The sequence below is a fragment of the Psittacula echo genome (genome assembly GCF_963264785.1).
Source record: "Psittacula echo genome assembly, chromosome: 3".
Taxonomy (NCBI): domain Eukaryota; kingdom Metazoa; phylum Chordata; class Aves; order Psittaciformes; family Psittacidae; genus Psittacula; species Psittacula echo.
The window spans coordinates 6,327,964-6,400,052 of record NC_137736.1 but is presented as its reverse complement, the minus strand read 5'-3'; the positions used below and the strand labels follow the sequence as shown (position 1 = coordinate 6,400,052).

Here is a 72,089-nt window from a genome sequence, read left to right as displayed (position 1 = left end):
ATATACCTATACATTCATACCTAAGGGATGGCAGAGAAGGAACAAAGCAAAGAACAAGTCTGATGTGTAAGCAAAACCGCACTGCTTCTCTCAAAGGGAGAACTGAAACCCGTAAGAAGTCACTTTGCTTGTAGAAAATCTCATTATTTGTAATGAAGATTAAAAAGTAAACAAAAAGTTACATGACTATATATTAATGCCTACCAAGAGCCAGTGTAGAGACTGTGAATCTGCAGGGTCTGGTCTTTCACACTCCACTTTAGATTGCCCCTCAGTCTCTTTACACTTCTGAGCTTCCTTAACTTCTCTTCAGTTATCTCGTTAATTTTCTGTAAGCTGCTCCTCTTTCTATGCTGGGCTTTCTTATGGTTTGATACCTTCATATCCAACACATCAACAAACAAAACAGGGCCATAATATAGAGTATCCAGAAGGGTATTATAAGGTTTTAATTTACTGATCTGTATGATTATGTTTTTAGAAATCTGGGAAGGAAAATGTGGAATCTGGAAGACTTTTATCTACTGAAAATATTTCTGCTTCAAAACTGCTTGTCAGACATGTCCTCTCATGTATAAATAGTGCCCTTCTTACTCTTTCTTCTGCCTGCTATACTATTTGCTATTCCCAGCTCCTCCCCTTCTTTGCATTCCTTTCTTTCCTTGTCTGTCTTTTATAGTTGCTCTGTGTGTATCTTGCTTCCTCTATCTCTGTCTCCCACTTCTCTCCCTCTTGCCCTCCTTATTCTCTCTTTTTCTTTTGAAACTCTATTCCCCCTGTCTTAGCCTCACCCCTCCCTTTTATCCTCCTCAGTGATTCTCTCATGGGTGGTTTTCTTCTCTTTGGTTTACGCTGTCTGCCCTGCACATTCCAACTCTTTTCTCTTCAAGACCTAACATGTTTCACACAGTGAGGAGATTATTTATGAAATAGATTATGCTTTGCTATTCTGACCATTGTTTTAATAACTGCACCTTCTTCTTTTGCTTTAAATATTATGAGATCTGTTTGTGCATCTGGATATTTGCAACTCTTGTGTGGAATTTTGTGTCTATAATATGAATGTCTGTAAGGTGGTGCATGATTGTCTGTATCAGTGGTCTCCAAATTTTTTTGATCATGCATCCTTACTGTTAAAAGACTTTAGCATATATGTATATATGTGTATATATATGAATATGTGTATTTATTTGTAAATTATATAAATGTACTATTGATGCTCTAATACTTTTCTTTTGCATGCAGTGGGTCATCTTGCATACCCCTTATGATGCATGCACCCCACTTTGGAGACCACTGACCTGTATCATGCAGCCACACTGTTGCATAAAGTATGCTGGTTTTGTCACGTTTGAGATTGCCCTAAGAATCAGATCCACCCATGGCAGTTTGCAACAGAGAGCTTTGGCTTCTCCATCTCTGTCGTGGCTGGGCTGTGATTGTTTACATTTTGAGAAGGGTGACTTTTCCTGCTATGATGTGATAATCTGCCTCATAGATGAAGGTCTCAGAAACTGGAAAAGTTTTGGAAGATAGAAATGTATGCACTGCAAAAAGCTCCAGCACTGAAGAAGGAACATTTAAACATTGCCTTAAAAATAATCCCTAGGAAAGGGCTGTTGTCTTGCCTTTCACCAGGTGAGACTTTAAACAGGGCTGGGGTGTTGCACGTGCATGCCTGCATCCCTGTAGCACAGGAAGTTTCCCCAAACTTCCCCATTCATAGTAGCAGCTTGTTCATGCTTGGCTTTCATTACACGAGGAGGAGGAGGTTTTGGGGGAATAATCCATTCCCATAAAGGGGAGGAAGTGTTTCTGCAGCTATTGAACAAAGCAGCTGGTTAACCTCTTTCACGACCCCGGTGCAATGGTAGAGTCCTACTGCTCCTTTCTAGGAGCCAGATGCTCCTCATACGACTAAAATGAAGAAGAAGGGAAAACATATGTGCCAAAATTTACTATGGAACTGAGTAAGGTCCAGATGCCATGAGGAGCTGAGTACTTGCAATTTCTCCTGAAGTCAATTTAGTTTAGAATCAGTGGTGGGGGGAGGATGGCCGAGTGGGTAGAAAGGGGGGTGGAAGGGCAGGAAAGAGGTCTGCTCTGATTTGTCTCTAGAAACCCCCACAGAGAGGCTTTAAAAAAGTAACTATGCTGTCTGGGAAGAGGGTGTTTGTGTTATTCTGTATATATACAGAACTGCTAGCAAAGGCTTTGCTGTGTGGAAACTAGCCTTAGCTTTTTGAATTCAGAGATACGCTGCTCTCTGCTGATAGTACTTCTTTTTAGCACAAGTTTATACATTTTTTTCATGCAGCAGGGTGTCTAATGTTTATTTGTGCTTTTGTAAGTGTACCGGTGTTTTACATTGAAGGGAATCACAGTCCCTTTATATTGTATGTAACATGAGTTACTTTGGCAGCAGAAGCCCAAAAATCTGGTGAATTTTGGTATATTTTCCCTTCAGTCCTGAAGGGCACACTCTGCTTGCACTGTAGCTCACTGCACCCTCATTTTCTGCCACTTGTACATGTAACTTGCAGAATGGTACGTACATTCAGAGGATTATACAGCATGCCTCATTCTCCAGCATTTCTCTACACTCAGCCCAGTACCATTCACAAATTGAGTAGGTAGACTCTTTTTCTTGCACTACCAGGAGGCAGGAGCAAGCCAGAAAGATGCTTCCAGTCCTTTGTTTCTACGATGGCAGATGAGGTTCTCCTTTAGGATAATTGAAGAACCATGGTTGATTCATCCACACCATTGCCGATTGAGTTGAGATTTGTTAGTCCCTAAAATTAAGGAAGCACCTAGTTCTGTGATATTTGATCGGGAGCATTTGGAAGTGTAGTGCAAGTAAGCACGTATGTGCTAACTTTAAGCTGGGTAGCCACAGAACAGCAGCAACACGGGTTTCAGCAATGTGAAGTGAGACTGACTGAGCATCAGGAGTTGATGCTGTTACTCCAGTACTGCCACGCTGTATCTTCTGGCACGAACCTAGCAGGGCTCGCATACCCGCAGTCACATTCGGACATCCCCACACAAAGACCGGCCGCAGCACGACACGGGGGCGGACAAGGCGCTGTGCCGAGGAAAGACCCACCGGGAAATCCCTCTCTGAAAGACGCGGGGCAGAGGAAGCGGGAGGGAGCCCGTGCAGCGGCGGCCGGGATCGAGGACGGAACCCGGCGCCGCTCAGTGCAGCGGTTCCCACACGAGGGTGGCTCCGCGCCTCGCTCGACCACTGCGAGGCCCCGGCTGCGGAAGCCGCCAGAAGGGAGGCGTCGGCGGGGGCCGAGTGCGCCGGCAACGGAGGAAGAGAGGCCGGTACCCGCCGCCACGGGGCCGGGAATGGCGGCCGCTGCCTCCGTGCGGGATCGCGCAGCCCCCTCCCACCTCCATTTGCTGCCGATCGCTGCTGCGCGCGGTCGGGCCTCGGCACAGAACAGCGCTGGGGAGGGGGCCAGCAGAGGAGGAGGGGCACGGCGGGGAGGGGCGGGCGGCAGGGGGAAAGCAGCGGGATGAGCCCGGGGGAGGGAGGGGAGGAAGGAGCGAGGCAGCTCCTGGGAAGAGGGAGGAGGAGGAGGGAGAGACTCTTGTAGGAGAGCGGGATCGGGGTGAGGAGAGGAGAAGGAAAAGCCGCTCCCGGAGAAGGGCCCGGAGAGGAGCGCGGGGAGCGGGACCGCTCGCAGGCGTCCGAGTCGTGGAAGGCATCGGTCGAGGACCGAGGGCAGTGCCCGGGGCCAGGGGACAAAGAGGCAGTGGGCGCAGAGCGAGAGGGACCTGGCGCTGGCCCATGGAGGCGGTGTCCCTTGCGCCGTGAAAATGGTCTTTGTCCAAGTTTCCTGATGCCGGGAGAGCGGCCGGCATGGCTCTAGCGGGAAGGGCTCCTGCGAAAACTACATGAGCGATGCTGGGAAGTGGAGGGGGTGATGCCGGAGCCCTGCAGAAGGTATTGTGGCGGGCGAGCCGGAGGGGAAGGGCATTGTGAGCCTGGCCGGAGTGAGCTGAGAAAGAGCCGTGGTCGAGGATCTCCTCGGATCTCTGCCACCCGGGAGGGGGGGGGAAGGGAGAAGACCCAGCGAGGGAGTGGAAGGGATTAAAACTCCGCAGGCTGTGGGGTTTCTGCCCTTTGCTGCTGTGTAAAGGCTGTTCCTGGAACTCGGGAGTGCCCGCAGGGGCCGCCCCCGAGCGCACCTCTGCTCTCTTCGGCCGTGTTGGGGCTTGGAGAGAAAAGCTGCATGAAATTGGTCACGGTTTCCGTGCTCACGGAAACTGCTGTCGAAGCCAGAGCCCTTCCGCACAGACATGGGGTGCTCGGTCTGCTCCCGTGGGTGCTGTTGCTCTCTGTCTCTAGCTCCTTGAAGAGCCCTAGCTAAATCTGCGTTTGAAGCCTGTGAAGCAGGAAGGCAGGAGTAGATTGATGCTGCTGTAGGTTCCTGATCCTCGTGGAGTGATGCGGTGAAGTCTGTGTGGCCTTCTCTGTAGGTAGGGTTGTTTAATGTTCTTCTGGGGGACAAATCGTTGTATGAGTACTTGTGGTAAAGAAAAACCGTATTAACCTATTCTTCAAGGAGATGATCCAAGTTACTACTACTCGGGCTAAATAAATCTGAATGTGGGAGGAGCTGCTGTGATGGGTAATTTTAAATTTGCCTTTCACGGAGGCACTGAAATGATTTAACTTACTCTGAAGTTTTTCTTGCTATTATCACACCTGCCTTCCCTAAAAGTTGTAGATATAAGAGAGTAAACATGGGGAAGCAAATCTCCTAAGAACATCCTTATTAGCAGTGATATCAAGTCGTGCAGATTGATGAGGAAGGAAAGTGAGAGGGCAAACAAACAACAAAGTCAAGACAGTGGAAAGAGTGGCTGCCACCGGACACATCTGCTACAGGGAGATCTGCAGCCTCAGCTGGGATGAGCAAGGAAGGCTCCCTTCTTCCTTTTTATGTAGGTTCTAATCAGAAACATGAAAGCTGGAAATGAGTGCACCTCTTGTTTAGTTACATCTAATGGACCAGCCTCAGCCACTAATGCAAGACTTAGTGACTGTTTTTAGCCTTTTCTTCATTCCTAGTTTGAAAGAATTCCAGTGGTGAGGTTGCAAAATACTGGTTTTTTTTTTATCTGGAAGTTAATTCCCTGAAATCAACACCTTTCACCACTTCAGTCTGTTTCGCTAGTGTTTTGGCAAGCCTCAGATAACTGCATATAGTTGCATCCTTTAGTGCATTTTGCATGTTTGTCTTCTGAGCCAAATAATGCATGTGCAGCTTTTAATTCCTTGACATGTATTGTGCCCCTCTATCCACTAAGCAGTTTTTCTTGTCTTCTGAGTTCTCTCCCATTTGACTTTCTTGCACTTACACTGAGCTGCACAGAAGTGTTTGTATGGCCATGTGTATTGATACTTGAAAATACCATTACTTTAGGGCATTGGAGCTTGTATGAGGCAGGATTATCCCTTCTAATTTAATCTCTGACTTGCAGAAAGGCAAGTTTTCTGGCCTTGTTCTGAGGTTCTCAGCTCTTCCAAGCTGCTATCTGTGCAAGAACAGCTTGGGTTATAGAGGCTGTTTTTGGAAAGGGCTGAGGTTTTCTTTTGCTGAAGGCTCCTACTGTCTCTGCCTTCTGTATTTGACTTGCAGGGTGACCAGTGTCATGATGTAAATGTGTTTTTTGGGAGAAAGGCAGCTGGTGGCTCCACGGAGACAGCTTATTCTCCAGCATGCTCCCATAGGCAGCCAGCAGACATGCCTGACAAGAGAGCTGATCCCTCAGTCCATTGATAATTGTCTTTTTTTTTTACATATATATATATTTTATATATTTATATATATACACACACACACAAATTCACCTCTTTGTGCCCAGGTGCATATATTTTCCCCTTTGATACTTCATGTGCCACATGCAGGCAGTCATCTAAGAAATCTCTGCAGTTTCTCACCCCTTACCTTGTGTGCCTCCATTAAGATAGAGTTGCTTTGAGGTCAACTCTGCTTCCGTGGATACCTGCACTGGTATGAGATTTATGCATACTTTTCCTCTGGCTTCAGGAATGCTTCCTTCTATAGTTCTGTTCCCCCTAAAATCTGCTTCTCCTTGTTACGCATGGATTATCCCTCAGCAGCCCCTGTGCAGAAGATTCTCCTGAAGTCCTCACAGATGAGTGCAGAGTACTTTGAGAGCACATTTAAGGTCGCACAGTTTATTTCTCATTTCTGTGGTCATATATTGTGTACATTTACTGCACACAGAAATAATAGAAGATGGAAGAAGTAGAAACTGGTATTTATGGTCAAGCTAGATCTTTATAATGTGGTCTAATCACCAAAAAGCATGTCAGTGTTACCCAAAAAGGGCACTATTGGGAAAAGGTGCTTGTTAAGAATATTCCAGATAGCCTGGAATAAAAAGACTTAAAGACTCATTTCTCTGAAGAGAAAAGTTGATTAAAGCTTTAGGAGGGAGCTGATGAACATCCTGTAGTTTTGTCATTATTTTCTCTTAATGTTTTTTACTTAAACTACAAGGATGCTGGGGAGGGACTCTTCATCAGGGACTATAGTGACAGGACAAGGGGTAATGGGTTAAAACTTAAACAGGGGAAGTTTAGATTGGATATAAGGAAGAAATTCTTTACTGTTAGGGTGGTGAGGCACTGGAATGGGTTGCCCAGGGAGGTTGTGAATGCTCCATCCTTGGCGGTGTTCAAGGCCAGGTTGGATGAGGCCTTGGGTGACATGGTTTAGTGTGAGGTGTCCCTGCCCATGGCAGGGGGGTTGGAACTGGATAATCTTAAGGTCCTTTCCAACCCTAACTATTCTATGATTCTATGATTCTATATCTTAGTGTTTTAAAAAAGGAAAATTTGTATATTGTTAGGAAGCTTTATATCATCTTACAACAACACAGTTAACATACTTTTTGCAGCTACTGACTGCATAAATTCAGCAGTTTTCTAACTTTTTGCAACCTTGCTATTTATTTTCTGCCTGTAAAGTCTTGTGCTGGACATCCCTCTTCTCTCCATTCTTGCTCTCTTTGGCAACTATGCAGCGTCATTGTTTCTAGTGGTGCCAACAGCGCTACATGAACAGACCCCAAAAGGAGAAAAACTCCTTAATTATTCCTGTCAGCCACTGTACCCTGACAAGTGAGCAGAAAATGTGCTGAGTAAGAAAATGCCATTTCATATTGTTGCTCTTCTCACATTTGATTTATACAGGGAGTTTTAAACTTAACAAAGATTAACTACACAAGTAGTTGCTTCTCAGAAGCATGTGTTATGCTTTCAGGAGCTATTATTTTAAATGTACTATTGATATGTGTACAAACCTAAAAGTGTACACTTGATGGAGGTACTGGTGCAGTATTTGGTACAAAAGATGCCGTCTTGCCTCTTCAAAAGTCCCTTTGGAGTAGGCTGATGCTCCTGCCGCAGAGATGCTACTAGCAGATTGCTCTGGACACCACTTCTGAGAAAAGCAGTAGCTTTGGAAGTCAAGGTCTTGCAGTTACTGGTTTCAGTTTTCCATACCTTCAGAGGCCCCCTGTTCATGCTGCTGCTCAGGGCTTGCTTGTCAAGAAATGTTTTGTTCAAATGTTTCACGTGCACACACCCCGTCCCCTATGCATGCATATATGCACATGCCCATGTATGCGCATAACAACAACTAAACAGGAGGGAAAAAAGTGCTATCCTGGGAATACAGAAGATGCTGGAGACTGTGAGAACACAGCCTATCCAGTCTGAAAACTATTGCCTTACATATGGAGGCTTAAGATCTTAGTTCACCTTAGGATGGAAATTCTTGCCAGCCCAGACCTGTATATTGAAACATAGATGACTTCATTTTCAGACTTCCCCCTCCCCAGGCTTGCCAAAGAAATGATTCCTCTGCTGATTCTGCAGTTTCCAAGTGCTTCTTTTTTTTTCATTCTGTGCCACGTCTCTGGAAAACATCCCGTGTGTCCCAATCAGGTAATTAAACCATAGAAGCTGGAGATGGAGGACTACTGACTCTTAAGTTAATTCAGATTTAGCATACCCATGTTCCTCCAGGTTACTGTAAAACCTTCAAAGCTCCGTGAATGATCTGATCTCTCTCCCACTTAACTGTAAAACACACATCACAGGTCTCTATTTGACCCGTCTGGGGCAGTGTGTAGGATACAGACCTTTAGCATCAGGCTTACCACAGGCTGTCTCAGTTCCTGAGGATGTCTACAAATGGAAGCAGGGTACCTTGGCAGAACTCTCTTATCTTCCTAACTATTCTTTAAGAAGACGGTAGGATGTCACAAAAGGGATGTTGTTGCAGAGATTTCTGGGCAGGTCTTCAATTCCCATTTGGAAATTCAAATTGGTCTGTTTATAAAACCATTTGAATTTTCAAATGTGAAGTTTCACTTACAGCTAGGATCGATTTGATTCCAGTAAGCAGAATCTGAAATGCTTTCTGCACCAGAAAGATGTTTAAAATTATTCTTTCTTGGTTTTGAGCCAGGAAAAAGCTGCTGGAAGCACAGCTGGATTGGGACGGTTGCCTGCAGTTGTCTCCCAGATAGTCCCTTCCCTTGTTAATGTCAGTAAGCTTTGAGCTGGCACCAGCATCAATGGGAATGGAAATATGTACTGCCATTTTCACTTTTCAGTGAGTTTGCTAATCCTGTTTGGGGCATATATTGTTCATAAAGGGGCTACCATATCAGCAGTTATCACTGCCATCATTATCAGGAATGGAACAGTTCTGCTGAGGAGTGCTCATTTCATTACCAGAGATGTTAGTGGCCTTCTCCTCCAGTATCTAAGCATGTTAGAAATCGGTGAAAGTGTAGTACAACATGATTTGAGACCAAATTGTGCTGAACTGAGTATAAGTAAGTGGTCTCTTAAAATCTAGCAGACAGAGGCTGAGCAGACAGAGGGAATTCTCTGTAGTTTGCATATGTCTTGATGTGTTCTTGTTGTGTTCTGCTGGGGCACGTATATGGAGTCAGATGCTGAAGAGTAATTAATTTTCTTCTGGAGCCTTAGTGTAGCACCTCAGGGCCCCAGGCTGAGCACCAAAAGACATTTAGTGAAATAACATAATGGGAATGATGCATGACTTGTGTTCCTCCTTTCTTTCAAAAGTACTCCCAATGCTGACTGGAAGAGTTGTGTTGATAATTGCACGTTTCTCATGGATAATTTTACCTGTCTTGAATTAGAAGTGGGTCTGGGTGGTCTCAAGAGAGTTGCAGGTTCCTGCAACTGAGGAAATCAAATTAGTGATTTGTTCACTAGATCCTTGTTACCTGAAGACAATGGTTTAAAACATTGTTTCCTAAATAATTCTTCTTAATTCTGTCTAATCAGTTACCCCCAGAGGAGTGTGTGATGTGATGGAATGTAAAGCAAATAAACCAGTCTTTGGAAACAAAGCAAAAATAAAAACATTCACTTCTTTAATTAAGCTAAAGCAAGTTTTATTCTCTTTGGTAAAATAACACCTACTGGATAGCTCTTAATTGAAAGGATCAGAATAGGGTCACTGAATTGTTGTACCTGTCTTATTTCTCCTGTCTGACAGTCTGTACCAGCCCACTGCGTCTAACAGGGTTATGAAGAGTTGTGTGGATAGAAATCAGAGTGGGAAGGGGGAGCTTGCCCTAAAACCTCAGAATGTTTTTTAAAATTAGGCTTTAGATGATTCTTTTTAAAAGGGCTTTGCTTCCCCCCTCCCCAGATCGTAGGAGATCAGCTCAGTTTTCTCTGATGTATTTTCTTTCATGCCTCTGAACTGATGGTGTTGAAACTGGACAATCCCTGACTAATGCAAAAGCACTTGGACTATTTGTATTTGACTGTGTGAACTTCTCTGTCACAACGCTGATGAACTGGGAGGTTCACGAAAAGCAACAGAAGTGACTACATGGAATTTTTGACATGCTGTTGAAAAGAACTAGCTTCATGATGGCTGAGAAATGGTTGCTCTGGAGCATCTGTACCACCTGGGAGACTACTGACAGGATCCTAGGCGATGTGGCTGAAGTAAAAGGGCTGGCCAAAATTGCCCAAAGTATAAATGATTTCAGGTTCATCATTAAGGTATGTTTTCTTCCAGCAAGGGTCTAAGTAGATTGTAGGAAGTAGTGGGAACCTTATTGTTTATGTCATTTAAAAATATAACTAGAAAAGCTTAAAGGGATAAACAGACATAACTCCTTCAGTTGACTGGGGACAGTGGGCCAGGTGTTGTCTAAATAACGATGCCCATTCCCCTCTTAGTTTCTCCTATTACAGTCTTAACAGCAACTGGAGAGGGACTACCTTGCAGACAGAAAATACATCTTGGTTCTGCTGTGTTACAGCAATGTCTAGTTGGTATCCAAGGAAAGAGTGTGTTGTACTTGCTACATTTTAAGTTTAATCCTTTGCTTTGGAAATTGGACATGGCTGTAACAAGAGCAGTGAGCCCCAGCATCGACGCTGAAATATAAATAAGCCTTTGAGGCACAGAGGAGGAAGGATGAGCTCTGAGATTTATATGTTATTGTTTTCCTCTCTGGCGTGAAAAATAATACAAACATGCATTAGAAAGAGATGCTATGAGCCTGAAATATGCTTCTGTTATATATCCTTCTTGTAACCTGCTTGGCCTTCCATTTCCCTGTTAAGACTTTTTTCTGTTCTACTGAAGTATTAGTGGCACATAATGTTCCTATTTCCTGAGGCTGGAAACAACAAACTGGAAATGCAGGATGGAGGAGGAGGGAAGGATCTGAGAATAGAATTGGCTGCTCTGCAGGCTTTGCCAGTAACAAGTTCAAATGTTTAATGGGGCTTTCTAAACCCACTTTCACTACACATGGGCTCCCTATGGTGCTTCAGCTAGTTGTTCTACCCAGTCATTCCCTTTCAGGTCATCTCTCTGCAGCCTTGATCTCACTTTTCTTCAAGCTGCCATTACTGCCTCACTGTTCTCTCAACTGTCTCCTAGATGAGCACCAATTTTGGGCAACCTGATACCCAAAATCAAAGCCAGAGGCTGGTCTGAACATTGAACCAGCATGAATCATTAATGTTATCCTCTACATGTCCTCTACAATGATTTATCCATATGTCCTTGACAAGAGGTAAAGAAATTTAAAGACCAAGTCAGATGTTTCTGAGTTTGAATAGGACCCTCATATTGTCTGTTCCTGTTGCTCAGTTCAGTCATTTTAGCAATGAGACCAAGGTAAGAGGGAAGGAGAGCAAGTCTGAATGAAGATTATGGATTTAGAAACTAGAACTGAAGAGGGAGAAACTGCAGAAACCATCTATTTTCTTAAAGTATTCCCAGAATACATTCTAGGTCTAATAGTTCCTGTTTCTGCATCCGTACTGTGCCTTGAGAGATTGCTAGCTAGGAGATTGTGGCTCCCTAGCTGTTTGTTACTGCACAGTGCAGTAACACCTCCTGCGAAATTGGTAGGACTACAGTATAGTGTCGTGTTGGTGTGCAGTTCTGTGGAGCGTGATCGGTGAAGTGCAGGGTTATCCTGTAGCGATTTAGTGTCTAACATGAACAAGAGACTCAAACTAATGGTGGAACAGGCAGAATTCCCATATAGGCAAACAGTGGTCTCATAAGAATGAAAAACTGTGTAGTGCCATTTTCTTCATAGCTTCCTAGTTTTGTGCATGTATTTCCACATCAAACACTCTAATTTACATGCTGGAGCTAAAGCTTGTGTATTTTGTAGCCTGTTGGTGCAGCCAGTAAAATTTAAGGGAATTGCCTTGACTGAAGATAATTTCTTATTCCCACTTCCATTCAGGGAGGATCTTATGTTACAGGCCTCTGTTATGAACTCGAAAACTGATATTTGGAATAGGTGTGGGGTGGAAGCTAATGTGGTAGTCAACTGCATGGAGTAGAGCTGGGGGAGGAAGTTTGGAGAGCAGACCAGGGCAATTAGCAAGTCAGTGAAGTGATTATGCTTCAGTGCTTTTCTGCCTTGTTTTACCAAGCGTTATTTCGTTGCTTCGCTTAACAGGAGTAAAAGCAGTGATGATAAATAATAATAATGGTGCTAATAGTTAAATAATTTTAAAGTAGCTTCTATCTGCAGATGCATGCGGCAGTTTGAGAACCAAGTTCTATGACAGCCCGAGGCTGTGAAACTGATTAAAATGGGAAAAAAGTAGTTATAATTAACCCTTAAATCATGAAGCACATTCTCTGAAAACCCAAGTTGCCTCCTTGAAGCCAGAAAAGAGGTTAATAAAAAGAGAAGCACTGAAATGAAGATGGTTAAATATTATTAGTTCCTTCTGTAGTCTGTTTTGAAATGTCAGTTTCTGTCATGGAATGAAAGGCAACTTCAAAATGCAGGGAATTCCCAGAGAAGAGGGATGTTATCTTTTAATTGACTGTCAGTGGTGCCATGATAAGTTTGGATACTGTGAATAGGAGTAGGATACATTTTTTGCTTATGCTAAATATTCCTTACTGTAAAACCCTCATAAAGTCAAAAGCAAGATTAGAGATGAAGGCAATAAGTTTATTTTTACAAAACAATGATTATTTATTGCACCTGAAGAAAACTTTAATCCTCACTAAAGGGCTTTGCAAACTTTGGTCCAAAGAGCAGTTTAAGAAATGTACCCTCGGTTTGGTTTTTGCTCTCTATGTATGTTTTGAGTGTTTGTGCATAGATCTTGGTTCATACATTTCTAGACATGCCCTGTAAGGCTACATTCTTAATTTAAAATGGGAAACAACAGTAGTATAGAACATCCCTTTTTTAGGCTTATCTGCATCTTTTGTAAGCCACTGTCACTTTTACCCCCATGCAACACATCAGGCCTTTGATTTGCAGATGCTTTCAGAGAACTGGTGAGGAAGGGTTATTTGTTTGATTTGTGGCCGCTGCTAACACTGTGATTGGCATCTTCATCATTTTCCATCCATTAGCAGTCAGAACTTGGTACTTAATAAAACTTGAGATTAAAAAGGAGCAAGATCAGCATTGCTGAGTAGATGAGAATATGATTGTAGGGGCATTCTCTTTTACATCACACATCCTTCGTTTAAATACTGTTTGTGAAAGGTTTTATTTCCCTTTTCTTTTTAAATGCCAAAATAAGATGCATCTTTTTCCTTGTTGTTTTCAAACTTGTTCTGTCATAAAATGACTGTGAAATTTGAAGTGTTTACTTCAACTGAGCTGTAGCAAATTGTACTGGTGAAGGAAATGTCAATTTTCAAAGAATTCTTATTGCCGCATCTGTTTTTCACACAGAAGGGAAAGCGTGTCCATCTTCAGGGATACTTGGGTCCAATCCCCTCAACATAAAGTTCTGTTCTCAACATTTTAGAAATACAGCCTTTTACACAGTGCTTGAGAAAGATTTGCTTCTGTGCCCTAGAGCTTGTAAAAGACCTATTTTTACCCTCCCTGAAGCCTTACGTCTTCCTTTTGTACAGATAAAAGTATACTTGTTAAAGATAAATCATACTTGAAGTTGAAAACATCGTGTTTATTTCCACATAGGTAGAAGTGCATTGCAAGGACCTGAGCAGAGTTGTACTGAGAGAAGTGTCCTGAGAACTTGCAGTAAAATTTATGAGAGCACAGTGAAACTAGAACCAGTAAGTACAGCTGTCTTCTCTTTCCATCAAAGATGAGAAATGTGATGGGCACCTGGTGATTCTTTTCTGTCTTCTTTCTGCAGTCTCCCTTATTTATTGTATGAACATTCAGTGGTAGTAATTTCTGTGTTGCTGCAATTCATATTATTTTTAGGAGAGTTTCTATTAGGCAAATGATGGATAACATACACAGCAATGCATTCATTCTATAATGTTATTAATATTCTAGAGTGGGATTTTGCTTCCAGGTGTTAACGTTAGAAACTTGAGTCTAATTACCAATGTTTCTTTGAAAAATACACGAATCACTATAAAAATTGCCAACTAAGTCAAATCTTGTGAGGTGGGAAGAGTTTTTATTCAGGAGCTTTGTTGTACTTGATGTGCACATAAGTCAAGTACCTGACAAGCATGTGGGAGAAAGAATCCCTATCTTTAATCATGAACCATGAAACATCATGGGGAGGTGCTGAGGGAGTCTGTGAGAGCAGCAGCAGTGAATGAATCTTGGTTAGGAAGAAAAAGTAGGGTCACAAGCAAAGCTGTGAGCTTTCTCTAGCCAAGTGTATGTGTCAGGGAAGAGAGTCAAATGAAAGCACTGTGGTTATCTAAGGAAATGCTAACGTGGCCACTTGTGTGGGTTGAAAGACAGCACAGAGGCTCGGAATCTCCCCAGATACCTTTAGGATGTACCTAAGGAGTCATCCGGAAGGGGCTGCTTAGCTGTCCATCACTCCTTTTTTTTTAATCAGTGCAGATCTTAGCTACCCACTGAAGATGATTCAGCTCAGTCCACTGACTGTAGAGTGATTATGCTTCTAATCTGGGCACTGTATCTGAGCCTCAAGGGCTTAAAAAAAATCATCTATTCCCTTCAAGGGCTGTGGAAGTTCTTAACTTGTATCCCACCAGGAAATGCATAATCAGAGCATGGAAGATCATCTTCAAGACTCCTGTTGTTTCCATGGTAAACAAGGAAATAAATAGCTTTCTTTGGAGAGCATTCAAAAATCAGCCTTTGGATTGTCATTGTAAACTTAAAGAATCCCAAAAGACACAGACACAACCCTATTTAGATAATCTGTAAGAAACAAATGATCAAGCTGGCTAGAGGAAATCTTTTATGACGTATGTTGTTGAGAAATAATTCCTTTAAGGTTATGCATTAACATCTATAGCATTTATCTCCAAATTAAATTAATGAACTGAATGGGCCATAAAAAGATCCTCAAGGCTTTATTACAAATTCCACTCTCAGATAGTTTTTTAAATACTTTGGAGTCATTCAAAATAATCTCAGACAGTAACAGAGGACAGAAGGGTATTCAGCAACTATTGAAATGATTTCTATATTTGATTAAACAATTCTCTGTGCTGCTATATATGCCCTAGTGATAAATTCTTTTAAAAAGCACATAACTCCATAATATTAAAATCCTGAGTGATAAATGATGTGTAAATGATGTGTCGCTCTCTCCCCATTCACCATTCACTTTCTGTTTGAGTTTGTAGAAAGATTTCTATGAATACCAGTTATTGTAATTGTTGTCTAGGAAAGGTAGGCAGTGTTATGTCATGTTCAAAGAGTTGCACAGGCATTGAGTGACAGTTCTTCACAGCAGCATAGCGACATTTCCCTGCCCATGGCAGTGGGGTTGGAACTAGATGATCTTAAGGTCCTTTCCAACCCTAACTATTCTAGGATTCTATGATTTATCCTAGTGGCCATAACTGCAAAGGCACCTCAGTGGTGAAGGAGCAATTGTAGGAGAGAACTGGGGGGAAAGGAGGAGGTAAGGCCTCCTGGTTGGTGTATAACACTGTCATGGTTCCCTATTTATGATGAGTATGAAGAAGTATTAATTCCACTTTTGGTGCTTTGCCTAATGTGATGAATCGGTGTGCAGTACAAATTAATAGGAATTCCAGTTTATTGACTATGCCAGATGTTGTACTCGTTTATCTTTTTAATGCTTCTCACTGACAGATAATATTAAGCTATTATGAGTCATAGTGCAAAATGTGCAAGAGGTGGAAAGACTGTGCCTGCAAAGGTACAGCATTCTTCTCTGCCCTGAAGAACTGTTGAGGTGCATTCATTTTGCATCTAGATGCTTTGTGTGGGAAACAAGTATGACAAATATTAGGGAAATCTGTTGAATTGAGTGTTGCAGAGGGGAGCTATACCTATATGATGATTTCTAGTGTGAAATAGGCCTAGAGGACTCAATTAACAGTGAAGGCAGAAGAAGCATTGTTCCAGTGGGAGAAAACAAGGTGATTTGGAAAAGTTCTTGCAACAATTAAGAGGAATAGAAAGAGTCAAAATCTGGCATTTGTATAATTTCAGCTTCAGTTAGTAGAACAATTTTCATAGAATCATAGAATAGTTTGGGTTGGAAAGGACCTTAAGATCATCCAGTTCCAACCCCCCTGCCATGGGCAGGGACACCTCACGCTAAACCATGTCACCCAAGGCTCTGTCCAGCCTGGTCTTGAACTCTGCCAGGGATGGGGCATTCACAGCTTCCCTGGGCAACCCATTCCAGTGCCTCACCACCCTCACAGTAAAGAATTCCTTATATCCAGTCTAAACTTCCCCTGTTTAAGTTTTAACCCGTTACCCCTTGTCCTATCACTACAGTCCCTAATGAAGAGTCCTTCTCCAGCATCCTTATAGGCCCCCTTCAGATACTGGAAGGCTGCTCTGAGGTCTCCACACAGCCTTCTTTTCTCCAGGCTGAACAGCCCCAACTTTTTCAGCCTGTCTTCATACAGGAGGTGCTCCAGTTCCCTGACCATCCTCGTGGCCCTCCCTTTAAATAGATAGAAGTACTTTCTTGCACAGGGATAGGTATCTTTTCAAATCTGTTGAAAGATCAAAACAAGGATTAAATAAATTCTTGTAGAGATACCGAAGAGAATGGATTGGGGAATATGCTCTAGCAACCCTACTCTTGCATTTGTGGATGTTGGAGGAATAGTGGGGGAGTGGGCCACATAGACGCCTAGCTTGCAAGCTGTCCCCAAATAGCACCTCTTCTTGCACTGAAGACACAGACGAAATGTGCATTAGATGGACATTAATCTGCTTCAGTGTTCTTTCGTGTGTTTTGAAAAGTAGTTTGCACTAAAGCACACATACTTGTGATTCTCTTGACTGCACATTCAAAACCACAGCAAGTGTTTTTCCAGTAAGGAAGGCTCTTGGGAACTCCTGATTAAGAATTGTCAATTTTTATGTTGTGTTGACAGCCCTATTGTTTCCGTTGGCCTCCGTGCCTCCTGAGAATACTTGGACCAGCACTAGAGTTTGGGATTTCTTCAAAGCAGTGCAGGATGGAGCAATCTCCTTGCAGTGGATCAAGCTCCTGTCAGCTTTTAGGGAATAGAATATTGGAACTACCCTTAGGTCTTGTGTAGGAGTTAGGGGCTATGGCACTAACAGTTCCTCCTGCTCCCTCTGCTTTGCTCTGATTTCACAGAACTTACATAAACAGCTACATTTCATTCATGGAGAAGAAGAAACTGTCAGGCCCTCATCTCTTCACCAGGAGGCTTGTGCAGTCCCTGAGCAAACTAGCTTTATTCTTAATCCTAAATGCCTAATTCCTGCTCTGAACCCGGGCAGGTGCATTGTTCTGATGAAAGCTTAACTGCTATTTGATGTCAGGTTCTGCAGTGTTGAAAGGATTAGAAAGCAAGGGGTTTTCTTTAAAGCTTCGGTCCAGCAGAACCTATGACCAGCAGAGAATTAAGATTGTTTGTGTAGTTGTCACTGTTCTTGATCAGTCTCGGGGTGCCAGGCAAACCCAGAAGAAAAACACTCAGTCCATTCCAAGGAGATCCCTCTTAGATTTGCCATGTGCATTACCACCTCCATTAAGACTGAAGACGTAAGCCATTGCAGTCCTCTAAAATGAGTGACTACACAAACCTAGGAGCTTCCTTTCTAATAAAAACAAATGCACTGATGGAAGAGAATTTCAGATCAGTGCTTGACCTATTTAGCAACACTAGTGCACTGTGGCTCTTAAGGTGTCTTCATTGACAATGCCTGAATTTTGAGGAAATCTTTTATTTGCATATTTATTTGTATATGGAAACCACTGCGGGGGTACTGGCTGCATGAAATACTTCATGTTTGCCACAGTTTACGTGCAAGATGGGCACATTGCAGTGCCCTTTGTGACAGAAATCTCTCAAGCACAGACCTGTACAAGTGTCTTTTGTCTTAGTAAACATGGGAGCACTATCACTATCTGTTTTGTAGCACTGAGCATCATTTGCCTGGAGCCTGTACTAAAGTGTTCCCACTTCACAAAAAGTGAGAAATCACAGCACTGGCTTGGTCTGGTGAGAAGAAACAGGCTGTAAACACTGCCAGTTAAGCCAGGCATGCTGTGTTTCACATTCAGGGCTTTCCAGCTGACACGGTTTGTGTTTGCAGTGTTGTGTACAAGAAGCCTTGAGATGCTGGGCCAAAGCTGACACTTCTATTGAGATATACAACAAGGAGAGCAAGGGAGATCCTGAAGGTGTGTGTGTGTGTATGTGTATATATATATATATATGTATATATATACGTAGGGAAGAAAAAGCAGATCCCAGTAGTGGTTCAGCACTGGAACAGATGCCCAGAACAGCTGAGGAATCTCCATGCTTGGAGATGTTCAAACTCACCTTGAAAATCTTCCTGAGGAATTCTTCTCCCCTGCTGGTTGTTCAGCTAAGAAACCAGGGGGTTTGGAAATACTGGTGAAGATTGTATTCATTGCTCTTATTGGGATCTTCAGCATAATTACATTTTGGTAATCCAGATACCCCAGTGATGGTGCCAAAGTAAACAACCATGATAGCCATTGGTGAATAATGTAAGATAACCTGGAGACTTCCATCTCTCATCTCATGGAGTTTGATACTAAAGCAAAGGCAATATATAAATGGTCTTTTCTGACTGCTTGGGATCTTCACTGTTTTATAGTGATGGATCATTAAAAGACATTTGGATCCTCAGGACCTGTCATGCTTTTCAAATACTGTATGATTTTCAGGACTTGCAGGGAGTTGGAGATCATTCTACTAGCCAAGGAAGTATATACACCCAAAAAATGGTTTAGAATCCTTTATGGAAGGATTAGCATAAGAAGGATTGACAGCTGGATAGCAAGTTCTGTGTAGCTGGAAGAGAGAGAGCTTGAGAAAGGTCATTTAAGGAAGCTTGTTGAAGTATCCTGTGCATGGAAGGTGTATTACTTTGCAGTAGGATTTGAAGGAGAATGGGGGATGGTGTATTCTGTAGCAAGGAGAAATCTGTCTGAAACCGGTTTTGGAAGAAGTAACAAGCAGAGAAGGCCATGGAAAGGTGCTTGTGTGGACAAGAGAAGAGGGTGGTTTAAAAGTTGGGATGGTTTGAGGTTTCTGTTTAAGTAGTTGGGTGTAGGGAAGAAATAGTAGGAGAACTGAAGAATGAAGGATGAGTGTCTTTGGGTGTAGTCAGATTCTGCATACATCAAGTGCTGGGGGGGAAGGGCAGGGCAATTTAGGGTTTGGTACTCTTTAATTCAGAGAGGCTGGTACTTCCCTCCTACTCTCCCTTAAATGCTTCCATAATGTTCTCCTCTACCCTTCATGATGGAGTAAGCATTTTTCACTGAGGTGTGGAAAACGCAGAACCAAAAAGACAAAAATAAAGATTTACCTTTTTTAACTGCTAAATCAAACCCAGCTTTTTGCTTTTGCCACAGTTCCTTTCAATGAAAAACAGATTTCCAGTGTAATTCAGACAAAGGCTGTATGATGCCTCCTGAAGAGCAGTACAAAATCACTGGGATACAGGGTCTGCCAGGGTAAGCCGAACAGATGTTGTTAAGAGAAAAGCACAGGTGGGCTGGAAGGAGAACAGTTGGTTTTCTTGGAGCCAGAAATGGGTTTGTGTCTGCTTCTTGGTAGTAGGGGTTTTTAGTTCTGCCTGTTTTGTGGTAGTCCCTTTAGTTTTCTTACATTTTAGTGATGTCCACGGTGCTTTTGATTCATCTGTGTTTGGTGCTTTATCTTCTCGTTAGGGGCAGTGTAAGAGAGAACTATCCATCCTGCCCAGTAATCTCTTCCCCTCTTTAATAAAGCAAATAAAATTGGATTCCATTGCCTATTCTCATACTCTTCAGGCTGCTTTTTTTCTCTGCTATGCCTATCTTGCTAAATTCCCCATTGCTAGGTTTTCAGATAATTGCAGCGAGGCTGCCCCTTTTAATTACAACTCTTTTCTTCCCTATTTCAGCCCAGTTATTGAGCCATTTCTCCATATTGCCCGAGATATTTTTCTTTCTCCTTAGCTACGCTTCACTGTCTCACTGAAGACATGGAAGTGTTCTCAATGCTCTGCACTAAGGGAACCTAAAGAAACAATGCATACTGGCTTTTTGCCTGTAACCTGCATATTACCATGATATTTGTCTGCTGGGCTGAGAATTGGGCATATGGAGCCAGAAATACCTTGCTTGATCTAATGCAGTGCTGGATTAGGCTACACACTGCTCCCTGACTGAGAGATAAGCCTATATGTCAGTTTGTCACCTATGACGTATTAATGGGAATAAAACCTGTCCAGCTTCAATAGCGTTGTACAGTCATAATGCTTAAAGAGACAAATGCCTGCATCTGAAATGCAATTACAAGTGTGTTAGCAGTGCAGATTTGTATTGTCATAAATGGCAGAAACTCCTGTCATGGCTACTTGCCCTGCAGATCCTGAAAAGGCAAAGTGTAAATTATAAGAGACAGAATTTGGAAACCATACAGGGGAAATTGAATGAAGACCTTCAAAGAGACATTGCCAAAGATGCATTAAGAATACAGCCTGTGCTGTTGAACAAATTAACACTGATCTGGGAACTCCACTCTCACTGATGCCTTGAATATATCAAAATCTGTGTGCACTGACAGTGTACAAAACAACTGGGACTGAAGTCTTGAGGGGTGGGAGGTGTGGGTCTATCGTAAACACTGGTCTGGGCTACTGTTTTTCACCTGTATCTTGGAAGTAGTAAATGATGGAGTGCGTGAAAGAAACCTGCCAGTTCTGTATTATTGTGACCTGATTTCTGTTTCCACCCTCTGTTTTCTGTTAACCAGTATTTCTGTGTGAAGGACTCTGTGCTTTGATTTGGGAAGACATTAAAACACTCCAAGAAATCTCTGGCCACTTCAAGTCAGTGGTGTGTGTTTTTTGGAGATGGTTGTATCTACACAGAGTCTTCATGGATTCTAATGCTGGCATCAGTTCAAGAAGAGTGGTAGGAATGGGTTCACTCTGGATGGTCTGCTGCTTTCATCTAGTAACCTCACTAGAAGGTAAGAACAAATTTTGTGTAATGCAGCAACTCAACAGTGTTTTCTCTAGAGACGAAAGTGTGCTCGCCAATGTGTTTATCCTCTTCCAGATGAACATTGGGCACATGATTTCCTGTTTGATGGTTGATGACTGTCTCATGAGGTGTAAAAAGATATTAGTATTGTTTCTAATGGGACAGGCAAACAGTCTTATGAAGGACCATTAGTGAGCATTTTTACTAGCTATCTTAGAAGTTATAGCAGCAAACAATATTTTTGCTTGCCCTGGGAATAAGCTCCTTGTTTATGCTTTGCATGTGTTTGATTCCTGTTACACCATGTTTGTTCTTTGAAACAATCTCTTGATGTTTATGCTGTTCTACATCGCAGCATCCAGTGAGCTGAAATCAGGATTTTTTGTCTCTGCCATCTGAACAACTGACCTCATACACATATTTATATGGAGAGAATGCTTTGTGTTAACAAGAAGAGGCAGTTTGTGTTCAACCAGCAGAGGAGAAGAGGGAGAGAGCAGTAAAGACAGGGTAGAAAAAGGGTGGACAGGGAAAAAGAGAGGCCAAGAAAACGGGAGGAGAAAGAAGACATTATAGGAGGGAGGGTGATGAGAGAAAGATGTAAAATGAGACTGTAGGAGAGAGTTAGAGAAGGGCAGAGGTACTGTAAACAACCCTCTTGTTTGTTCCAAGAAATACCCTTGCAGCTACATGTGCTCAGTGAACTGCACTGTTTTGTGGTGAATGTTCATCTCTTGCATATGTGAAAGCCTCTGAAAAAAGAGAGGAGGGAGAGGGAATCAGAGACAGACAAGGAAGGAAAGACCTTCCCTAGAGGAAAGGAAAGGGGCATAGTGTTAGATCTAAGAAAAAGAAGGTGGAGATTGGGAAGATGATGATGAAGAGAAAAGCTTGTTAAAGCATCCTTTCTCTTAGTAGGAAGAGAATGAAAGGGGAGGTTCAGAGAGGAAATAATTGATGTAATATTATAATACAAATTCTTAAATATCTGCAACACTGTTAATTGCTGATTTAAGAGTGGTTTCATAAAGCACTATGTTACTCCTTAGTGTAACTGGTAGAGGAATATAGATAGAAAAGGGAGGAAAAATGTCCATTCTCTGCATATGTGAAGTAACTCAGTGATGCCTATGGGAACTGACACTTTTGGAATTCAGTGATCACTTGTGTAAGTGTGTGGAGTTTAGAAAACACTGTGTGATATAGCTTCATAGATCACATGGTTGAATTGCCTGCATTTAAATAGGACAGTAAAATTCTGCCTGTGGAGATGAAGCAGTAAAGGCACCCAATGAGCTGAATTTTGACTCTTAATTCAGAGTCTGGGAAGTCAGCACCTTGCATTATGACTGTGCTACACGGTCCTAGGATTGAACTGTAAGGCTAGTTTGCATCTCCGAGGTAAGTATTTTTGTTGTGGTCAAGACACAAAGAAGGATTATGCATTGGGGATGGAAAGTCTGATGATAACTATGTAGAAGGCTTTGCTTTCCTACAGAGTTATCCATAAGGAACCGAAAAGGCCTGTGGCCATTTTGTTGACTCATTATTATATATAGTAAAAACTTGATGTTTCAGATATAAGTTGCAAAATATAGGTAATATCCACTTTGGTTGTTAGTTTTTGTAAGATTTTGTGTTAAGTTTTAGGTGGTGTCTAAAATATGTCTTGCCTCCAACTGAAAGAAGCTTGAAAATCAATCAAGATAATTTTTCTTTGAAGTGTTTCTCAGCCATTTGGGTTAGATTTAAACAGTCTGAAAGTAAATCATTTTTTATCTCAAGCTAGGCTTTGTTTGAAATTTTCTAACGGGAAAAACAGTGTTGTTAAAACCTTAATGTAAATTGTTAAGAATAGAAGGAGAAGCTGTAGAAAGGGGAAGAAAAATACTGAAAGTATTCAAATCATCGTTCTGTACATCACATTGAGAGTAAATGCTTTTTATGTAGAATGTTTTTCAGATATAAGGAAGGCAGTACCCTTTTGCGTGACTTAATGGGACTTTCAACCCCTTCATGACTCAAACATAAAGAAGTTCTTGTAAGCAGTTGAAAGTGTTTTTCTGATTACTGTTGTTGTTGTTGATGCATTAAAAGGAATTAGGCTGAACTAATTTGGTACAGATCTAGTATTTGGACACACTGAATTCACTAGGAATGACCATGTCTGTCCAGAGTTTTCCAGAGATGATTTTTAGACTAGGAAAAAACCTTCATGGGAAGCATGAGGGAAAACTGTTTTGCAAATAGAAGACATTCGTAAACATATTATTTTGGCTATGATCATAGAATCATAGAGTAGTTAGGGTTGGAAAGGACCTTAAGATCATCCAGTTCCAACCCCCCTGCCGTGGGCAGGGACACCTCACATTAAACCATGTCACCCAAGACTCCATTCAGCCTGGCCTTGAACACTGCCAGGGATGGAACATTCACAGCTAATAAAAGGAAATGAGAATGCACAAAGGTTTTTCCTTAAGATTACATTTCCCGGTGTTTAAGGCTCTGCAAGAGTTTTTGAGGTTTTAGTTTTGGAAGCATTATTTGTGAGCTACATGCTGGGTGAAAAAATCGGGTTTTTGTCCTCTTTCTGAAAAATATGTATAGCAATACACAGAAATTTTAGTTCTGTGGGTATCTATATCTGTACTGTAATTACAGTGTACAGTTTTATCTTTTTTGTAGGTTCCTTCCTGATTGTGAATGTTAGTGATGCATAGAGTTGAAGAATGCCTGATGGGCTGCAGTCAGAGTAGCTGAAAACAAGTGATGACTTGCTAATGAAATAGGTCTTACTAAGGCACAGAGCTGCATATTGGTTTTGCTTTGACTGAGTTATAAATATTTACAGCTGTAAACACAAGCAGAGTTCATTTTGCCGAACTCATTAATTACGTTCCAGAGGAATGATGTGTTCTGCATGTGAGAGACTGCATTTATTCTACAAGAACCTCTCCAGCCTGCAGGGTGGCTGGGCAGCCTTTCCAAACATCTTCCACAGGTTCAAGATAGAGGATGATTCTTCTGCTTTGGGAGAAACTTTTTGCATTAAAAAGGTCTCCTTGGCAAAAGGGAATACACAAGGAAAACATTGTGAGGTCAGGCATTCTTATTTCATTGGTTTCCCTATTTTTTTCTATGAACTGGTTGTTGTCTTGGGTTCTTGGAAATAATGTATTGATTGCTCAAATTGACTTGACTTTGAAGTGGAGGAAAACCGTATCATTACATATCCTAGAAGGTAATCTTCGGTGTGAGAAATACTGTTGCCTTTTGTTTTGTTATATACAAACAAACGTTGAAATGGATGTTCTTTTACTTCAGGGGGAAAAAAAAGGTAAAATTCTCTTTTTACTTCAGTTGCTTGTGATTCACATTAAATATTAAAATCGTAGCAAAGATTTTCTGTTATATTTTTCCCAGTTCTTTCCTGACACTTCCCTGCATGCCAAAATCTTTGCCACATGCTTAGAAAGCCCAAGACACAGGAATCTCCTGTTGTAGCCATTCAGAAGGTGAATGGGACTGGGCTGGATGTGCAGTTTGTTTGAAAGAGGAGGACTATCTGGGTTATTTAATCAGTCAGTCTCAATTGCTCTACTTGATTAGTTTTCTTCCAGAATAGATTACACTGTAGTCCCTGTGCTAGAACATCCCCATTGCTCGGTATGTACCATAACCCTGTGTCGAAGCTGTTCGCAAGCTTCAGGCTTGACATCAGCAGAGGAATTAGTGCATCAAGCTAATTTTGGCAGTTTCCCTAAAGCTTTAACAAAAGAGTAGAAGAGGTAAAGAGAAAAATACAGTCATTCATAAAGCTTAAAAGCTGTGCCACCTGGCAAATAGCTGCGTATTCCCCTATCATAGCCCATTTGGCTGTCGTTTCTATCTTTCACAGATGGCACGTAACTCCTGATTGCGGTGTGAGAATTCCTCCATGTGGATGACAAGTTTGATGTTCTGACAATGTCAACATTTTGATCTGACATAGTGAGTGGTTGAAAAATACTGTATTTCATGGAACTCACTAAATACATATTCCACTAGCCCCAGATAGCTTTTTTTCATTAATTGCTTATGAGTGCTTATGAGAAGTAATACAGGAACATTCACTGCAGGAATATCTTTCACAGTATAGATTTATCCAAGAAAAAAAAAATTAAACTCATTTGTCTTATATAGGATGGTTTTGTACATATCCTCTTCTATTAAGAGTCGTATTTTATAACTCTATAGCTTGTGTTTCATGTTAGGTCATAGCTGACTTTTAGTAAATATCAGCAATCTTTGCGTAGATATGAACAAGTGGGATTTTTGATCTATTTTTGTTTGGTTTTTTACTTGTTTCATCAACTAATTCTTTGAAGATAAAATACTTGTTACAGTTGCATATGTCAGTAGCCACTTACTTCATCACAACAGCTGTTTAGTTTTGGCAGTTCTAGTGTATTCAAGGCTTCCCAAAGGTTTCACTGTATTCTGTCTCGAAGTGATAGCCCCCATATATATAAATATGTTTGTTCATCTGTTTGATAAAAGGCTTCTCTCCCCATGCTCAAAGGAGCACAGAGGAACAGTGAAATGAATGGGAACCTGAGTAACCTAGTAGAGAAATAAGCACCCTGACCTAGCTTCTCCCGGGACTGTCACAGGAGTATGATCTGCCCATTGTGTGGGCATGGAACCCATTAAGATAAGTCAGTGGAAGTGCTCTCTGGAGCACCTTGCAGAATGAGAGGGATTACTGCCAAGGGGGGCAAGGGACTTACCTGATGTAGGGAAGATCATTTGGGGCTTCTGCAAAACTTCCCTCCCCTTTAGAGGAGGAGCTGTAAGTGGGGAAAGGGAGGGATCGAGGTGGTTTCGGAGAGGATCAAGTGTGAGAAAATAGAGAAAAAAGGGCCTAGTCATGTGTAAACAGGCTGCTGGTCAATATGCCTGCCAGGCTTTGACCTGCATTTGATCACCACAGTCTGTCCTATCTTCCTAAATTCAATATTTCACCAGTTACCTGGGTGAGGAGGCTTTATTTTGTGTGTATATGTCTATATGGTGTTTAAATGACAGCATCCGGAGAGGCTGAAATGGATGCAAATCAGGTGCCAGGAACTCAAGTTGGACCACAGGTCATAGGATCAGTGCATCTGGGATGCCAGCATCTGGGGTGAGCAAGCTTATATGAGTGAGTCTGTTATCTCTAGCAACTATCAAGCCAGACTAGCTGTTTAGTAGAGTAAATGGGTTGGAAAGCCAGGGGGGACTAGAGAGACCTGTTTGTTTGTGTGTGTGTCTGTAAGCCAGACAGCTGGAGGAGTTATGTACTAAAGGGATCGGGAGGTCCAGGGGTACCTGAAGTTCTGGGGTTCCAAGAGAGTCTTGTCTGTGTATTGTGTGTCTCTGTGCAAATGGAGAAAAGACAATCCAAGGGCCAAATCCTGGGTAGGCTGATTGTCCAAGACCAGTTACTGGAAGGGTCTGTAGTGCATGTGCTTGAGCATGTGTTTGTATGTGTAACTGGGGTTCTGTGGAGTGGGGCAGCACTACAGCAACTGCTTGAGAGCCTTGGAGGCTTACATGTCCAAGTGCCAGCAATCTAGGAGAAGAAGAATCCAGGACCACCTACTGGGTAGGCTGCATGCCTAAAGCCAGTTGGTAAAGGATCCATAGTGTGCCTATGTGTGAATTGATGTATCAGTGAGTGAGGGTGTCTGAAACTAGGAACAGGAGTGGGGCTGCAAGCTTCAGGTGCTTATATATGCAGGTGCCAGCAAATGGAGAGACCACAGATCCAGAGGTCAGCTACTGGAGACCAAATGTTTAAGAACAGTTATGGCAGGGATCCATATTATATATAAATGCATATATATTTCCCACTAACAGACCTTCACCCTGACCAGTCAGAAAGGGGAGCAGGATGAGACCGTTGGTGGTGCTGTTTCTGTTTGCATGACTGGTGAGTGTTTATGTCTGTGTTGATCTTTGTAGCTGGCTGTATATGTGCAGTGCCTGCATGTGTTTGTGTGTGTGCCTATTGGGAATACCCAGTCAACCTTGTTATTGGTTGGAGCTGGGGACATGGAGCTACAGCAGCCTTGCTTATGTGAGGTTACTGGATTTAGCAAGCCCTAAAAATATTTTTGTACAAGACCAGAGAACGCTTTCTCTTTACAGCCCTTTTAGTGAGCATTTGCAATCTTCCTACTTCTTTGTGTTCAAGGCATGATCACATAAGGCAGAACAAACCCAGTAATATTTCAGTTCTTTTCAAGAAGTCTGTTAAGCTAGAGAGCTTTGCTGCTTGGGGCATTCAGCTGCATAGCAAAGCAGTGTCTCTGAATGTTGCCTTTTACCCTACTGCCCTTTACTTTGTCTACCAAAGTACATGAACATCCGGATGTATTCAGAATTCAACTGGACAAGGCCTTGAGAAACATACTGTAATTTAGCCTTGTCTTGAGAGGGGTGTTGATCAAGATGACCTCTATATCTCCCTTCCAGCTTGTTTCATTCTGTGATTCTATGGTGTGGTCATTCTTAGCCCCAGCTTCCTTATCCCAGAGGTAAAGGGATTCTTTCGCTGTCTTCTCAGTATCAACTTTTTTTTTCAGTGGCTATGATTTGCCTAGACTTGGGTTGTATAATTCCCTCTTGCACCACTCCACTGTTGAGACTCTGAGGGCAAGTGTTCTTCAATTCAGAAAGCCGGCCATCTCTGCAATCCAAAAAGCTGTTAGAACATGTCTGCCTACATGAAGGTTGTGCAAGGGTCAATCATCTTTGGATGAATTGTCATTCACTTGCATCAGGGAACATTTTGCCTGTAACACAAGCAGTGAACTGTCTTGCTTGAAGGTATAGGCTAACCAAAATCTGAAAATCATTGACATGCCTATTTTGAACAGCCTGATCTGTGAAAGCAACTTCCAGCCTCTGCCCACTTGATCGTGCTGTTGACATTATAGTACAGTGTAGCCCAAGAGATTGGTTTGTGGTGGTACATATAGACTGGTATTAGCACAAATCTTTGGTATTTTTATTTCAGCCTTTCTGGACTGCAAGAACAGAGGACACTGAAATGAGAGTGCTGTTAATTCTGAATTTTGTTTGAAGAGTGTAATGAATCCACTTGACCCTTCTATAAAAAATGTTGGTTTTTAGTTCAGGGAAGAGAAATAAAGGAGGATGTTTCATCAGCTACTTTTCTCTTCTTTGAACTAAAATAAGTCTAGTAAGAAACTGGAATCTCAGTCTTCAAAAAAATGTAAGATTAAAGCAGGAATCAAAGAACTGTCATAATTTCATGTGTTTAAAAGCCTCCAGATTACTCAGATGCCTTAATTATTCTTTATTTTTAATCCAGAGTGGAATATTGTTCTGTTGATACCCTGAGGTCACTTCAAATCAGTTGTATTTGGCAACATCATGGACTAGCCTGGGCCTGGGCCTGAGCTGGTCTTGCAAGACCCTTGATTTTGAGCAGCATAGAAAAGGTGTAAACCTTTTTTCTTCCAGGTTGGTAAATTCAGCTAAACAGATCGTTGCTATCTGCACTTTAGAGCAGTTGAATACTGGTCTGACGCAGCACAGTGAGGATGTGGAATGCTACATCAGTACTAACAAAGTGACAAAGTGAAGGCTCATACCTGTACATTGCTATGCAGTCATTCATACAGCTAAATTATTAGCACAGTCATGGGTTTGGCCCATGCCAACTAACCTTATCCTAAACAGTGCCTAAGCATAGGTCAGAGGTTAGAGTGGACCAACGACCATTTCTGAGAGATGGTATGGATGCAGCCGTGCACTTCTGTGGGGTTGGAGTTTTTAGCCATGTGGACACAAACCACAGTGCGCCTGTTGTCCTCAGAATTAGAAAGCAGTCTAACAGGTTGTTAGGTGTACAGGCGTACATGCAGCTAGTGTGACTGGGGATCTGATTCAACGCACACAGCCAGTACAAGAGGGAGAAAAAGAAGAAAAGTAGTGAGGGACTTTTGACAGTAAGTCACCAAGTAAGATTTATGCCCATAACATTCTTGTGTGCTTTTCTTGGTCTGCTAATGCTTTCTGACTTAATTTACTTATTGTGAGAGGGACAGTTCTGTCTGTTTCAGATTGCCTGTGTCTGTTCATCTGTGAAATACTTACGTGCTTGGTAAAGATTACCTTGCCCAGTGATGAGAAGCCATCTCAAAAATGTACGTCCTGCTAATTGTGGCAGAGCCCAGGGTGTTGAGAAGTCTTTTCTATTTCCTCTCTTCTTTGCTTTCAAACTTTTTATCTGGCTTTCCATCCCTGCTTTGTTTTGTTTTGACTTTGAGCTTCCACGGGACAGTTGCATTATACATGGCAGAGCCAGACCTGATTGGAAAAAAGATTCTTTCTTTAATGAAAAATGACCTTGTACATTATTCCAGCATATCAAAGCCAGGGTTGGGAACTCAGTGGCACAGTACTAACATAACAGAGTGCTCCCCCTGTGCCAGACTGTGCAGTTGAGACAGTAGTGTGCATGGGAGAATGCCAAGTCCCTCTGCTGTCAGGACAGCCTAGGGGAAGGTTATGCCTTAAGGAGCATCAGCTTTTCACAGATGTTCTGATGCTCAGAGGAGGCACTTGAGCTGAAATATCCAAGGGGACCAAACTGCTCAGCATTTCCTGAGGCCTGTTAGGTAAAGGGGATTGTGCTTTAGCCTTAACCAGTAGCTCTTTCCAGTTCTGGCAAAGTATCCAGCCCAGGTATTTTGCACTTTTAAAGCAAGGAACTGCATTGGCTCTTCACAAAGATCTCAGAAATAAATTATTTCCTGTAGGAATATAGGGAACATCAGTCTGGGGACATCAATGAAGCCTAAGGTCTGGATTAACTTGCTCACTTGATCGTGTCTGTTTTAGGATGAGTCTGGTCTTTCCTTTACACTGATTAAAGTGGAATGAATCCCCAGGAGCATTGACAGGGATAGTGAAGTCAGCAATCCATAATTTGGAAATAGAAAATATTGAGGATCTCTCCTGCGTAGGACATAGACAATCATATCATAGCAAGAGGAATAATGAATCCTGTTTGTAAATAAGCTGGATGTTCCTGTTGGGGTTTGGGGTTTTTTGTGTTTGTTTTGGGGGATTTTTTTAAACAAAGCAACAAGATAGAAAAAATAAAATAAGCAAATGAGAGAGACTTTTGAGAGTTGTAAGCTAAAGCAGTTGATTTGTTCAGTATCTATCAACACAGGTAAATACGTATTGGATGGAGTCTTTCTTATGCATAGCATAGTATAGCATGTGCTGTCTTTGTCCCTGAACAGAAAACAGTATCTCCAGGAGCAATCAAGGCTAGTATCCGCCTGTCATGGTTTAACCCCGGCCTAAGCAGCTGCTGATTCACCCTTTCCCCTCCCCACAGTGGGATGAGGAAGAGAATTGGGAAAAAAAGTAGAGCCAGTGGGTTGAATAAGAACAGTTTAATAGTTAAAGTACAACATAATACTAATAATGAAAAGGAAAGTAACAAGGAGAGAGAGAGAAAACTAAAAGTGGGAGTAAACAAAACCAAAACAAAAAACCACAAGCAGACAACAGTGATGCACAATACAATTACTCAGCACCTGCTGATCAATACCCAGCCTGACCCAACCACTGATTGCTCCCTTCCTGGTAACTCCCCCCAGTTTCTATAATGGGCATGATGTGCTGTGGTATAGAATACCCCTTTGGCTAGTTTGGGTCAGGTGTCCTGTCTCTGCTTCCTCCCAGCTTCCTGTGCCCCTCCTCACTGCAGAGCATGAGACTGAAAAGTCCTTGATCAGGGTAAGCGGTACTGAGCAACAACTAAACCATCGGTGTGTTATCAGTGTTATTGCCAGAATAAAGCCAGACCACAGCCCTGTACCAGCTGCTGGGAAGAAAAGTAACTCAGGACACTGTCTCCAGTGGTAGATTCAGTAACAATGGAAATGCAGACCAGTCATGGGAATAAATTAGGCCTGTGAAGTTCTGCATGTACCCTTCTCCTGAGCAGTACAGTGCAAGAGACTATTTAATACTGATTTTCTGATAAAACTGGGACTCGTACACAGGTTTGCAGCCTAATTAATGCCCAGCTCCAGAACAAGGTGAATCCATTCCAGGATCAACTAGACCATCATCCTAAACTCCCACAGAATTTGGTTCCAGAGTTGGAAACAAAAGTGTCTTGCCTTGCGTCCATATTTACACCTGTAAATAAAATGAGCAACCATGGTCCTGAGAAGACTGGCATGCATTCATACAATTCATCTCTCTGTCTCACCCTTTCCTTTCCAAAAAGAGGGTGGCCCCATCTGTACTGCTTGTTATGATAACTCCACTCTGTGCTTTCAGTGTGCTTATGCTTGTCTGGGGAAGTTTTCACATGGCCAGAATATTGCCGTGCAACCTGCTGACCATGAGTTAGCATGATTTTGTGCCCTGTGCCTCTGCCCCTGTCTTGGGCCTGCTTAATTTACTAGTATGGATGTAGCCTGTTGTATCTCAAAACATGAATGTACATTCTGGGTGTGTGGAAGCTCTCTACAAGACATAGTTTTGGGTTCTGGGTGGGTTTTTTTTCAGAGATAATCTTACGAGAAGCAAGTAGGGTTTTAGCCTGACTTGGAAAAGCACAAAGTATTTGTTTGCTTGTTTGTTTGGCTCTCTATTTATCTATTTATTTAAATATAAACAGAAATACTTCTGGATACAACTAGAGAGACCTCAGAGATCGGCTGGATCACCCACCCTTCTGATGGGGTAAGCATTTCCTTTGTGCTCTACTTGACTTCATCTTAGCGGGGAAGGCGTGCATGTGTCTGATGAAGAACAGGAAACTGGAGCCAGTGGAAAGTGTTTAATGGATTTTGTACACATGAACAATTCAAACATGGTACGTGGTACAAAACTGGATAGGAGGATGCTAGGTGGGATGCTATTGCCACCTCTCTCTGCTCACGGAAATTGCTGTCAAAGCCACATCCCTTCCGCACAGGCATGGGGTGCTTGGTCTGCTGTCGTGGTTTAAGCCCAGGCCGTAAATTAGAACCACGCAGTCTACTTCCCCCCCAACCCTTTCTTCCCCCTGCTCCTGGGAGGACGGGGAGGGGAATCGAAAGAATGCAACTCCCACGGGTTGAGATAAGAACAGTCCAGTAACTCAGGTATAACACAAATCACTACTGCTGCCACCAATAATAATAATGATAAAGGAAATAACAAGGGAAGAGAATACAACACCTCACCACCCGCTGACCGATAACTCCCCTCCACCCAGCAGTGAGCTAAGCCCTTCTGGAGACTCTCAGTTCTACATCCTGGGCCTATGTGCTGTGGTATGGAATACCTCTTTGGCTAGTTTGGGTCAGGTGTCCTGTCTCTGCTTCCTCCCGGCTTCCCCTCCTCCCTGGCAGAGCATGAGGCTCACAAAGTCCTTGGTCAGACTAAACATTCTGACCAGCAACTGAAAACATCGGTTTTATCAGTACTGTCCCCAGGCCGAAAGTCAAAAACTCAGTGCTGCACCAGCTACTAAGAAGGAGAAAAAGTGACTGCTACTGCTAAACCCAGGACATCTGCTCCCATGGGTGGTGTTGCTCTCTGTCTCTAGCTCCTTGAAGAGCCCTAGCTGAATTCTGCCTTTGAAGTCTGTGAAGCACGAAGGCAGGCGTAGGTTGATGCTGCTGTAGGTTCCTGATCCTTGTGGAATGATACAGTGAAGTCTGTGTGGCGTTCTCTGTAGGTAGGGTTGTTTAATGCTCTTCTGGGGGACAAATCTTCTTTGCAGAGTTTTGCTATGACTGGTAATCAGTAGTGTGGGTGTGAGTGATCAGTCAAATTGTGCAGTACCTGAACATTTGAAGGGTAGATGAATCATGTGTAAAACCATGTTTGGCTTGCCCCAGTTTGCTGGGACACGTGCACACGAATTAATATTTCCCTTGTAATTCTATACTTTGCATTCTAACCTCTTTCCTCAGTTGTCGTTGGCCAGTTGCAAGCTTTCATTATAGGCTCAAAGGTAAAGGAACAGCTAGACCTGTGGTAGTTCAGTGGAGCTCCAGTCTAAATGTGTTTATTTATCCATTTTCTAGGAGTCTGCCTATGCATTCCAAGCATTTTGACACAATCATCACGCAGATTGAGTGTTACTGTTCATAAACCAGATCGTAAACCAGTCATGTATGCTGTGCGCCAGGATATGGAGAGCATTTAAGAGGAGAAGTAGCTTGCTGGGAACCCACGACTGGTGCACTGAGGGGTATACTTGGTCAATTCTGTGTAAATCTGCAGTCCAGCTGGCTGCGTTCAATACTGGCTGCTGGCTTTCTACCTACCTGCCCAGAGCTAGAAAATGAATTTGAAGCTTACCGGGACATGAGACACTACAGGCTTTCTGAAGCTCTCAAAAGGTGGGGGGGAAACAAAATTCGTGAGCCCTACAGCCATGGCTCAGGACCAGAAATGTGCAGCCATAAGTGAGAGAGATGTATATTTATCTTGCACATGTTGTTACTGACTGTGAGCTCTCTAGAAGGTATGAATGTATAGGTATATTGCAGTCTTCTCTGTATTCTGTCAAGCATCTGAGTTCAGCCTTTTCTGTCTGCTGATCCATGTTGATCCATGTTCCAAGCTTTACTCACTTCCTTGGGAGGTATTCAGTGACCCAAGTTCTTGACCAAGCATGAGATTTCTCATTTCTGCTGGATTTGTGAAGAACAGGAACTGCAGACTCTTGCTGGAATAGCACAGACAAAGTAGCACTGTACTTTGTTCAGTATTGTCTGTATGACTTGGAAGGAAGAGGGGCTCAAATAAACTGCAATTATCCCATTGTTTTGTTGCTTCAGTAAGAGTGTTGGAAGTACTCCATACTTAGAACAGATTAAGGTGACCCCAGAAAGCTGCATAAGGCTTCAAAAAGTTCCTGTTTTCTGTTGCATGCTTATGGTCAAGCAGAAAAAATGAAGCAACAGTTACGTAGATGGACAGATGTTAGAACGTGATGGACATCAGGGAAGCTGTCACCAAAGGGAGTGGATCCTGTTTCTTGCCACCTCCAGTCATAGATTCCCACCCTTCCTTTGCCTCATACCTGAAGATTAGGGGACCACTGGGTGATCCAGATCTTCTTAATCCTTATGTGAAAAGTGATTACTTTTGATGCGTGTTATGCATGTTAGTTTTCTATGGTCAATAAAATGTTTTGACTCATTCTATAGCCACAAACATCATGATGCATTCAAATATAGGAGATGGTTAGTAGTGGAAAAACAGACGTATTGTATTCAGCCACAGTGAAAGGTTTGACAGAAATTGCTGTAACATTTAATTGTACCTTTGGTTTCATCTGTGAATGGATAACAAGGCTTTAAAACTTCATCCTCAGTCTGACATCACTGTTTAAATCCCAGGCTAGCAGAATAATCAAGAATTCCTGATTTGTAAATGTACATTTTAGTTTGATCAGTTTGTATAGAAACTGTTCTGTTAATAATGAAAGACTCCTCTCCACAACCACATAGCCGGAGAGAAAGTGAGAGGCAGGAAAACCACCTTAACAGAGATAAGAGAACCTCAATTGGCTCCTCCCAGGGCTACCTTAGGAGGGTGATTAGACCATTGTCCAGGGATGAAAGCCACCCAGGTGAGTGAAAGAGACAGGTTCTTTGCATCACTTTACAGAGTGCTACTACCTACATGGGCCTGAGATTCAGGGGATGCAGGAAAGATTTGGATATTGTACAAAACTTGATGGGAGGATGGTTGCTTGCTCTAAGGTGGGAACCAAAGGCAGGAAAAGGGAGGGAACAAGCATGACATATGTCAGGTTTGCATGAATTATGTTTTCTTTCACAACAGTTCTTACTTGCGAACTTTAACAGCTCTTCTTTACAGGGTCATAATTTGTCTTGTATAGAGTGCTGTGCTACACATACTGTCACCTGGTCGAAGTCTTACCGTAGATGTGGCAAGGTGAAGGGAGGGGAAGAAAGCCTGTCCTGTATTTTTGATGCAGTTGAACAGTGAATCCATATTTCTTTTACTATTTCTTCTTCCTTTTCTCTCCCATACATTCAGTGGGATGAGGTAAGTGTCTGGGATGACAAGAAGCGCCTGATCCGAACCTTTCAAGTCTGTAACGTGGCTGAACCTGGTCAGAATAACTGGTTGCGTACTCACTTCATAGAGCGTCGAGGAGCCCACCGAGTCCACGTTCGCCTCCGTTTCTCAGTGAGAGACTGTGCCAGTATGCGCACTGTGGCCTCTTCTTGCAAAGAGACTTTCACACTCTATTACCATCAATCAGAGGCTGACACAGCTTCTCAGGAACTGCCAGAGTGGCGTGAGGGCCCCTGGACCAAAGTGGATACTATTGCAGCTGATGAAAGCTTTTCGCAGGTGGACAGCACTGGGAAGGTGGTAAAGATGAATGTTAAAGTACGTAGCTTTGGGCCACTCACCAAGCATGGCTTCTACCTGGCCTTCCAGGACTCGGGAGCCTGCATGTCCCTGGTGGCAGTCCAAGTCTTCTTCTACAAGTGCCCAGCTGTGGTGAAAGGATTTGCCTCCTTCCCTGAAACTTTTGCTGGAGGAGAGAGGACCTCATTGGTGGAGTCCCCAGGGACGTGTGTACCAAATGCTGAAGAGACAAGCATGACTGGGTCTATGGGTGTTCGGTTGCACTGCAATGGAGAAGGCGAGTGGATGGTGGCCATTGGACGATGCACCTGCAAGGCTGGCTACCAGCCTGTTGACGATGAACGAGCCTGCCAAGGTGAGAGACACTTTTCCCCACCTCTTAGGCAGCCACCTCGTTAGTTCTCTGTGTTAGGAGTAGTTGGCATTTGCCAAGTTTGCAGAGCTAGGAGATGTAGTAATTTTTCACCAAGAACACTTACTAGCACCCTCTTCTGACACTTCTAGCACCTCAGTTGAGTTGGAGCAACCACTTTTTTGTGCTAAGAACATACCTAGAAATTCCACTCAAGGCTGTAGTTCAAGCTGCCACCAGAGACAGCCTATCAGGCTACATGTACAGAATTGGTAGGAGTTGTGACTAAGAATATTTGGATCTAACATAGTTCCACTTCTTTACCAAAAGGCAACAGCATTAGGGAAGAGATGCCACATGGAACAGAGCTGAGCTAGTAATAAACTCTACTGTCCTGACTAGTTTGGGGCCTTTTGCCAGTGCTGTTGGAACTGGGGATAAAAACAAAAGTAAAAGGGAAATGGCAGCAGCCTGGTCACGGGACAGGGAATGTGCTGCAGGGATCTATGAGCCTGGCTCAGTGAGAAAAAACAGACATAATGGTATTATCATTACCTCTAATATCCTTTCTGCCCTGGGGCCCATAGTATTTTCTGTAAAATGATTGTAGGAAGAAGTAGAGTAAATTGCATATCACCCAATAATGGTATTGGGCCAAAATCTGGCCAAGCCTGAACACCCAGTCTAATGTCATGACCGTGAAGCTTAAGACAGTCCATTAGACCAAACTGCTTATGTTGGTTATATGATTTTTATGTCTAGCGTTCTTCTGGTACTTCCTTGGTTTTAATTTGTGTCTACGCAAGCTCTCTCAGCAATGTAAACTGTTGCTGCATCACACTTAGTACTCCAAAAAATAAATGTGATGTGGAACCGAGTTTTGGCTGCAGACACAATTTTAAAATTGGATTTTAATTTATTCAAGTAACAGTTCGACTGGGACGTTGGGAGTACAAGTTATTCTGGTCAACTCCAAGTGCAAATGCCACGGATAGTTAATGGTTGTCAATACGTTACCTTCAATTTCTATTTCATTAAGCGATTGGGGTCATACAGAATAACTTTATTAAGATACCATTCATTGTGCTGGACTGGAGACCTATGAAGCAGTTAAAATTGGTAAGTGCTTTTTATTTGTTTAAGCTTTTATCCTGCTCATTGTATATTCATACAGCACTGCCCCTGAGAGTGAAGCTCAGACAGGTGTAGAGCAACTCTATATGGCACTAGCTTTGCTGTCTGAATCAACAGCATGACTAGTTCATGATCCCAGTAAACTGCAAGTCAATAATTTAGATAGTAGCCTTAAGCACTCAAAAGACATGGAAATTAGGCTTGGCAAATAAAAGTAGGGACTTTAGAAAATACAGCTTCCATTTTTTGTAGCATTCAATGAGAGGCAATATTCCCTTGCAGTGCCATTATCACAGAAGCTGGATGAAAATGGTAAATATTTTAAGGAATAACTGAAATAATGATAGTGTATCAGATTACAAAGCACTGCTCCCATTGTTTACTTCCTGAGATTCCATGAGAAGCTTAGAACAGAAGACAACCAAATAATGAACCTTAATGTGAGAAGGTAGACTTTTCTCCTCCTGTTTCTCACAAACTCCTCTAGCTTGATCATTGTTCCTCATTTTTTCTCCTGCTGCCGATACTTTGCTGTCCAGTTTGAATGGAGCCGTGCTCAGCTGGTATAGTTAATTCCTTTGCTTGGTGTTTCTTCACATGAAGTCCTTTTCAGGACTTCTCTGTATTTTCTCCCTTCCTAAGATCAGAAGCACACTGTGATACAGAGTTGCTACAGTGTTCTATATGAAATACAGAACAAAAGCAGTAGCCCAAGGGCAGACTTCTGCTGATGATCCTGCAGAGAGCTCTTCTTAATAAGACTGAAGAATGCACCAAGGATGGGTAGAAGCAAGTTTCCTTCTTACACTTTAGTAGAAGAGTGTGTGGGCATTGCCTTCCCCCTCACCATATGGAAGCCTGTGGAATCCTCCATTGACCAGCTGTTACCTCTTTATTTTGAGCAAAGAATCTGACAAAAACCATTCTCAGCAGATAGAAAGCCTTTTTATTTTTTTCCCTGCCCCCTACCATGAGTTAAGATACTTCTTTTTGTTTCATAAGACCCCCTGCTGCTTCTTACTGTATGGCAAATTCCTTCAGCTACACAGAAAGGTGAAACAGCATCCTTTAGTAAGCCCTTGAGGTGATGTGCAATGTGGTGTGTTTGGGATTCACTTTTGCCTTTGTCCAGGTAGACTTGTTCTCACACTGAACAGTCAGAAAGTCGAATGGCAATTTACAGAGGAAAAAGGAAGGTTGGGACTTTAGCTCTTTTTCTTTCTGTACATGTATACACACATGGGGCCTTGCCCTGGAAAGTTTCCTGCAACTCTTCTACATAGAGGGCCTGAAATAGAACGTTTTGGGTGATTATGCTGTCCTAGGGTAGGGGTTCCCAAAATTCCAGACTGATTGGCTGTTCTCCCAGATCTTCTCTCAGATCAACAGGTTCATTACTGAGAACAGTTGTTCCTGGTTTCTGTCCCCACAAACCATTTTACAATACAGCGTGTTTCTTGGGATTCACTGCCCACTGCTTTTCATTGCCTTTTGACTAAAAGTCAAATGGGATGTAACTTACCAGATGCTTTGAAAGTAATACTGAGAATTCATGACTGAAATGTTTGAAACAATATTTCAAAAGTGACTATGTGAAGAAAAAGAGAGAAGAGAAGAGACTGCTTGATAAACTGCTGAGCTGGCTTCCAAATGGAGAAGGTGAGCTCTTAGCTTGAAACCTCACTGAAAATAGAGCTATTATTTTAATAATACAAAGTTAGTGTTTTTATTTTTTGTCTTTCAAGTCCAAATACAAATTAATTTCAAGTCGGTTCCACCAGTCAAGTTCCATGTCTGTTTTTCTCCATGGCAGTATCCAATATGATGCTTTTCCCACATCACTGTAAATGTGCCAATACTGTATCAGCATACCCCTACATCTGCAATTACCCTCCAGCTACAGCACACAGCTGTTTGAGAGCTCATTTATCCCGCAAGAATACTGCATGATTATTTTCGTATTATTAAAAGATGTCTTTTCCTCACTAGCCTGCATAAACTGTTTTCAGTGTGCGAGGCTAAGGAAGTGTTAAGATTTGTGTTAAAGCATAAGCTTCAGTAGTCTGCTAAAAATGTGCATATACTATTGCACATGCATATACATATGCAGAAAAAAACCTCCCAAACAAAACAAAATAATCTCTTCTCAAATTTTAATCACTTAAAGGATGCCTCCCTTAATAGTTTACATTGCAGGGATCTGTGGAAGTCGTCCACTGCAACCCCATGCTCAAAGGAGGACCAAATTGGGTTAGTTCACTCAAAGCTTATTCTAATCTAGTTTTCATTATTCCTAAAGATGAAGATTCCACAATGTCCCTGGGCAACTGTTCCAGTGTTTGATGACACATTTTTCTTTATCCAATATAGAAGGAGATTGTAATGAGATGTAATCAGAGATTATTGCAACTTGTGCCTGTTGTCTCATGTTCTACCACCTTGTGTCTACACTTTCTTCATATCCTCCCATTAGATGGCTGATGCTAGCAGACACAGGCAGCACAGGAGTTGAGTGTGTAAGGGGGAGCTAAGGAGAATTGGGTCAACATGTCTGAGATGAGCTGTGCCCAGCTGAATGTTGTGGCATCCTGACACTGTGCCAGGGTATGAAATATGACTGAGACAAGCTGAGAGGAAAGCACTTGTGCACTCCGAGCTCTGCCTTCTCCTTTCGTAATAACCTTAGCTTGATGGGAAGTAGCAGCTTGCTCTGCAGCCTGAGGTGCCAGCTCTGCAACTCTCTGTCCTTGCATTAGATGCTGTGAATCAATGAGAGCTAAATCTGTGTTTCAGTAGTGGTGCCTGGAAGATGACCAAGTCATAGTACCCCCAGTCACATGGCCTGTGGTTTAGCTGGTGTTTTGTGAGTTGTTTGGCAGGCACACAGTGGAGGTGTTTCTGGAGAAGCTGCTCTTGTTGTAGGTTTCTCTGGGATGGTCCTGAAATGATAGTTTTCACTAAAGAAAAATGATTGGCTTGTTTCAGCTTGGGTATTTATTATGACTGTCTCCAGTGAGTACAGTAGTCATCTGCAGAGATTGTAGGACCACAGCAAGTGGATATGATGCCATAGGCTACAATAAGAAGGGAATGTAAAGTACATGAAAACTGAAAAATCCTAAGGTGTGAAAAAGGGGATCATTCAGAAACAAATGAGGTATAGATTCTGCCTCTGTGCGGAAAGACAGCCCTAGGCTCACTGTAACTGCTAGAATAAAAGGAAGTGTCTTTTGCCTGTGTAGATTGTCAGGGGACTTTTTTCTCTTTCCTCCCAATTTGACCTTTGATATACTATTTATAGAGTGACTGGACTGAGGCAATGCCAGGAAAAGCTCCATGTCATGGGAACAAGTATCATTGCCATCTATGGGCTACAGTCCCGAGTGCCGTGAGCTAGCGTATTTTAGGCAATTTTGGAAAGGGATAAAGGTGCTTGTGAATGTAAGCAGCTCTCTGACTGGATGCAGAGACAGGGGTGGGGGTTTAGGAGGAAGCAGAAGGTGTGCGATAGCTGCAGTCCCTGGCCATGGAGGCCATTCTTTAGCTACATGGAGGCCAGTTAGTGTCCACTGTAGTCAGTCCAGCCTTACTGGCAAAAACTGCAAATGTAAAATATACGTAACTACTAATTTTAGGTCATTTTTCTGAATTGTTTTTTTTTTAACCATCTTTTCATTAGGAAGTTAATTCAGCGTCAGCATCTTTGCCAAAGCTAGAATACTCCCATACTGTTCATAAGTGACTATTTTTTCATTTTCTTTCCATGTAGGATGTATTTCCGTCCTTGTTTCAGCTTTTTGCATAGGCATTCTCCTGTGCATTTGCAGATTAAATTGGACTAAATCTGGGAGTCCTTCATCTGTTATTGGGAAGTTTCCAGACCTACAGGAAAAGAATAGGACTAACAATCCTAGTGCCTGCTCCTAATTTTGATGCAAAATCAGCCATGCTAGCTTGTATTACTTTAAACAATAAAACTGTTGAAGGCAGCATAAAAAAACAAAGTGCATTTTTGTGGCTCTTTTGGGTGGGGAGAAGGAGGTGTGGATAATACCTGTAACTGTTTGACTGTTTCCAGACGTGACGATGTTAGGATGCTCTTCAGCTTCTCCAACACTTAAGTTCTTTGAGCAAGTAATGAGAGGACAATTTCAGATGGCCAGAGCTGTCTCTGGACTGGTTCTCTTTCATCTGCCTGTGAATCAGTTTAAGCACTTGTTCTATAGAATAAACTGTTTTGAAATTGCAGCTTTAACAATACATGCTCCATAAAGCAACAAAACCTGTAGTAGCTACTCTGTGTAATAACCTTTGCCTACAGCAGCAGCACGAGTTACATGTAAATAAGATTGCATTATTTCTGAAATCTGAATTAATGAGTTTCCTGCTTTTGCCTCTTATTTTCCTTCTTTTAGCCTGTCCCCTTGGCTTCTTTAAAGTATCTGTGGGAGATGACCCCTGCCATCAATGCCCTGACCACAGCCACGCTCCACTGCCAGGTTCCAGTGAATGTGTGTGTCAGAACCGTTACTATCGATCTGCTTCAGACAATTCTGATGCTCCCTGCACTGGTAAGTATTTGGATGGAGTGTCTCAAAGCACAAAGAGCAGTTAACGAGAGAGAATGTGCCTGACCGATTCAGGAGAGTTGCAGTTCACCTCTTCTCATGAACCTCTGAAATAACCCAAAACTGCCCTTTGCGTCTCCAGTTGACTACAGGGTATAGCCACTCACTGGATGCAGACAAGAAGGCAGAAGCATTCCCAATATGCTTTTTACAATGTTGATACATTGGTGAAACTGTGTTTTGAGAACACTGGGGTGTTGCAATACTAGATGCTCAGAAATTTGAAAATGTCAGCTTTTAGGTGACTCATATAATCTTAATTAAGTTTACTGCAAATATGCATAAGGAGCTACTTTTAATGAAAGAATGATGTACTCATTTCTCATGAAATGCAAATTAATTTCATACACGGGGGTAAATACTGTTTGTTGAAGGAGTTAACCAGTATTTTCTTCCCTTTCTCACTGAAAATGTGTGTCATGGTTTAAGCTTAAACCATGACAATATGAAAACCACATTTCCTGCACAGAATCCGAATTTTACAGATTTTATTTATGGGAAAATAGTTTTTTTCATTGGCTTCTCTGTGGTTCTCATCAGTTACAACTTTTCACAGTCATTGATTATGAATATTAATAGGCCAAGAAAGAATAATTAGATGCAGAAAATGAAATAAGGTTAGTGATTAGCAATCAAAAATAGAATTTCAGTAATATAGGAAGCATCACCCTGGAATTTTGTGGAAGTGACAGGAAAAAAGAATTACTTTCTAAAGCAATTTGCAAACACTTTATGACTCCGAAGTTAAACACTCAGAAACACAGATTGCTTCTGTAATCTCTTGCTTCCTATACTCCACAGAATCCATCTGCAACAGTATTAAGCATCCTTTGCGTTGACTGTGATAAGACTCCTTAAGGAAACTAGTATGTGATCATGCAGTTAAATACTATACCACAATGCGAATGCTGAGTGGCCCAGTTAAGATCACAAAAGACATTTCTGACGTTTCCCGATGGACAAATGTGTCATCTTGTCAGTAATTCATTTTTTAAGCAGTCTTCTGTGTGTCTGCTGTACTCAAATGCTCCAGCAATGAATTCAATTGCATCTGGAGAGATCCCCCAGAAAGACCTCATTCACCTGTACCTAGTGCAGGGTGTCAGCATTAGACAAAGAAAAGGCTTTGCCCATAGTTTTCATTGATATTCCTTGACTATAGAGTAATTGTAAGAATGAGGATTCTTGTAGTTCCTTACAGCCTTTGGAGGGAAATGTTCTGTAAATCATGTTTCCCTTGCCCCTCCCTGTTACTAAACTCAGCTCTCTGTCCCTTCTAGTCTTGCTCTGTGTCTACGTCCAGGTTTAGCAACATAACACAGCTGCTTATTTTTATCTGTCGTAGCTTTTCACTTCCTAGCACCAGCATTTTGTCCCATTCTCATTCCCATGCCATCTTCTCACACTCTGCATTTTCTTCCTTCTCTTCACTGTTTTTATGCCAGCAGAAGTGTTGGATGCACAGAATGAGCAGGTTTTTAGGTGTTAAGAGTCTGCTTCCAGTGCCATTCAGGAACCTGGCTGGCAGCAGGAACAGTCACAGGGAAACTGGCATTGAACTCCTGCAGTAGATGGAACAAGCTACTGAAGTCTGAGAGAGTTCGTTACTCGCTCAAAGGAGAGAAATAGAGGTCTCAGTAAGGATAATTCTTTACTAAGCTTGTGCAAAATTTCAAAGGCTTGCAGTTTCCCTAAACACTGGCTGTTCCTCTAGGAAAAAATACAAGTCACACCCTGGAAACAAAGACCCTTCTTGTTAATTTTGTTTCTCTAAACCGTGATAGTACCGTGTTTCCTTCGTATCTGGAACTGTATATTTGATGTAGCGATGAATGTGTTTTTCTTAGCCTTGTTCAGAGGAATAACTAGAGAAGAGTAAGAATAAGAAGAAAAAGCAACTTGTTTGTCTGTTCTTTCCCCTCTGCTTTGTCTTGGCCTCTCTCTCACCACTCCCATTCTTTCATAGGATTTTGATCTTTCATTCTGTCTTCTAGGCATCCCCTCTGCTCCTCGTGACCTTAGCTATGAAATTGTTGGCTCCAGCGTGCTCCTGACCTGGCGTCTCCCGAAGGACTTGGGTGGCCGCAAGGATGTTTTTTTCAATGTCATCTGTAAAGTATGCCCAGCAGGGTCCTCAGGGCCATGCTTGCGCTGTGCGGACAACATACAGTTTGAACCACGTCAAGCAGGCCTGACAGAAAGTCGCGTGCAAGTTTCCAACCTCTTGGCCCGTGTGCAGTACACCTTTGAGATCCAGGCTGTCAACTTGGTGACTGAATTGAGTTCAGAAGCACCCCGCTATGCCACCATCAATGTTAGCACCAGCCAGTCAGGTGAGGAGAACCCTGCATCTGAGTCCCAAAATTTCGTCCACTTCTGTCTCTGATTTGATCTTTGGAATCCCAGAGCTTTGTCTTCTTACTTACGTGTTGTGCCCTTTTTTATCTTACTCTGCTAGTTCCATGATTTCACTTCTGCCCTTCTCTGAATGGGCTTTCCTTTCTTGCCTCTTGCCGAAAGAACTGAGTTTAGCAGCTGGTGTTGGTGTATATGGGGAAGAATTGCTGGGGCAGAAGCTGCCCTGGAGAAGATGGCAGTGGGAGATGTAGGTCAGAGAAAGCATGTTGCTTCATGGTGCAAGAGAACGCCACACTGTCAGGGTTTGATGGGAATTTTGTGAGCATCAGCTTGCCACAGCAGCTCTTAGCGTTTCTTCATTTCCTCTTCACCTTCTGTGTCTCCTACCCTTCTCCACTTCTTCAGTCTTTGTAGCATTTTTCACCTGTGCAATTTTTTTTCCTTTCTAAGTTTTGCCTCCTTTCTTGTTCCTATTCACCACTTTCCATTCTCCTCATTTCAGTTCATATTCTAGTGCACAATACTAGTGGTATTGTTACATCAAAACTGTCCACCTTTGCCTTGCTGCATATCATAGTAAGGAAGTGGAAAACAGAGACAGATAGGCACTGTCTTAAGGTGAAGATACAGTTACGGATAGGCACTGTGTGACAAGAAAGAATGTATACAATGACATTTACTCATCACCTAAATATACCTGACCCTGGGAGGGCATATGTGAATACTGTGCAGTCCTGTGGGTCATAAAAGGATATGAAAGTACAGTTTTCACAGTTCCTTCAGAGGTGTTAAATGGAATTTTGACAAAGGATCCAGGGGCAGAATCACCATTGCTGTTCTACTGAAATTGGTCTGGGTTCTTCTGCATGCCATGTATTTTCTTCTACCTTGTACTTTCTTTTTCAACCTTGCTGTTTATGTAAGTGGCCTTGGGATGTTATTCTCCTTTCAATAGGAAACAGAGTTTTTTTTAATGGGTTTTTTTTTTGCCTTTTACATGGTAGAAATATTTAAATGTGTTGTACAGTTATATCAGAGGTGTTGTGATCCTTCTAACTGGGAACTAAACCACATGGATGACTAAACTAAAACACTAATGGCTTGTGTGGGCAGTCGAAGGAAAGGGAGAGATTAAAGAGTTGAAGAGCAGGGCACACTGATGTATAGCATAAAAAAGGCTTTATATATATGGAGGGAAATGAAGAACAGCATCAATCAAATTCTGATTTTCTGTAAATATCATATGCCAGGACTGGAGCTGGAGAGAGCCACATGCATACAGGCATACAGTTCTGCTACATGTCAACAATAAGAGAATGGGCATATGTTGTTCTTTACAAGCATGCATAAACTAGTCTGGAGAGGAATTGTACACAGCTTGCTTAATAGAATATAATGAGGGGTAATGTGAAGAGGAGGAGAAAGAGGGGGAATAATTTGAACTGACAGAAAATGTCTGTAAACATTTAAGAGATGTGTAAATGTTAAACGCAAAACAAATCCCTAATGAAATTCCACAGTGTAGTTGTAGAAACTCCTGCAAAAACAGGCTTCAGCGAAGCTCAAGAGAAATGCTGCAAAACCAGATGTGGCATCATGATCTTGGTTAAATCACATCTTGTCGTTTCTGCTACTATACTACGGAAAGGAAAAGAATATATATAGACCCCAGTAATTTCCTAGTGTTAGCAGATACCAGGGGTTTGATATCCCTTTCTCCCTTTTGAAATGTTATCTGACAGTCACTGCATAGCAGAGCATGTATAGGATAACTGGTCCCCTGAAGAGGCTGGCTGCAAGTAAGTGATCAGTTTTTCTTTACAGTAAAAGATATGGCTGGGTAATTTGTATGGTAATTCCAGGCAGTTCCTTTGTCTTCTGCTAGAGACCTGTTAGATCCTGAAGAATTCCTTTTCTTCATGCTTCTCATCTCTGCCTCCTTCATGTGTATGTGGCGTAATTTTGGCAGCTGTTTCTTTCTCCTGCCTCGAATCACCAAATCTACCCTTCTCATGTCTCTGGGTGTGCTGGGTGTCTAAGGTATCTTGTGTACCCAAGCAGCTTCAGGGGGGGCCAACACACTTACACGGCAATGTGTGCTGAATGGCTTCTTCTTATGTTTGGGTTTTTATTGTTCTCCTTGCTCTTCCTCAAGATCATTAGGAGTGAGCTTGAGATGAGATGGCCTAAATTTATACTGACAGCTCATACTAACAAGGCCGTTTTTCCTCCATCACGTGGCCTGTCTCATCCATGTCCCCTCCTATCCCTTCAGCAGCTTTTCACTTTAGCATGGCTTATTGTTGTTGTATTACATTATTGTTATTATTATTATTACTATTATTATTATAATACAAGCAGAGATGATCATTTCAGGATCATATGTTCTGAAAGAGACTAGGAGGGGACAGGAAGGCATAGAGGGTATAAAAAAGGTGGACTAGAGAAAGATAAGCTTTCAGAATAAATAGCCATAGCAAGATTTTTCTCTCCATTGAATTAAGGTGACCAAAGACCCTCCAGCCCTGGCAGTTTCTGAATATTCTGCATATTCATACATTAGTCAGACATTCAGTTCTTCCAGTTGCTAATCCAAAAAATCCTCCTCCCCACCCTCTGCCCCTTTCTTAGAGGTATCTCAGGCTGTGCTGGAACAGTGCTACTTATTTCCATGCTACTTATTCACTCTTCATCTTTGTCTTCAAAGCACTGTTCATCAAGGTTGGCTTATCCTTAAAAACAGTCTGTTAGCCCTGCTTCAAAGTATGATAGCATCCTTTGGTTACACAATCATATTTTCCTGTGGTAGCCTGATTATCATGTTCCTACTCTTCCGTGAGTATGTTTCTGAAGACAGAATTAGAAAGGCTGTCATGAAAAACATCCCTTAATATATTAACACTTAACTTTCCGTAGCAAAAAGCATCTGAAACCCATTTGGATGGCGATGATAAAGTCTTTTTGGATAGTAACAGTATGACATGGCAATTACCAGAAGGAAAAACCGTCCAGAGATGAGGCAAGAGAAGAGGGCATTGCTTTCCACCCAGGTTTGAAGTCTTGTGGGTGAATACCTACAGAAGCGTCAGGATATACAGAAAGATATTGGAAGGCTGTTCCAGATAACATGAACTGCATGAGGAAAAGCTATTATGTAATTGTAGTAGAGTTATGCTTCTTCACAGAGGGGAAGCTGACACAAAGCAAAGAACTGAATATCCAACCACATTATTAAAAAGAGCCCTGACAGAAATTGTAATCATTATTTTAAGATGTTTAAGTGTGTCTCAGGGTAAACAAGCATCTCCTCGCATGTCGCAGGACAGAAGTCAGGTTTTCATTTGAAAAACTGTGGAAAAACTTCCTCTGTGCACATCTATAACTGCCTGTCCATTTTTTTTCCCCTATGCTTTCCACCGAAGCATGTAGTAATGTCTGTTGCCAGAGCCACGCTACTGAACTTATTCATTCAGGCATTTGTTACATTCCTAGAAAGAAGAGGCAGAGATAAAAGCAGCAAAGACTCAAATGTTGGAGCGAATCTGTGCAGACTTTTAAAAGCAAGTAGATTTTTTCCTTTTTAACTGGATCCAGACATTACAAGAGCTAATGGAGATAGGTGACAATCAAGATTTTGTGACCAGATTGCCTTGTACCTGTGAAGAGGTATAAAGCAGCCTTCTACATCACTTGTATTCAGAGCAGTGAATAGCAAAATCTGGCAATACCAAAAATCTGTTGAACTGCAAGAATGAAAGCTAGACAGTCTGAAGGCTTGTGTAAGACACTGAATGATGACAAGGACAGTTAACAGATAGTGTCAGGAAATTTAAGAGGACCTGATATAAGATTTTCAGGTGAAGTGGTGTGAGAAGCGGAAAAGAATTAAATGCCAAGTATGATTATGAGATTACAAAGGGAAATGGATAAATTGCTTGAAGATGTTTGCTTTCCCAAAGAGAGACAAAGGAGTCCAGTAGACTTGGTTGTCAAAAGCAGGGTCACAGACAAGGCATTTTCGTGATCAGAGGAGGAAAGTATAAAAAAGAGCGTAAAGCTACATGTTATTATGTTATACCAAGCTAAAACCAGCAGGTAAAGCAAGTGGAGTGTGACCTCTGTGTTCATTGTCCTCTGAATGAACTACGTTATATTTTAAAGTGACAAACTGTTTGCTTATTTCTGATCTAATTGCCAGCCCTGAGCACTCACCAAAGGTCCCTAAGAATTTAACTGTACTGTTTTCTTCTTACATAGGAACAACAAAAATACTCTTCAGGTTCAATTTGTCCCTTAATGACGTGTTAACTTTACTGTCTTCAGTGGATTTGCCCAGTTATGATTGGGACTTAATAAAGCTGTTTATGGCCACACCACAAAAAGAAACTATTCCAGTTTCTGTCTTTACTGTGTCCTGTCTGCACCATGAGCAGAAGATGAATGTGCTTGTTTTCACGTTTCAGGTTTCAGCAACTGTTTAAGTGAAGACAGAAATGTTTTGAGCACGTAAAACTAGGAGGTGCATAGTAAAACATGGCACTTTGTGGCATAAACGCTTTTTTCCAGTGGAATCGAGGGGCAGCTTTTCATTGCATGTCATCTCCCTTCCTGCTCTGAGGGCATTTTTAAGAAGAAATAAGTACTTCAGGGAGGGGCCTGCTATTAAACATGTGCTTTTGTTGTCTTGAGAACATGTGAATGGTGCCTTTAGGAGGATGAAAAAAATGAAAAGCAAAACTACCCCACATATAGTTTCAGGTTAGTGAGAAGTAATGTCAGTTACACAGCTCGCAAAGTCTTGAACTGAACAACTTCAAACTTTCAGAATGGCCAATCAAAAGATTTCTAAAATTGGTAGACACAAGTTCTTGCTTGCTCTCTGGTTTAGATTCATGCTTCCACAGCCCTCTTTCATGTTTGATGTCCAGATCCTTGCTTTCTACATAAAGGAAAGTTGGCATTTTCACACAGTAATTAGTATCTGACACAGACTATAGGCATTTAGTATCGTAATGGAATCAAGTCAAGAGAGCTAACGGCTCCATCTGAGTAGAGTACCAGGCTGTCTTGTTTGCCAAAAGACAGAAACTTAGCAAGCTATTAAGAACAGACATAAAAACTAGATGTGAAGCTTCCACATAGGCACACTTACCAGTGACCTTTAGGTGGTGGTTCCAGGTAGTAGTGCTAGTTAGAAGCCCATTCAGACTGGACTTCTGTGGTTCAGTGGCCCGCAGAGGGACTGAGAGTCTCAAACACAGCAGTAGTTTTGATATCTAGGCAACAGTCCTGACAGGGATTGGCCTGAGATCCAGGAGGTAGCCTGAACGCAAGGCTGCGAACAGGCTGTGACAATGAGATAATTATTTCATTCTCTATGATGTGTGACTGAACTGGAACCACTGAACTGAGGAATGCTTCAAAGCCTGTTCCTTAATGCATCAGTGTTCTTATCTGCCTCCGTCTTCTGGTTTGCAACCGTGACCTGGTAATGAAAGGCCTCCATTACTCTGATAGACCAGATTTTTTTCCTGAGGCAAAGAATTGTAGTCTGGGGGAGAAGGAGAAGAGAGGGAGTGTGCTCTGCTTTTGCTCTGACCCCTGTCACATTGTTTGTCCAAGCATGATCCTAGAACAAGGCAGTGGCACTGAACACCTTGTCATCTTGCATTTAAAAAATACAAATTTGAAGATAAGAATAATGTTCCAGCTACAGTCGAGGTAACTTCGTCATTCCTGTGCATGACCAGTTGGATGTGGATTATTTTCATTTGTGTCTGTCCAACTTGTCAGTGACTGTATCTCCCAGTAGAGTAGAATTGTGCCTGTATTTCTTCTGATTATTTTGCGAAGTACTTCATATTGACGTAGTTATGAAGTTTAACCAAGCCAAGTGCAAGGTCCTACACCTGAGTCAGAGCAATCCCAGGCATAGCTACAGGTTGGGCAGAGAAGAGATTCAGAGCAGCCCTGCGGAGAAGGACTTGGGAGCGTTGGTCGATGAGAAAATGAACATGAGCCGGCTTCAGTGTGCACTTGCAGCCCAGAAACCACCCGTGTGCTGGGCTGCATCAAAAGGAGCATGACCAGCAGGTCAAAGGAGGTGATCCTGCCCCTCTACTCTGCTCTTGTGAGACCTCACTTGGAGTACTGTGTGCAGTTCTGGTGTCCTCAACATAAAAAGGACATGGAACTGTTGGAACAAGTCCAGAGGAGGCCACGAGGATGATCGGGGGCTTGAGCACGTCCTGTTTGAAGATAGGCTGAGAAAGTTGGGGCTGTTAAGCCTGGAGAAGAGAAGGCTGCATGGAGACCTCATAGCAGCCTTCCAGTATCTGAAGGGGGCTTATAAGGATGCTGGGGAGGGACTCTTCATCAGGGACTGTAGTGATAGGACAAGGGGTAACAGGTTAAAACTTAAACAGGGAAAGTTTAGATTGGATATAAGGAATGAAGTTCTTTACTGTGAGGGTGGTGAGGCACTGGAATGGGTTGCCCAAGGAAGTTGTGCATGCGCCATCCCTGGTGGTGTTCAAGGCCAGGTTGGACAGAGCCTTGGGTGCCATGGTTTAGTGTGAGGTGTCCCTGCCCATGGGAGGGGGGTTGGAACTGGATAATCTTAAGGTCCTTTCCAACCCTAACTATTCTGTGATTCTATAATGCAAATTAAAGGAAATGGAAGGAAGAACTGACCTAACTTATTAACTCATCATAATGAATATGCAATTATAATTCATTGTTAAATGTATATCTTTGCAATATCTCCTTCCTTTCTTTTATTTCAGTCCCCTCTGCCGTCCCTATGATGCATCAGGTGAGTCGTACTACCCATAGCATCACACTATCGTGGCCTCAGCCAGACCAGCCCAATGGGATCATTCTGGATTACCAGCTACGCTACTTTGACAAGGTGAGCAGAAAGTTGATGCAATGCTAATTATTGTATAGTTGTTATGCAAAAGAGAACAGGGAAATCTTTCAGGATGGATAAGGTGGAGAAAAATGCTTCAATTATGAGGGAACAAGCTATAGGAAAAGCAGAAGTTCATAACATATGCTTCATCTAACATCAGTCCAGCTGCATTTCCCAACTTAGAACCATACAGGGACAATGGAAATATAAAAAAGAGAAGACATTCATATCTAAGCTAAAAAGCTGTGGCTAACAGCCTGGAAAGTTTAGCACCAGCTCACACAGGTAACAGTGGAAATAGCTGAAGTTTCCAAATGTGTAAATTGGACTCACTCCAACATTCTGTCGTGTGTGTGTGGAGGGAAGTCCTTTGTTCCCATTTATACCTGAACAGACATCTCTCAGAAATTTTGGAAGGAGGAATGCACTCTTTCATTTACTAAGTGGTGGATGTCAGTTACCTGTTTATGTGCTGGAATTAAAGGGTGGCAAATAGAAAGTTGTTCTGCATTCACATCTTTCATGACTCCTAATCCAGCTGTCTTGAGGGGAAGAGGTACATAGGGCTGCTCAGACAAGCTTGCATTCCATATTCTTGATCTTTCTCATAAAAAGAGAAAAAGGTAGGATTGTGCAGGGCTACTGTTTTTCTAGCAGTAAAAAGGCTTGCTATTTGTAGTAAAATGTCTAGCAGCTTTCTGCTTCCATTGCATGTTGTTTTGCTCTGGATTCCTCTAGGAGAAGAGTTGAGTTTGGAGCTTGCAGAAAGCAAAATTTCCTATTTATATTCTTAGTAAGGAACCACAGGACAAGGCAGTTTTGTCTCTCACTCTTGTTTAGGTCAGGACCGAGGATCTTTGGCAGAGCTTTGTCAGAAGCCCAGGCTTAAGGGAATTAAAAGTATGAGTGAGGAACAAGAAGTGCAAGGAAGTCAGTTCTAGAAGAGAGGTTGTGGTTGGGAGGCTCTGTAACATTCAAATACTGGGACGATGTGGAAGCTGGTCTTCCTTGATGAGGTGAGTGAGCAGTGTGGTCAGAAGTCTCACATTCCATTTTGATCACTGACATTCACAGGCAGAAGATGAGGATAATTCATTCACCTTGACTAGTGAAACCAACATGGCCACCATATCAAATCTGAGCCCAGGAAAGATATATGCCTTCCAAGTACGAGCTAGAACAGCAGTGGGCTATGGGCCATACAGTGGAAAGATGTATTTCCAGACTTTAATGGGAGGTAAGTGCTACCATTTTGTACTCAGATCTGCTTGTGACTCTTTCATGTGTGTCCCTGAGTATATTAGCTTATCCTCTGGAGGACTGCTACCTAGTCAACTTGTATTTCTGTATATCATAATTTGCATATGCAGATTTGTTCAAAGAAGCTTCATGCTATCAGAGAATATTGTTTATATGTACGGCCATATTCCTTGATCCTAGTCCTTGTTGCCTCTGTGCCTCAAACCAGCAAGGATCAGAGTGTGTCAGTAGAACTTTCTTTAGGAGGGTGTTAGAATACATAGCACTATATACTGCTGTAGTTTGATCTTCAGCTGTCACAGGACATCTTACAGCTGAATGCTCTGTGAACATCTTAAAGACAAGTGGGACACAGAACATACACCCAGAAGCTTGCCTTCCAGCAGTATCACCATCCATTCATGCAGAGAGCTACATAATACCTTGTGACACAATTTGGTCTGGATCAAAGGTACTAATAGATGTCATCTGCAAGCTGAATTAATAGGGGACAGTGGGATCAAAGCTCAGGTGTAGAACTAGCCTATACTTAAGTGCCTAGTCAGGTGTCAGTGGACCAGGGGAAGGAAAATTGGATTCAAAGGGAGCCCTGGCTTTTTGGAAGGAGGAAGGCAGCCACTGGTGTGACTGAAGGTGCTAAGGGATAACCAAGTCAAGGATTTGCTGAACTGCCAGGTCTAGCCTGGGAAGCAAAGGGCTGATAGGGGATGGGTGAGACCTAGTTGAGTAGAAGGGAAACTCTAACAGTTCCTGTCTTCTACATTTGTGTTTGTGTATGCATGTGTCTCCCTTGCTAGGAGAGCGCTCGGAGATGGTCCAGGACCGACTGCCGCTTATCGTGGGCTCAGCACTTGGTGGTCTAGCCTTCTTGGTAATTGCTGCCATTGCCATCCTTGCCATCATCTTCAAGAGGTGAATTCCTTGACCTGCTCATATGCACTGCAGACAGTGGAACATAGCCCCTGCTACATTACCCAGTCCTAAGGGAAACAGCCTCATCTACGTTTATCCAGATGTCCTTGAGATGCCATTTTCTAATTAAGGAAAGATGCTGCCCCATTAGTCCTATCTGAGGAGCCTCTCCTTTGGTAAACTGCTCATGTACTTAGCTAATATTTGACTAGTTAGCAATTTGAACACAAGGGAAGCATTTTAAATCTAGTATTCAGAGGGTATTTAAATGCACTGCTTTCAAGAAGGGACTGTAAATTGCATTTTAGGCAAGCAAGTGGAAAAAGAAACATTGTAGTGAAAGAAGTAGTGGTGGAATAAGTATTTAGATCCACTTTTTAGAAGGCGCTAAATACCCTTTAACCGAGGACCTTTAACCAAGCTCACGTGATGAAATAAAAAATCTGTACAATCCCAATGGTTCCCTAGAACACTAAGTCGTAAAATACAGGTTACGGACAGCAAATACCACTTCCCATTTTGGAAAGGAAGAAGGGCAGATAAGTCAATGTAGAGATGATCAGTTACGTTAAAAAAAAAAAGGAGACCGGAAATTTTAAAGAGCAAAAAAAGTAGGAGGTCACTACTTGGGTAGAGGCACAAAAGCAACCAGTGGGGGTTTTGTCGTTTGGAGAAAAGAAACAGTCATTACCCACTCCTTGGATTTACTAAGGTTTGAGCTTAATCCCCTAGATAGCCAGTAATGGATTTCTGTACTTCGCTCTGCTCTGCCTTTGCACAAGAGGCACTTACTAACTTTTTTAGCTGGCCTAAAAAGTGTATGAAAAACTTAACTTGAGAAAGCGACATTTAGTTTTAGTTATTTCTTTTTTGTTCTCTTCCCTTTTCTATGTTTGTTTTCTCCTTCTGTGTATATTCTTTTTAAATATTTTTCTTTCAGAAAAGAAAAGAACTCTCCAATGTTGTTATATTTGCATTGCTGCCTCCTTTTGTAGCTTTCAACTGTTAAAAGTACGATTTCTTGTTACAGCTGGAAATGTGATGCGCGCAACTCAATAAAGCATATATTTTTCTAAAGAAAATACCCCACCAACCCAGAATAAATTAATATTACCAAAACTGTATTGGGGAAAGACATTGATGAGTGTCTGTAAATGTATCTACATAAAAGGAAATACCATAAAAAGTAGATTCCTTTATATTTGAAGGATCATGTGCAATAATAAACAGTTGTTCAGAAAAAGTGGAAATACCAAATTTCTCTTTTAAATGTGTCTTTGATGAGAAAAGAAGGTTTGAAGGTGTAGGAAATGAGGAACACTGCATGATATGAGTAGTTCATTAAAAGGTTGCATATATGTAGAGTCAAATGCTGTAAGTTTAACTTGTTTTTGTAACTTGTTGGCACACAGTTTCCAGGCAATATACAATGTAAAACCACCTATTTTAGACAATTTCTTTCCAGAACAGAACAGATTTTGAAAGTAGAGCTGTTGTTTTTGCAATCTTAGCAGAATTTCAAGAGAGAAGCCTGACAAGAATAACACACAGTTACCTGTTAGAATGACAGAATTGGTTATGTTAGTAAAGTAACAATGTTTCTTGATACTCTGTCTTCAGATCCTAATTAAATCATCAGCTAGAAGGTCTTGCGCTGAAACAGCAAAGCGTATGAGTTGACGCAAACCCATGCATACAGCAGGGATTCTATAGGATACCACAGGGTTTGATTTACAGTGTGGTCTAACTAGAAATGGTTGTAAACAAGCATTTTGGGGAAAACTACAAATACTGTTGCAAACAAAGGAAGTGTTTTGAAAATGGAAAATACATTTAGAGCAAGACAAAAATAGGGTGAAACTAATAAAACAACTGGATAATGTGGGAAAAAATGCTTGAATCACACACATCCAAGAGGAGACTGAAATCTGAGAAATGCCTCTGCTGAAAAGGACTTATGCTTACTGGAAATTAAATGCATATATGCAATAAATATTACAGTAATAAAGACCATATTTGTTTTGATCTGCACATGCAAAGTTCATATCATGGAACAGATTTCTGTCCATCTGACTTTGTGTGGTTGGGTTTGGGTACCACACTTGCAAAAAGAGTAGGTCAAAGTAAATGCTGTTAAGAGACCAGGACTAAAAATAAAGAATCAGTCTCTGGGGGAAATGTATACAAATTAAGTATTAAAGTAAATGGCTCTTAGAATGTTTTTGAAGCATCACAGGAGATGGCTTAGATTAGTATTGAAAAGAATAATTTGGGAGGTTGGAACTAGATGATCTTAAGGTCCTTTCCAACCCAGACCATTCTATGATTCTATAAAATTAAAATGCAAATTTAGTCTGAATATCAAGAAAACTTCCAAGACAGTCATGTTAAACTGTATTTTTTTTTTCAGGATAGTGCTGGAAGTCCTACCATTTGTCATATCTGAAGTGGGGATACAAATAGTGGTGTAATAACTACTACATAGAAAACAAGCATACTGTGGTTACAAAGAGATGGGCAGGATCTTAACATCCATCTTCTATCCCTAAATTCAAGGATTCTCTGAGTCTTGCATTGAGAATTCTGCCTCAACATTCTGAGAGACTCTTGTGTGTGTTTTGACTTTCCTTTCCTTTATGTCCTGCAGTAAAAGGCGAGAGACTCCATACACAGACCGCCTGCAGCAGTATATCAGCACACGAGGTAAGTGTTCTTGAGCAACACATGAAAGGGACTGTTTCTTTTCAGGACTTATTAACACCCATGTCTCTCAGGATTTGATTCTGGTGATGTTTTGGGCTGTCTCCTCCACTGCAGGACTTGGAGTGAAGTATTACATTGATCCTTCAACCTATGAAGACCCTAATGAAGCTATTCGAGAATTTGCAAAAGAGATTGATGTGTCCTTTATCAAGATTGAGGAGGTCATTGGATCAGGTAGTGTGACAATCTGTAGATTTTGAAGTGCCTTCCTTGTTCACCTTGAGACTTGGCACACTAATGGCCTGAAGTGGACCCATGAATCCATGGTACATCAAGTGTCTCAGAGTAGCTTACTTTCACTTTTACCAAAATGCATTTTAACCTACTTACTGTTAGATGCTTTCTCCAAACCAAGTTTAAAGCATGCTTTGAAGACTCAGAGCTTCTCATTTGAACTATGAAGGTATAGTCTCCAGTCTGAGCCTTTGCCTTAAGAACTTTACCTTAATCCAAACAGTCCTAGTAACCCTATTTCCAAGAAGTGCCTGGAGTCTTCCACAGTAGAATTCTTTAGTGCATCTGACTAAAATTCTTTGCTGTGTTTCCTTTATTTGAGGTGTGTTTCTTCCCTCCCTGACAGGAGAGTTTGGAGAAGTGTGCTTTGGGCGCCTAAAACACCCAGGGAAGCGTGAATACACAGTAGCTATTAAGACCTTGAAGTCGGGTTACACGGATGAACAGCGGCGGGAGTTCCTGAGTGAGGCGAGCATCATGGGGCAGTTTGAGCACCCCAATGTCATCCATCTGGAGGGGGTGGTCACCAAAAGCCGACCAGTCATGATTGTCACAGAGTTCATGGAGAACGGATCACTGGATTCCTTCCTCAGGGTACCACAACTAGAGTCTCCCATGACCGTTACCTGTTCATCTTGCTGTGTGCCAGTCTCAGATCTGATAATTTTGCCTGTCCTTCCTCTTCACTCTTTAAGTCCTCAGTAACCCTCTTCAGATGCAATAGAAATAATAGCAAATTACAAGAGTAAGTGCTTTTGCGCCAGCATGGCGAAAATATTCCAACAGATCAGCCATCATATAAAATTTCCTCATTATTTCAGACTTCTCCAGCTCAAATAATGAATGGTAAACAGTGCTAAAGTGTTTCTCTTTGTACACAGTCTTCTGGTTCCTTATGTGCATACTCCAGAGTTTACCTTTCTAATAATGTTTTTCAAACTTCATTCCACTGAACCTTTTGAAGTTTCAACATTGTAATGAAGTAACGAAACTTGTGGTTATTTTTGGACTCAGAGTTTCTGGTGCTTTTTCAGTAGCATAAAATGAATACAGACATTTCTGTAGTATAGATGCTTCACTTCTTTTTTTCACTGACTAGTATGGTAATTCAACCTCAAATGCTTTGGTAGGTACATTTTGAAGGGTGCATGAACCTATTGTTTAGAATTATATAAAGCTCATTGTAAAGATCTTGAAACAGTAAGAGCCGATTTGTCTGCTCCCATTCATTTAGCCATCTTAGTAGTTAATGAGACCAGGTGTAGAATGCTAAAGGAGGATATGGCCATAAGATGAGATTTGTCTTCAGAAAAAAGATCACCAGTGCCTGACTTCATTTGAGGTTCCTTGCTTTGAGCCAGCCCTCCATTCTTACTTGCATTACATTACTTACTTAGTAAGTACTTACTTACATTCAACTTCTACGTTTGGCTGAACTCCAGATGCATGTTCACTGAGTTCATAAATCCACCCTGTCTCCTTGCTCTTTGTAAGTCTTCTCTGTTAGCTTTATGCTCCGTGGTCATAAAAGCCTGTGTTTGTCTCCTCACTTGCAGCAGAAGGAGGGACAGTTCAGTGTGTTACAGCTGGTGGGAATGCTACGGGGAATTGCAGCTGGCATGCGCTACCTTTCAGACATGAATTACGTGCATCGTGACCTGGCAGCACGTAACATCTTAGTCAACAGTAACCTTGTGTGCAAGGTGTCAGACTTTGGTTTGTCCCGCTTCCTGGAGGATGATGCTTCAAATCCCACCTATACTGGAGCTCTGGTGAGTTACCACTATGCAATGAGTCTTTGTGGAATGATGGTGACTAGGACAAACCTCATAACCAGATATAGGTGTTATCTTTCCTCTTCCAGAGCTTCTTAAAGAAAGTATAAAGGACTGAAGGAGAGGTTGAAGTCCTGTACTACCACCCTTTGAGGAAAAAGTTATTGTTTTTCCTCCAGAAAAGATATCTAGCATAAGTATATTTTTGGGCTTACAACCAACCATCAAGTGAATTTATTGACTATGAATTTCTAACACCTGCTACACATACTACAAAAGCAGTGAGACTATAACAGGCAGGTTAAAACTACAATTTGATATGCAGAGGATGAACAAGTATTCAGTCACTGAAAAGTGAAACAAGTTTTAGAGGTATGTGCTTTGAAGCACCAGCACCTGAATGGTATTTTGCCTGGCAGGTCATACCTGCAGTCAGAGAGATCAAGATGGAAAAAGAAAGGAGTTAATGCTAGCCACTGAGTGTATCTGTCCTCAGTGTTGCAGGTTGGGATTGGTTAAATGGCTTTAGATTTCCAAATGATTGTGACTTTCATGAGGATTTTATTACCTGCCACCTCTCAAATGCTGCAAAGAAGAGCTATAGAAGTGAAAAATTACTACATCATGGGAATTGTAGCAGCAAGGAGGCGTGACTCTTTGTTCATCTATTTGTCAATAGAACAAGGTGGAAACCTTGAACATCCTTTGAATTTAAACCAGCAATGTCTACAAGACAGCATCAACTGGACTGGCACTCCATCCTCAGACTTGTGCTGCTGGCATCTGATCAGTTCAGTGATGTCATTTTAACTAATAGTTCTTATCTCACTAACATTCTGGTTGCTTTCTGCTTTCTAGGGCTGCAAAATCCCCATCCGTTGGACTGCTCCTGAAGCTGTCCAGTATCGAAAGTTCACCTCCTCCAGTGATGTTTGGAGCTATGGCATTGTCATGTGGGAGGTGATGTCGTATGGTGAGAGGCCTTACTGGGACATGTCCAATCAGGACGTAAGTTTGAGAAGGGATGAGAACGTGCATCTGCCTCTCTGTCCTGAACCAATTCAAGTAGAAGGTTGTACACCACCAAGGGATTGAAGTTTCTTTATCTTTTCTTTTCCCAGCTCTGTTCTTTTTTTTGTTTGTTTTTTTTCTTGCTTTCCCAGCTTTGTTCTTCTTTTCCTGCAGGTGATTAATGCCATTGACCAGGACTATCGCCTGCCACCACCCCCAGACTGCCCAACAATTTTACACCTGCTGATGCTTGACTGCTGGCAGAAGGAGCGGGTCCAGAGACCCAAATTTGAGCAACTAGTCAGTGCCCTAGATAAAATGATCCGCAAACCATCTGCCCTCAAAGCTACTGGCACTGGGAGCAGCAGGTGAGATGAGAATTTAATGCAAAAATGAAAGGGCTTGTCTTTCAACAGGCCTGATTCAGGCTGGGTGATCAGGAGTTGTGAGTGCTGAATGTGAGGGGAGATGAATCTCTTGATAAGGTGCACTGAGGATGAATGATTGAGGGATTTTAGGGAATAGAGGGACATATCTGGGTGCAGCTACACAAGATATTCTGTGATGACACAATACTCTGTGATCAGAAGAGATGATGAAGGAAGATAAGACTTTAGCTTATAGAAGGAAGGAATTCTGTAGATAAGACTAATTAGAACTGCAGATTTCATCCCGTATTTTCGAACTGCATTTTGCAGCCTGGTGGGACCAGAGGCATGAGGTCAGCAAAGGAGAAGTCTTTGGGGAGGTCTTAGGGAGCTAAGATTAGATGGATATTGGGCTGATGATGGAATTACATCCTGCTGGCCTGGAGAGGTTTTCCCCAGTATTACAAAAGTCGCAGTAGAGACAAGCTGGGGGAGGAAAAAAGTGCCTAGTGATGCCCAATTTGCCAAAAACAGCACATAAAGAGAGTTATAGCCTTGGAGCAATTCAGGTGATGGGGGGGGGGGGGGTTGGGGCAGGGGGGAGAGCAAATGCTGCATATAAACAGTCCTTTCTTTGGCCTTTTACTGCTATGCTTTTATCAGATGGGTGTTGGAGCTGAAACAAGACATTCATTGTCTCATAGGTTACTTCCTGATCCAAGGGGTGCATCTAGGAGAGGGGGAGTTAGTCACAAAAGTTAAAAGGTAAAAGATCTCATCTCTGCCTCAGAAACATCTTCACTGCGACTCTTTGTTCAGCTAACAGGTCTAGATCCAGAAAGTGTGGAAAGATCTAAGTCAACAAGAAGAGAGTGTGCCTGAGACAGTATAAAATGGGAAGAAAGGATCAGTTTCTTGGGTTGGGTTGATTGTTTTCAGGCAGAAAAGATAGTCTAGAAACAGCGCATCAAGATGGGATTTTAGGAATCAGGGCACAAAGAGCAAATATGAGCATTCTCCATTCTGTGTTCTTCAGAAGTTGCATTCTCTCCCTGTCGTAACTCTTACTTTACTAGTGTTGTCAGCTCATGTTGATAGCTTGGTTTTTTAAAACCTGCCTCTTTTACAGACCGTCTCAGCCTCTCCTGAGCAACAGTCCTCCAGATTTCCCTTCACTCAGCAACGCCCATGAGTGGTTGGATGCTATCAAGATGGGCCGTTATAAGGAGAATTTTGACCAGGCTGGTCTGATTACATTCGATGTTATATCCCGCATGACCCTGGAGTAAGTATTGGGGCAGAGAGCAGACAATGAGTTTTCCATGCAGAAAGTGAAGGCAGTTTGAGAAATATTTAGTAACAGCTGTATGAGGAATACGTGCACATGAAAAAGGAGAGGGCAGCCAGAGCAAAGTAGCTGCTGTTTTTTACGTCTATCTTATTAGTCTCTGGACAACCTCCATACCACTGTATGTCTGCAACCTGTTTCTGTAAGCACTAATACTGATCCCATGTACTCTAGAAAACTTATTATCAGTGTTGCAGAGAGACTGTTACACCAGAATGTTCATGACAGCTGCCAAAGGTAACAACCACTTTGAAGAAGATGTGTAGACCCAGCCATGACGTATACTGGGTTAAGGTGTTCTGTAGAAGACAGAAGCCAGGAAAGGGAACACTCCTTAGAACCTTAGAAAGGTACCTTTTAAAGATCATCTTGTCCAACTCCTGTGCCATGAGCAGGGACATCTTTCAGTAGATCAGGTTGTTCAAAGGCCCAACCTGACTTTGAATGCTTCCAATGATGGGACATCCACAATTTCTCCTGGCAACCTGTTCCAGAGTCTCACCACCCTTCCTTACATCCAATCTAACCCTATTCTCTTTCAGTTTAAAACTGTTGCCATATGTTTTGTCACTACAGTCCCTGGTAAAAAGTCTCCATCTTACCTGTAAGCCCCCTTTATATATTGAAAGGCCACAAGAAGGTCTCCCTGGAGGCTTCTCTTCTCCAGGCTGAACGACACCAAACTCTCAGCCTTTCTCCATAGCAGAGGTACTCCAGCTCTCTGATCATTTTCGTTGCCCACTTCCACTGCTTCTTTTTGTATCATAACCTGCCAAGTGCTGCCAACACATGTCCACCTACTCAAATTTGCCAGACAAAAGCAGAAGCCTTGTCAACTGTTTCTCAAAGATATACATGCATGTATATCCATACACATTGATTGGGATCTACAGGGAAATGGACTGGGACTGTTCAGAACAAGAAGCCCTTTTTAACACCTTCCACATCATCTATTCTCTTGCAGAGATATCCAGCGTATTGGCATCACCCTCGTTGGTCACCAGAAGAAGATTCTAAACAGCATCCAGCTCATGCGAGTCCATTTGAATCAGCTTGAACCAGTTGAAGTGTGATGTTTACACCATCCTTATTCCACTAGTGTCAAGCTCTGGAAAGGTTCTGGGGGAATTCAGAGGGATTTTCTCTGTAAGAAAAAGAGTTGTCAGTATGCTACTTGAAGACTTAATGCACCCAGAGTGCACACTACATGTCCTGTTCCATGAACAAAAACGAAGCCTTACCATGATTTGAAAGCAGAGCTAAATAACTGTGGCCTTTAAATGTGGCTGGGAATGGGTTGGTGGGGGGGGGAAGTTACAGTAACAATGCCTCTTCTCTGCCAACAAAATCTATCAGACAACTTGACAAAGCCATCAGCAGGCTTTATCTGTGGCTGGGAGCCCAGCAAGGCTACAAAGACATAATAAAGGCAACAAAATGTTACCATTTTTTTCCAAATTTCTATGCTATCTCATGTGCAATTCTTGAGTCTGCTCCGTGGTCCAGGAGGGAAACCTGCTAATCCTTTTGGGCTGATGCAAGAAACAGCAAGTCCTTGGTGGTACACAACTCTATTTATGGGACTGCAACTGAACGGAACAGTAAGGATTCCTGGAATCCATCCTGCTGGATCTGCAAGCAGAGAGGGAAACAAGTAGGTTGTAGTCCTCACAAGCCCATTCTTGAGGCGAAAGGCATAAGTTGTGATAGTCTGAAATTCTGAGCATGCAGAATTTGGGGTTTGTTCTCCTCTGACCTCCTCAACAACAGTGAAGAGCATGACAAAAATCTGAAGCCCTTTGGTGTTGAAAAATGCTTGCTCTTTTTCTCACCCTAACCAGCTACATCAGTGGGCACAGTGGGTTGAGTATTGTTGCTGAAGAAACTTCAGACCTGCAGTAAACTCAAAATAGGAAGAGAGGTGAAACTCTTTCACAAGTTCTTGTCAGGAGTAATCAGGGAAAGGTTCCAATCTTACAAGTAACTTCAGCCCTTAAAAAAGCATTAACAATGTCCTTGTGATCGGCTGTGTTGTTTGGTAAAGGTGCATGAGAATGACCTGAAGGACAGAGCTTATGTCTCCCTTCAGACAGACTAGTACCGGCTTCAGGAAAGGTCTGTTCTTTAGGAAGAGCAGAGCTTCAGAACTGTATCTCTCTAACTATCCCTATGCAGGAGTACGAAAGCATGAGGCTGAGTTTGAGAGGGAAACTCATAAGCTATACACTTGTCCACCTCACCAACACACACGAAAGGAAATGGAAATATCCACCTTCACCTCTTGTTCACCTCGCTGACACATAGATAGGGAAATGGAAATGGCTTTGTTAGACAAGACCCCAGTGAAGGCTACATAGAAAGCTGCTTTCTTTGTGTCTGGAGAGAAATAACCCTGGTTGTTCTAATCTGTGTCCATCTGCTGGCTCACTGTGAATTAGTCATGAACTTACTGTATTTTTTCAGCTGTCAAGGTTAAAATAGCACAAGTCCTGCAGATACTACTCTTATCTGGATTTAAGGATTCCCCCAACTTACCCAGCAAATGAAGACTGAGAAGAGTCCTATAATATGACAGGAGTTGCTCCAGAATAGTTGCACTATTCACAGTTCAGACTCCTTGTTACACCATTAGAGTAATGCTAATTCTTTGTTTAGGGAGACTTCTCAGACCAGGGTGAGTTCACCCTAGAAAATTTCAGTGTCGCTTTTTGGGGGGTTTCTACAAACTTGATATCCTCACAAATCCAGTTACATATATCCTGACTGGCTGTCAGTCCCACCTACAGTATCTGAGGCTGAACAAATGCTGCTCTCTTCAGAAAAGCATATTGAGCACAAGATGCTGAGGGGAATCTGTGGTCTCTAGTGCCTTCCATATGTACTCACTAGAGGACAAGGAATGTATGTGTATTCATGTATGAGTGTATCCTAGAAGTTCTCTGTGCCATCTGGGGAAACATGGCAAGCTATATTTTCCATGCCCCGGGGTGGTTAAGATGACTGGAGGATTTTAGCTAGACAACTAATTTCTATGGCCTCTTTTCAGCCTAATGGAAACTTACGTGCGGAAAATACATTCTCCGTCTTCATGCAGAGGGAGACAAAATGGGAGCCTTGTCTGAATCTCATACCAATGACAGTGAGGTTTGATAGCCCCTTATGTGGAGCTGCAGTGAAATGGTGGTAGTCCAGGGAGTAGGACCTTTACTTTTGCATATGAAGTCTATGGCAAAGTTGTTTTCACAGTCAGAGGAAAGGAATTTGCTTGCTGTACCAAGGCAGGCATCTAGTGATTGGGCATCGTAGATCTCTTCCTCCTCCTGTTCTAAGGCAAGATTGAAATGGCCCTGCAATAGTTCCAAGGGGTCAAGCATCAAGATATCCTGGCTGTGGCCAGAACTGCACAGGAACAAGCTTGGGGTCACAGATGGAGTGGAAAAGGCTGTTTCTGTAAGAAGTCTCTCCATTCATCTTGTTCCCAGGTAGTTCCCTGTTCTCAAGAGTACTTATTTCATAATTTGGGATGCAAGGGCTCTCATGTCATGATGCGTCCTGTGTTTTTTGTCATTACGGCAGTCCTTAACTCTGCAAGCATGGAGGAAAGGCAGCATTAGAAATACTCTCACTTTCCTCAGTCATGTGAAAGTAGAAATCCTACATTCTGTCTCCACAAACATCATCTGATAAGTCCTGCAGCATATGAGCACTCTCAACATGTAGGGATGAGAATCAGGAGGGAAAGGAACAAGGCTCATCTAGGCACCTAACGTCTGTCTTTCACCAGAAAAAAGAGTGAGAAATAAAGCAAAGAAGTCTTAAAGAGCCAAATTCATTGCCAGAGAAGCAATGAGAGATTAACAAGTTATTGCCCATGTTTACACTATATGCTATCTATAATACGCAAACCATAAGAAAACTGAGTAAATTAAATGCAGAGGTATCAGTGTGCATTCATGAATGCCTTGTTATTTTGACCTGGGAAAGCTGGAGTGAACTCTTGAGTCACTGCGTTACGTCTGCAGGGTAGCAGTCTTCTGCAGTCATTCCACATCCTGACTGTAGGCTTAATCACTTTGGAGTAAGAAGGAGACATGAAGAATCAGATACCTGCAATAGTTCCTGCACGTATATAGTATTGTCTTTTTATCTGTTTTGGTGGCTTCTTGAAGTTTCAGAGGTCGTTAAATGCAGCATGGTGGAGCAGATCATCTAGAGGACATAGAAACAGATCATGTAAAGCACCACGATACAGAAACAGCTACATGCATATTTATTCCACTTCAAACTCACCAGCCCAGTAACAGGAGTAAGATCAAGGATCATCTGGGCCTCAGAAAAGAAACCAGACTAAATATACACTGTCAGTCATGAGAAGAGTAATCTCTGATCCCCACAGCAAGACTGTCATTGCCAAAGTTTATGCAAACCAAGATGAAGCAGAACCTCCCAGTCGTGGTTGTTCTTCCCTCTTCCCATCAAATACAAACGATTGAAATGCCCCAGGCAGACAAAGACTAGTAGGAAAAGCAGAAGTTTTCTCAGTGACCTCCTATTCACTCCTGCCACTGCATCTGTTTGAAGACAAAAAGACCCAGTGTACTCACTAGATAAACAGTGGCACAATGACAACAGAGAAAGAATGTAGGCTAATAGGGTGCTTAGGAGGAAAAAAGGACACTGGGGCCAGACCATTCTTAGACGTTCAGCCAAATGCCTGTGAGATTATGCCACTCCTGATGTTCCACTGTAACAGCTGCTTTTAACATGTGGACAATTCTAGTATCCAGAGGTATTTAGAAAGTGTGCAAAACTTTCGCAGTGAAAGGAGTTAGGGATCAAGTAATGTACTTCTTTCTTCCTTGTGTTGGTGAGGTCCAAGAGAGAATGGGCATTTTCCCATGAGTCAATCTCAGTGAAGTCATACAAGGTGGAGGTCAAAAGGCCAGAATTCCACCGGACTTATTTTCTTTTCTGCATGAGGTGCTGAAACATCCAATCAATGAGATGGGAACAGCTGAAACAATGAAACACTTACTCAAGTCAATCTCCTTTATAGTTTCCCCACATTTCTCAACTGCCTTTATCTCCTGCAAATGGAGAATGGACTTGTCAGTCTCTGGTGTTACCAGGTTCTCAGGCTATGTAAGCTGAGATGGGTCAAAAGCAGGATTGAAAGACTTCCAAAAATCCCCTCGTGTAGCAAGCATTATCAGTTTAACAGAGGCCCTCTTTTCCCTCAGTCAGGACTGACCCAAGTCCTTGCTGTAATGTTAGGTGATGAGTCAGTGACAGTACTGACATTGTCTAAGTCACTACTAACCAGAATAGTGCTCTGGTAGACTGCAGGATAACTTGATGATGATGCAGGAGTTGAGAAGGTCAGGTCCAGTCTACTGAGAATTCCCTTGGGCAGCTGCATTTCTGCATCTAAATAGGTATGGACATACACACAGGTACGGACTCCTTCTCTATCAACTCCTTCAGTTCAGGAGGTGATAACAGTGACAACAGTTTTAGGTAATCTGAATGCTATTCACATACTCTATCACTATCATGTTTCCTTCTGTGCCTGCTACCTTGAAAGGAATGAATCCCTTGCTGTTAGAATCTGGTCCAGGGCTTCCTACCTCATGTTGTTCCTTTCATAAGGGAGGATTAGATTGCACTTCTGGCAGGCAAAGGTCTGGTTGGGTTGAAGAACCAGAATATGGAGAACGGTAAAGGTCTGTAAAGGTCTGACAGAAAATCCTAGAATCATAAACTCAGAATGGTTTGGGTTAGAAAGGACCTTAAGATCATCCAGTTCCAACCCTCTGCCATGGTCAGGAATGCCCCACACCAGACCATGTCGCCCAAGGCTCTGTCCAGCCTGGCCTTGAACACTACCAGGGATGGAGCATTCACAACTTCTTTGGGCAACCTGTGCCAGTGCCTCACCACCCTCACAGTACAGAACTTCTTCCTTATATCTAACCTGAACTTCCCCTGTTTCAATTTGAACCCATCAACTCTTGTCCTATCACTACAGACCCTGATGAAGAGTCCCTCTCTGGCATCCTCGTCTGTGAAACAGTAAGATAAAAAGCCTCATCTCCTAGCTACAACAGATTCTTAGATACTCAGCTTCAGCAAGAGAAAGCAATTTGCTAGCTCCCTGCACCACCTGAAGTGCACTACTAACACATCCTCTTTTTATACTGACCTTTCTGTTCTTTTTTCCTTACACTACTTACGAGTGTAAGGAAATAAGTATAAACTTATTTCCTTACACTTGCAGATCATGGCATTGATAATTAATAAATACACTGGCCAGGTCATTGTCTAGCATAAATCGACTAATGTCATTTATTGCACTATTCAACTTTTTACCAAATAACAATTCAGCCCAGAAGCACATTAAAGGAAAAACACAACTTTCTAGAGAGAAGAAATAGAAGCAAGTTACAGGATTTGGAGAAATGAAAACAGAAATTAAATATGTAAATGAAAACAGTTCTGGATTTGCATTCTTTTCCATCTGTTCTGCAGAGATTTTCTGCTCTTTGGGGATAATTCAGATTAACAGTACAATGAAAAGACGATGCTATCCTACAGCAAGGCACCATGCTTCTGTATTTTGCCAAATGCTGGCAGCAAAAGTGTTGCAACATTTCAGAGAGGTTTTTTCTGACACACAGATTTCTGTTTGGTGTCAAGTGAGAGCCATACTAACTGTTAGCAAACATGCAATTCTTCTTTGCTTTTTCTACTCTAGTTTTAAGTGACCAGAGCTTTGAAATGTCTGCTAATTGCTTAATACTCTGTATCCCAAGTTCCGTACTATCACAGATATTCCCCAATACTCAGCCTACACTTTTGCTTTCAATCAATTTCAATCCTTTACTTTTCTTATATTTTCTGACACCTTTTTGAAAAATTGCTCTTCATTGGCTATCTCTGATGAGACGAGTTGAGATGAGATGATAGGATGTGACACATAGCATGTAAGGGAGAACAAGAGAAATAATGTATTCACATGAGAAAGAAATAGGGCAGACAGATGACTAAAACACAAATCTTTGTTCACTTTAAAGCAATGATGTTTAACTTCAAAATGGTAGATAAGAAATTCTGTGATTATTTCATATATATATACTTTAAGACAGCTATGTTTTAAATGAACAATATCACTGACATGAAGCCATCTGTATTTACTTGAAACCATGAAGCGATGGCTGATCTCAAATGTTTTCTTACAACACGTGTGGACTGACAGAACAAAAGTTCCATTTGAGAAGAAAACATTCAACAATATGGATACATTTGCACAATCTGCCCTTTGGGTTTTAGATCACTTTTATGATGACTCTGATTTAGTATTACTTTCCACACACATCAGAATTTCATATTGCATAATTCCATTCTTAGTTGAGGTTGCTGAATTTTTTCATAGTTGAATATGGAAGAGCTGGTGCTCTTGGGCAGAAGAGAAATCATCCTATGAAGTTTCAGATTAGTTGTATTAGTGCTGTAATGGATGACAGTGAAGTCATTAACAGCTCTTGTCAGCATCATCGTATTACAGAGTTGTTAACACCCAGGATTAAAGTTTGGTGCTTCTTTTAACTGTATCAGGCTGCCTGCAGGCTCAGACTGGCATTTCCTCATGGGTAACACTTCCACTTTGGTACATGGATAAAGACTACTTTCTTCTTTTTAATAAACTCTTGGACCAAAGTTCTCTTACAAGATTTGTCTTCCTTGGCAGTTTTGAAGTTAGGGTTTATGGAAGACACATGGACAGCAAACTACTGATCAGACAGATTGACAGAGGAAGAAAAGAGTACAGATGTAAAGACACCCAGGTAGCATGTCAGAAATAAAACATCACAGCAGTTCAGCCCACAGGTAAATACCAGAGTAGATGAGATAGTAACTGAAGTCTGAAAACTTATTCAGTGGCCCAGGGATTCTTGACATAAGATACCTTTCCCATTGTTGCCTGCACCAAACTGATGGTTTCTTTCACCACAGCAATGTGAAAAGCAGTCTCCCCTTCAACACACAATTTCCTTGGTATCTATCACAGCACACCAAATGTGCCAGAAGAACTTCAACAATTGGAAATCCGCAGCACAGCCACAGATATTTCATTAGTGAAAAAGTGAGATATGCTCAGGAAAATACAGGATTTTCAAAGATTTGCATGGGAATGAGTAATCTATGGAACTAAGGAGATAAAATGTATGATTTCTTTAGAGCCTCTTGAAATTCTCAGTTCATACTCATCTCATTTGCGTGGTAGGAGTGATTTTGTAAGAAAACATTCTGGATTTTGTCCTTTGAGAATGACCGCAAGATCTGGCCTAGTTTCTCATCCGTGCAGTCTTTAATTTGTTGACCCAAAGGCAGATACTACAACTGTGAAATCAATTGCGACTCAGCAATATTCACAGTCACCATTTCTCATTGAAGTGTTTTAGTGCCTTGTTTATTCCACTGACGTTCCCATTCGTATTTTAACTTGCCTCTGTGAGTATCTTAAGCACTTGGAAATGTTACTTCACCAAATTTTACGTCAGGATTTGTTTATCGCTCTGAAATAATTCATTATATTTTACAGATGGAGAAACTGAGGCATAGAGAAACTGAGAACTTTGGTCAGAGAAAGGTAAATGACCATAGCCAGGTTTCCCACAGAGATTAGTATATTCCCTCCTTATTTTTCCAGTCTTTTTTCTGAAATAGGAGGATGCAATTCTCACACAAGGCACAGAATTGCTATGAAATCATTTGGAAAAGGTGACAACCTCCTTGAAAAAAACACAGAGTTAAAGTCAATGTTCACCCTGAAATTTGGCAAAATAGTAGAATAAGTACTGCTGCTCCTGAGGGCTACATGAATGTATCAGAGCTTTCTCCTCTCATCAAGGATGTTTGGTCAGGAATGAGGCTCCTCCCCAGGACTGCTTACTTTGCTTCCTCTGTCATGCCTTTGTGTAGCAACATCTGTGAGAAGGAGCTTCATATAGGAAAAGCATCATCTTCTGAGTCCATACTGCTTCTTGCAGCACGGAAGCATACCTGCAGGGGTTACCACAATGTGATCATGCTCAGTTATCAATCCAGCCAAATCAAATGGGAATGAGGAATAAAGAAAATTGTTGAGAACAGGATATATTCCAATGACAAAATGTAACTTCTGCTTTTTTAGGTCAGCATATATACACAGTTCAGGTACATAAGCTCTTTATATCAGTGTAGGTATACAGTTTACTTCTTGGAGTGAAAAGTAGGGTATCCAGACATGTCAAGCAACTGAGTCATCGAACAACAAAATAGAATATCCTTGAGTAGGTCATTTTCACTGGCTGTTTGGGATCCTGAGTGCATCTCTAACATGGATCTGGACCATTGCTGCGCCACTTTGGGTGTCCTGACACCGTCCTTTCAGCTCAGAATCTTTACCTGCTTACAGCTCCAGGCACTAATTCATTGACAAGCTGTAGGGCTGCCTCCATCACAGCCTGAGCAGCATCCACATTGTCACACAAGGCAGCCACATTAAAAGCTGGCTGTTTCCCCCACTGTACCTAGATAGGCAATAGTAAACTAACCATCTCACTGCTGATACGCACCATCCAGCTGTGTCCACTCCACCCTGGCAAGTTTATTCTCTGCTACAGCTACAGTAGTGTGCCTGCTTACCCAAACATGCAGATCCCACAAGTTTTCTTTTCAACAGTATTTCAGCCAAGGCTCATACAAGAAGGGGCACTGCTTCTCTGATGACTACTACAGGCTTTACAAAACAAAAGTTTCTGAATAGCTTGCACACCATTATTCTTTGAGGCCTGGAGCAGGGAGCGATAAAAGTTGTTCATTCATAGCCTTAAAATAACTGAAGTGGCTACAGGAAACAAGCTTTGCTGCATCATTAAGGCAGATTTGGTTACAGCTTTTTGCTATCAGCCTAACAGACATTTTTGAGAGCTGTCAGGACACATCCATGAGTGATTCACCTTCTAAAGATCAGGCATTTTGCATAACCAGAAGATTCATCATTCAGCTTTGCATCAGAGACCTGATGAAAACATCATAGGAAACACAATTCTGGCTCAGGTGCTAATGGAGCATTCCAGGGTAATTGCACATTTACTGGGCTTGACTAGACCTTGTACAAGGTGTCAAATTGCCTTCACATCTTACTCTTATGCCAGACCTCAGTATTTTCTAGCAGGACCCTCTGAAATCCATGCAGAAACTGCATGTATTCCCTGGATTTCAGTTCCCATTTCAAGTTCATCAACCAGTCTCTAATAGGCTGCATCATTGATTTTTATCATAGTACAAAATTCAGTAACCAAATCCTTTCTTTCTGACAGATGGAAATACACTGGCAGAACACAAAACTGTCTCTTGACTCCCATCCCTCTACTCCAACCAGGAAACTCAGGTAGAAAAAGCATCCTAATTGAATATGCAAACCTTTCATCCCAGCATGGGAACACAGCTGAATACAACACAGAATGATCCCTGTGGGAAGCTTGAAAATAAAGATGTTGTTAATAGAAATAAATACTTTTTAAGACAAATAAAGGTTGGCCACATGTCCATTGTTGTTATCTCTGGTGGTGAGAACCACAGGGGTTCTCTGGATGCACCCAGCCAGCTTCATCTGACAAAATGATACCCTTAGGTGATACCCTAAGAAAATGTACTAACAACATGCAGCATCATGCTTTTCATAGGGAGAGAATGAAAACCAGTCTGCCTGCTTTTAATGGGGCAGGCTGTGCTTGAAAAGAATGAGAAGTCAAGCCTGAAGTTACTGACAAACCTACTAACAGGGCAAGACTGGGGTAACAGAATCATGCCAACAGGTATTACACCACAGCTACACAAGGCTGAGTAACTAAACTAGGAAAAGAGCTGTGTCTCTCTGCTAACCTGCATCTGCAAAATGACCTGCAGAAACCGAAGAGCAGCAGAAGGGGCACAAACCATGCTGCATGATCGATGCTTACTTAGTGTTTGCTGGCACTCCATAACACAAGGTAGTACTGACATCTTTACCAGCAACGCAACACCTGATTTATTAAAAAGATAGATAAAATGGTTGTAATAGTTCCTTAATTGTTCAGCAGGTAGTATGAACTTCTGCAGCTACAATCCAGGACCTCTGTTTTGCTGCCTCTCAATGCGCAAAGAAACTAAAGTATTTGTATGCGTATTTGAATGCTAGTCTCAATGAAACATTGACATAGGGCTCATCATTTACCCCAAGTCAATTGTGGAAAGTGGGCCCTGTTCCTCCGTAAGTATCCCAGAAAAAGATGGGAGAAACCCTTCTGCCAAGTCTTGCATGTTCTCTTCATATGTTTCTCCTTGATTTCTATGCGCTTCATAGAAAAGGAGACTGCTCTGAAGTCTTTACAGCTTCTGAGGCAGCAATGTAGATGGCAGAAACTAGATCTCCTTCATGAGCATCATGGAATAATAGTTGAATAGCTTTCATTCTTCAGTGAGTCAAGATGAAAACTCTAGGCTGAGATTGGAGCTGCAGAAGGCATGCAAGATATGCAGAGACTGAAAAAGAAACATTTTCTGC

The 72,089-nt window shown here is 42.0% G+C and overlaps 1 protein-coding gene across 1 annotated transcript; it reads left to right on the top strand.

Annotated features, from left to right (window-relative positions):
* Positions 1-20,902: 20,902 nt before the first annotated feature.
* On the top strand, positions 20,903-61,572 carry LOC308218723 (ephrin type-B receptor 5; the record flags this gene model as incomplete). The annotated part of the gene is made up of 16 exons (XM_080613083.1): positions 20,903-20,996; positions 31,713-31,777; positions 35,102-35,798; positions 41,345-41,500; positions 43,552-43,890; positions 50,701-50,825; positions 51,903-52,065; positions 52,886-53,000; positions 55,648-55,703; positions 55,818-55,937; positions 56,344-56,591; positions 57,554-57,769; positions 58,631-58,780; positions 58,958-59,151; positions 60,281-60,436; positions 61,464-61,572. The coding sequence occupies 16 exons, from the start codon at positions 20,903-20,905 to the stop codon at positions 61,570-61,572; spliced, it is 3,003 nt and encodes a 1,000-aa protein (XP_080469209.1).
* Between the last annotated feature and the right edge of the window lie 10,517 nt (positions 61,573-72,089).